Source organism: Hydra vulgaris, chromosome 09 (genome assembly GCF_038396675.1).
Source record: "Hydra vulgaris chromosome 09, alternate assembly HydraT2T_AEP".
Taxonomy (NCBI): domain Eukaryota; kingdom Metazoa; phylum Cnidaria; class Hydrozoa; order Anthoathecata; family Hydridae; genus Hydra; species Hydra vulgaris.
In genome coordinates this window covers 29,094,604-29,166,692 of record NC_088928.1, presented here as the reverse complement: position 1 = coordinate 29,166,692, position 72,089 = coordinate 29,094,604, and the positions used below count along the sequence as shown (strand labels likewise).

General features: G+C 28.9%; 4 protein-coding genes and 1 long non-coding RNA gene across 11 annotated transcripts; 1 reads left to right on the top strand and 4 right to left on the bottom strand.

Moving 5' to 3' along the window:
- Positions 1–6,846: 6,846 nt before the first annotated feature.
- LOC105844354 (U6 snRNA phosphodiesterase 1) lies at positions 6,847–7,795 on the bottom strand. Its single transcript, XM_065805249.1, has one exon. It carries the CDS (start codon positions 7,767–7,769, stop codon positions 6,900–6,902), a length of 870 nt encoding a protein of 289 aa, XP_065661321.1. The 5' UTR covers positions 7,770–7,795; the 3' UTR covers positions 6,847–6,899.
- Positions 7,796–21,619: 13,824 nt separating this feature from the next.
- Positions 21,620–26,914, bottom strand: LOC136085389 (uncharacterized). Its single transcript, XM_065806691.1, has one exon. It carries the CDS (start codon positions 26,912–26,914, stop codon positions 21,620–21,622), a length of 5,295 nt encoding a protein of 1,764 aa, XP_065662763.1.
- A 6,327-nt stretch (positions 26,915–33,241) lies between these two features.
- On the top strand, positions 33,242–66,165 carry LOC101240163 (homeobox protein ceh-31). The gene is made up of 3 exons (XM_065806411.1): positions 33,242–33,682; positions 64,765–64,976; positions 65,532–66,165. Exons 1-3 carry the CDS (start codon positions 33,358–33,360, stop codon positions 65,613–65,615), a joined length of 621 nt encoding a protein of 206 aa, XP_065662483.1. The 5' UTR covers positions 33,242–33,357; the 3' UTR covers positions 65,616–66,165.
- On the bottom strand, positions 40,088–47,279 carry LOC136084689 (uncharacterized). Of its 5 annotated transcripts, XM_065805247.1 has the most exons (6): positions 46,772–47,279; positions 45,783–46,246; positions 42,830–43,065; positions 42,458–42,656; positions 41,518–41,808; positions 40,088–40,414 (listed from the first exon to the last, which is right to left on the bottom strand). In XM_065805247.1, the coding sequence occupies exons 1-3, from the start codon at positions 46,854–46,856 to the stop codon at positions 42,997–42,999; spliced, it is 618 nt and encodes a 205-aa protein (XP_065661319.1). In that variant the 5' UTR covers positions 46,857–47,279; the 3' UTR covers positions 40,088–40,414; positions 41,518–41,808; positions 42,458–42,656; positions 42,830–42,996. The 5 variants fall into 5 exon arrangements, with proteins under 5 accessions (XP_065661319.1, XP_065661317.1, XP_065661318.1 ...); XM_065805248.1 differs by lacking the exons at positions 40,088–40,414; positions 41,518–41,808 and adding an exon at positions 41,816–42,287; XM_065805245.1 differs by lacking the exons at positions 45,783–46,246; positions 46,772–47,279 and having other exon boundaries at positions 42,830–43,000.
- LOC136084690 (uncharacterized) lies at positions 47,363–56,172 on the bottom strand. Of its 3 annotated transcripts, none has more exons than XR_010640768.1 (9): positions 56,003–56,172; positions 50,367–50,494; positions 49,684–49,829; positions 49,395–49,482; positions 49,109–49,302; positions 48,817–49,029; positions 48,344–48,509; positions 48,190–48,269; positions 47,363–47,805 (listed from the first exon to the last, which is right to left on the bottom strand). It is a non-coding gene; the product is annotated as an uncharacterized LOC136084690 (long non-coding RNA). The 3 variants fall into 3 exon arrangements; XR_010640769.1 differs by having other exon boundaries at positions 48,366–48,509; XR_010640770.1 differs by having other exon boundaries at positions 50,367–50,490.
- Positions 66,166–72,089: the final 5,924 nt, after the last annotated feature.

Genomic DNA, 72,089 nt, shown 5'->3' with positions numbered 1-72,089 from the left:
GAATGGACAATCCTTGATTTTTGTAATCAAATGACATTTTACTGTTTTAGATTTATTGGAAATAATTTCATTTCGAATTTTAGGGCTGAGATATTTTGTGGATCGAGATGGTAAACGTGTAACCTCTTGTAAAATAGGAGCAAATTTAGCTTGCATAGAAACCAAATCAAAAAATTTTCCTCCTTCAAATTCACCAGCCGATATTATTTCGTGTCCTCGAAAAGACAGGCAAAGTTTTGTAAGGGTCAATATAAAGTTAATGAATTGCTAGAGAACCTTTTTTTTAAAAATTCGACTATTCATTTCATTTTCAGGATCCTTGTCTAAACGGTTTTCAAATTTCCATTTTGCATATACAATAGAAGCAGATATATGGATGCGTGACTTTTCATGCTGTTTAATATTTTCATTTAGATGACGAAATGATCCAGTTACACCGTCAACCCACTGCCAATAAGGATTGAAATCACATCAATCAGCAAATAACATTGCAAGGCTCAAAATAAAGCCGACCCAGGCTTAAGGAAAAGCAAAACCAATTGCGGTCAACTTTCAAGTTTCCGGAAGAGTAAAACGAGTAAAATGATTCGCTAAATCAATGCCTTTCTCAAATGGTCCTACTGGCTTACATAGTCTGCAGAATAGTTTTTATCAAATGAGAACTACTTATTGTTGGAGAAAAGATCAGTTGGAAATAGAGCTGACGAAAAAAAAGAATTCATTTGTATATCTTTCTAATACACTTGTTTGCATGTTACTTCATTTAATGAATTTCTATTTATAGTATCAATGTTATTTGCGCAGGTATGATTGCATCAACATTTTCCACTACCATAAGTGATTCAAAGTCAAAAAGAGAAACATCGTTTTAGTGAATTGACTTTCTTGAATGGGTGGATGTGGAGTTTGTTAAACAAATTGGTCAACCGTGGAGAGGAATGAGGGGGCTGGGGAGCAAACTTGACTCAAGTCGTTTGCATTTTGCAACGGCAACTTCTGCATTTTTTTTTATTTCTGTTTTGTAGCAGCTGATTAATATAACCTTTTCATCTAAATTATTCAAATGTGAGTTTAATGAACGTGGACAACAGCGTGTACTATTTAAAATTTACTATATCAAATTTACCACAAGAGATTATTCTGCATAAATTAATAAACTAAATTATTTACTTAATGCAAATTCGCTATCAAAACATTTTTCAAATAATCTAAAAAATATATATATTAAAGAATCAAAGAACTATTTTTTTATTTGTAGTTATATTTTACATCTAATTTCATTATTTTTTAAGTAAACTTATTAAAAATTAGAAATTTAATGTTTTTACACACTAACTTATTTGTTCGAATTTAGAATGAAAGTTTTATTTTAAAATTCGAACAGTTTTGTTATAAAACAAGCAATTAAATTGCAATGCAATTTAATTTTTTTTTGGTTTTGTTTATTTATTAAAACTCCTCCGTAACAGTCTTATCAGATTAAGTAAAACTTTCCCGTTAAAATATATAGGGTTCTTTTTGTTACTTGTGGCCCCTGGAATTTGTACACACTCTATGGTCTCATATGGTCGTTACGCTACTTTTTTTTTATTTAGTTTTAATTAGGTGCCCCAAGAAGTCATTACGGTCTTATCACAGAGCACCGCGAACGAGCATTTAATTGAAAGTTCACGCCTCCTTCCTAACCGATGTCGCAAAACTTTCCCAGATGTGGGGTTTGAACCAGGGATCTTTTGTTTCTGAGGCAAGTGCGCAACCACTGCGCCACAGCTACTGTATACATATACAGTAAACTACCGGTTATTCCAACCTCCTAAGGAATAAGAACTTACTTCGAATAACTAAAAATCCTCATTAAAGTTACTTATGACAATTAAATTTTTTTTTTTAAGGAGCCCCAACAAGTTCTATCAGTCTTGTTAACGGTCGGAATACAAAGGAAGAGCGTTTAACTAAGTAGTTCACGCCTCCTTCTTTACCGATGGCGAAAAATATGCCCAGGCACGCGTCACACCCTGAAGCGTTTGCTTCTGAGGCAAGCACGCTAATTTTCGATTTTAACAAGACTAGAGAGTAAAAAGAAAGAAAAACCGAATAAGATGGAATAATATGCAGCTTAAGTCTTTTACTTGTAAAATAATAAATTTTTAAAAATTTTTTTTAAAAAGTCATCCATTTTCGTTATTTTTTTGTTTTTAAAATAACAAATTTATTACAATTTTTTTGAAAAAACTGCCAATTTTTGATTGCTTTTTTTGTATACTTTAAAATTAAAATGTATCTCATTTATAAACGCAAAAAAATGAAGAAAAAAATCTTTTTCATTTGGTTATTGATTTTTAGTGTATTTGACACCTTTAAAACATCGTGGCTTTTCTGCCTTTCCAATTATCAACATAAGCAACTTTTCGCCTAACCTTTTTCCTACTGCTAGACCTGTTAAGCGAACTTTGCTAAATATTCCTCTTGATCATCGTTCACCTTTTATATATAAAATTTTTGTCGGAAGCAGTTGATAAAATAAACCAAACTAGTCAGTCAATGAAGTGTCCACCAATTCGTAAGTTTTGTTCATGTGCGTTTATAAACTATTTATACACTTTTTAAAACTTCGCTTTTGTCTATTTGCTTAAAGTTGACCACACTTATACTTACTGATTATGTCTTCTTTATGCTTAATCCAGTAAATTAAAGTGTTTTGAGGAACACTAAACTTTCGGCTGCATTCTTTTTAGTTAACCCATTTTCAAATATTTAAGAGCAAGTAATTTTTCTTTGATTGCCAGTACTGTCTTTTTCACTGCACTACGCCTAATGTGTTCCATTTTTTTAATATTTTGATAACTTTATTTATTTTACAATAACCGCAGGCTCCATAAACTGATGGAGATTTATATAATTTGTTAAGAAAAATTTGTTGGTAATGAAAATTTCTTCGAATAAATAGGAAATTCTAACTATATATATATATATATATATATATATATATATATATATATATATATATATATATATATATATATATATATATATATATATATATATATATATATATATATATATTTATAGGGACTTGGCATAAACTGGTTCTGACACATCTCTATCTGTGATATATATATATATATATATATATATATATATATATATATATATATATATATATATATATATATATATATATATCACAGATATCACAGATAGAGATGTGTCGGAACCAGTTTATGCCAAGTCCCTGATTTTGGGTACCCGGAAGAAAAATACCGGGTCCAAGTCCGAGTACCCGGCACCAATTCCATATCACAAAAAGGTGGAATAAAAGCTTGAGAAACCTTTTGCGCTGAATAGTTTTTTCACAAAATAAACGTCCCTAAAAGTACCTATGCTTTTATCCTACTTACCCAACATTTTATAATATTTTTTAATTTAGCATTTCCTCACTTTATAATTGACCTCTGCCCCCCCCCCTCATCTCATATACCCTACTCGCAGACCGTGCATACTCCCGCATCCGAGTATACGTACTATGAACGATCCCTAACTTGTCGTCTTACGTCGTTCGTGCCAAAATCATCAAGAGAGCTTTAAATTTAAAATTAACTTAATCACCTTCAAAAATTACTGTTTCGGCTAACTAATTTTTGTTTTATAATTGTAGTATTATATATAATGATATTTTTTTTGTAATTTATTATTAAATAATCGCTAATATGCGCTAATTAATCAAAAGTTACGGAAAATAAAAGATTAAGATTGAGGCAGAAAGAAAAAAAATAACAAAATAATAATAGACCTTCACTGTAGTGTGAATGATTGCAGACCTTCTTCACTGAAGTTTGAATAAAAGTAGACCTTCACTGTAGTGTCAATAAAATGCAAAAAAGTATTTCAAGTGAGACACGTATGTTTTGAGTAATAGGGCTTTGTGGTTATTGGTAGAAATTTTGTATAAATTGATGACCGGAATATAACAAAATAAGTGTTTAACTAGATTTTTAAACACTTTTTAACTCCCTGCATGTTTAATCTATTTAAGTCAGCCAATGTATGTACATTTCCTGCATGTTCTACCTATTTAGTCAGTTGTTGTATGTACACTCCCTGTCTGTTCAACATGTTTAAGTCAGTCTATATGTGCACACTTCCTAATTTTTACAATAAATAAAATTTTATAAACAATATAACTTTTAATTAACAACAATCACAGGCATTACGCATAAAACTATTACTAAATACTTTAAAATATAGCATAAAAGTGCACACAAAAACACATACGATCAAGAGCCTCAGAAACGTAAGACCGTGGTTCAAACCCCACCTCTAGGCAAACTCTGCAACACCGGTTGGGAAGGAGGCATGAACTTCCTATAAAATGCTCTTCCTCGGTGCTCTGTGATAAGACAGTAAGGACTTCTTGGGGCACTTTATATATATATAAAAAAAAGAGGAATCAATAACGCGTCCACACCCGACGCATGTATATTATAGTGAGTTATAAATATATTCTTTGTTTTTTACGCTATGCAATTATTTAAAACACTGATTTATTATCGGGTCATCAATTCACAAACGTCAGAATAGGCTTTTGATTCTATCATCTACCTGGTTATTAACTCCATAACACTCTTAGAGTAATTCAAGAAGTTTGGCTAAAGTTAAAACTAAAAGCAATCTTTTAAATAATATTTCGACACAATTCAAAGTACCACTTAAGCATACAGTTACAGCATTTATATATATACATATATATGTATATATATGTATACATATGTGTATATATATATATAAATATATATATATATATATATATGTATATATATATATATATATATATATGTATATATGCATGTATATATATATGTATACATATGTATATATATTATATATATTATATGTATATATATGTATATATATATATATATATATATATATATATATATATATATATATATATATATATATATATATATATATATATATATATATATATATGTATATATGTGTGTGTATATCGCTATATAGCAATTGGTAATTATAGTCACATTAAATAGAATATATAGATATATACCAATAGGTAGTTATAGTCTCATAGATATAGAATTGTCGTTATGTAGTAGCTAGCAACGATATGAAGCTATTGATATATCATTACAACACCGCTAGCTAAAAGCTTTGATATGTAGTCTTCAACTATCTTGAGAGTTGTCGTTATGTTGTAGTTAGCTCACCTTATTTTATCATTTTGTTTCATTTTATCATTTACATATACATATGTAAACGATAAAATGAAACAATGTTAGAAAAGTGCCTAAAAATTGTTGTGAAGCTATTTGCTAGTTATTAATTATTATAAAAGATCTAAGTATAAATTAATAGAAAACATATAAATTACAAAGAATTAATGGCAAACTTTTTTATTATGCAATAAGATACCGAGCACCAAAATTATGGAATTCTTTTTAAAAAGCAATATATATATATATATATATATATATATATATATATATATATATATATATATATATATATATATATATATATATATATATGTATATATGCATGTATATATATATATATATATATATATATATATATATATATATATATATATATATATATATATATATATATATATATATATATATATATATATATATATATATATATATATATATATATATACAGTGGTGGCCAAAAGTATGGAAACTTTTTTTAAACTACATTTTTTTTATTTGTATTAAATAAAACCAAAATTATTTAACCCGAGTGTACTTGCAATAGTCTACTTTATATATACTAGAAGTTTGAACTTGTCTTTTCTAAGACATTTTATTACATACTAATATTTCTTAATTTCGATTGGACAAAAGTATGGAAACTTGTTCAAACTTGTCACTAAACATAGACAAATCTTATCATTTAGAATTAAAACGTGTTAGAATTGACATCTTTGTTAGTTCATCATAGTTTACTTTTATATTAATCAGTATGGCACCGCGAAAATATTCTAGTGATATTAAAAATAAAATAGTTGAGTGTTTTAAAAACGGTAATAAACCAATTGATATTTCTCGAAATTTTCAAGGTCCAAAAGGTACAGTTTCAAAAATTATTAAAAAATTCAAAGAAAGGGGAACTGTGGAAGTGAAAATGAAACCTGGAAGACCAAGATTGGATAAAGTTATAAAAAATACTTCTACAAAAGATCCTAGAAAGTCATCAAAGGATGTAAAAGAAGAAATCTTGGAACAGCATGGAGTTTTATTATCTGACAGGACAGTTCGTAGAAGGTTAAATGATGCGGGCTTATTTGGAAGAGTGGCTGTTAAAAAACCGTTAGTTTCTAAGAAAAATAAGATGGGTAGATTATTGTTTGCAAGGGAACATTTAAAATGGTCATAAGTTTCCATACTTATGACCAGGCCTAATTTAAAAATTTAATTTTTTTTTGTATATGTTAATAAAAAAAAATGTTTTATTTTATTAAAAAGTTGTATTACGACTTTAATAAACATATGCATAATATGTAGTAAGTGTTGCATTTTTTATAAATAAATAAAAAGCATTTTTGAAAAGTTTTCATACTTTTGGCCACCACTGTATATATATATATATATATATATATATATATATATATATATATATATATATATATATATATATATATATATATATATATATATATATATATATATATATATATATATATTTAATTGAACTCGATATCATAGTTTTTAATTTTTATTTGTTTACTTATCTTTATTGTATAATAAATATTAACAAAAGTATATATATTCGTAACTATGAAAGTGTCAATTAAAAATATTGAAAAGTCAACGAAAAAAATGCTAGAGGTAAGTGTTAAATATTCAAAAATTTTGCTACCACAAAACAATAACACTTTATTGTAAGCAAATCTGAAAAAGTTTATTGCCACATTTCATGCAAACTTTGGAAGCAAGAATACTAAACTGGTCTTTTAGTTGAGAAAAGGAATCAATATATTTTTCAATTTCTGTTTTTTTATCACCAAGGCACCAAGCAAAGCTAACATGAAAAGAGGGCTCCTTGTAATAAATGTCTAAACCGAATTCTTTAAATACTTTATCAACACTATCAGTTATTTCTTTGAGCTTTGAATAACCTGAGTTGATTTCCACTCCAATAAAAGTTCTAGTTTTTTCATCATTTACATAAACTTTAATATTCAAAAAACTATAAGTAAACGAATGCAGAGGGATACAATCTTTGAGCTTTGAATATAATGGTTCCATCCAATAATGCCTGATAGGTACTGTCCGAGATAAACTGATGTGACACTCATCAAGCTGGAAAAATGTTAAACTTAAATCCTTGAAGTTATGTACAAGATAATTGTAAAGAGATATAGTATTGGAATTAATGGTTAAAGGAGTAAAAACATATGTCGGCCAGTTTCCTTCAAAATGTTCAAATGTCCTCACCTTACCAGGTAACTTTTTATTCAATCGGCTGGTAGTAGATAAGTTTGTAACCAATTTGATACTAGATGACATTATATCAATATTTTGTGAGGAAAACATTTTTTGTATTGATATTGGAACTGGTAATGGAGCTATCTTATTACAATTTTGACTTAAATTAGTCTTTAAATCAATTATTTTTCTTTTTTTCTTGGTATTAACTATATTCGATTGCACATCTATTTTTTTTGTATTAGTTTCAAGTTTTTCATTTTGCATTTCATCTGCAGATTCATTTTCACTATCGGAATAACTCACTAAACCAGACATTACTAAAACCACATCTCTATATAAAAAATAAAATTAAAATGGAACTAGATCTTAAAATTATATATATATATATGTATAATATATATACATATATATATATATATATATATATATATATATATATATATATATATATATATATATAGATACATATACATACATATATATATATATATATATATATATATATATATATATATATATATATATATATATATATATATATATATATATACATTTTACGATTGAAAAATAACGTATTTTTAAGAAAAATACGTTATTTTTCAATCTTAACATGTTTTGTAATTTACATACTACATTTTCAAAAGATAAAATTATCATTTAAAACTCTGGAATATAAAATCAAAATTTGAAGACATTACAGAGAAATATTAACAAACAAATAAAATTGTTACAAACCGATAAAATTATAATACAAATTATGAGAAAATATATAAATTTTAAAAATTAGTTGTATTGTATAAATTTATTCTGGTACCTTTTTTGCCAACTTCAGCCATAATTATTATAAATATTGGTCTTATTATTTATAGCAAATATTGTTGTTTATCTTGTTTTAAGCTTAAACCACAAAAAGTTCTCAATTTGTGAATTAGCAGTTGTGTAATAATGTGTAAATAACAAAAATTTGCTATTTATTGTTTAACTTTAATCTAGTAATTCAAATTACTTTTAGTAGTAATTTGATTAAGTTAAAAAATCAAGTTTAAAGTTTCTGCTTAATAGTATTAAACAAAAACTTTTAACTTGATCTGATACTTTTATTATTGCTCAATAGGTTTTATAAAGATACTGTCTAACACAAACAATATTTGTGCTCTTCATCACTTAAAGTATCAAGTAATGATTTTATTGATAATGTATGTTACTAACATACATTAATAATTAAATCATTATTTTTTTACATTTTTCACATTATTCTTCAAAACAAAAAGCATCAACATTCTTAAAGAAATATAAAGTTTATACTTCAAGTTATAACGAAAAATAATTCGAGAAGTGTAACAAAATATCTTATCCATCTAGATAGGGTAACAGGGGTCATTAAACCCCATATTTTAATGAACTTTTCTCTTCTTTCTTTGAAATAAGTAAATAAATATTAAATTCAAATTGGAAATATTTTTTAGTCATAGACAACACATATTTCTATATGTACAAAAGCTTTATCCAGCAAAACTTAAAGTCATATAGTGAAAAAGAAAGCTAAAAAGTTACAACTAACGCCGACTCAAATTTTAAAAAATGGGGGCAATAAGCTCCATTATGAAAAGCATATATTGTTACATCATTTTTAGACACTTCTCACAGATCCAGTCTATCGCTTCACTATTAACTCCTACTGGAACTTCTGTGCAACTTAACATGGTATTAAACATCACATAAGTCACAGCACACCCATTCTTCTCTTTGACCTTTATGAATACCACATTTTAGACACAGTGTTGTCATCTTCATCACTGTCCCTATCATCTCGGGCTGGAAGATTTCTTTTTTTTTATTGTAGTTTCTAGGAATATTATTTTATTTTACTGCTTCTTCTCTCAGTCGCTTTAAACATTCATCACTTGTTAGGCTTTCTTTGTATCAAAACCTGATGGTTCTAACCAACCTACCATCCCCAGAAGTTTGCACAAATCTGGGCTGCAGTTTTTTAAGAAAAAAATCTTTATTAAATGACTTCTCTGAAAATGAAGTAGCCAATGGTGTCTGCGGTCTTTTTGATAAAGTTGATGATTCTGTTAATGATGCTGGAGATGACTATGGTGTTGACAGCAATAAATGTAGTAGTGGTGTTGAGGCAGAAGCATTGTAAGCACTAGTGCTGGAAAGTACTTTCAGTAGTGCTTGGATTCCTGGTTAGCAGACATCTGCTTACATATGACAGAATTGTTGACATATGTCATTGTCTGGCTAGTTACATAGATTTTCCTGCCTCATTTCTTATTCTTTTTGTGTGCCGGCACCATTCTGGTAAATAAAGGGGGCAATAAGCTCCATTATCAAAACTATTTAAAGAAAAATTTAAACTATTTCTACAAATAAATAATTTTTCTTTTTAATTTAAACTATATCTGTGGAATGTTTATAAAATTAAAACATAAATTTTATTTATCTGATCGATGTTATTTGATTGTTTTAGTCACCTTTTCAAACAGTTGACATTAACAGGGGGCATTAAGCCCCTTCTAAATAAAATATTTATTTTAATAAACTAACTAAACTAATTAATATTCAATAGAACCATATTTCCCTAAGAAAAGCTATACATTTAAAATCTTAAATAGAAACTTATTATTAAAGTGAATTTTAGAGTTACTTATAAGAAATCTCTTAGACATTCATCCAACTACTTTGCCTCTACAATGTCTACATTAAGCTCTAGCTTAATGCCTCTCCCTCTTAATACAATAGCACCAGCCATTTTATTATATCAACAGAGGAAATGGGGCTTAATACCCCATAGGGCTAATACCCCCTGTTACCCTATATATCCTGCATAAAAAAATTGAAATACAGACGCGGTTTAAAGTTATAGCATTTAAAAGTAAAGCAATAAAGTAATAAAATAAAAGTAAAGCAACAAGTAATAGCAAAGACGCGGTCTAAAGTTATAACATTTAAAAGTGCACCTATGCCGTCCGGAATTAAACGATAATTAGTGGGAAACAGTCATAAAAAGAAGTCTGGAAACGCAGACCGTTTTTAATTGTTTTCATTGTTTAACTTGAAAATCCGGTGGTCCGCGTAAATAAGGGGCATAACAAACTTTAATGATGGCTGAAAGTTCAGAAGATTTGAATCATTTTGAGCCCATTTTTGAGTCGCATCAAGGCAAGCTTGATTCTATTTTTACAGTTTTTGACCAGTATTTGTTAAATATTGTTGCTGAAAACAACATGCTTCATATATACCACAAATAACACTTTTCTGAATATTATGTAGCAAAAAATGTTTGCGCTCTAGGGGTTTCCACTTTACTCGTATTTGAAGTATGTAACCATGTATTGTCGCATCTTTCTGATCAATCAGTTTAGAGGGATACAATTTCATCTGAGAACGCTTGTGTACTTTCAAATAGAGATTGATTTGCTTTTGCCTATTTATGTAGGTATTTTTTTAGCACATATCGTCACATTAGTTTTAGGTATTTATAAGGAAGAACACAGCGCTAATTTACATCTCTACCCCCTATTTTTATTTTTGAATATGATAGAGAATTTTATCCTGATTAAGAATCGTATAAAAACATAGACTTGAAAACCAAAGGAAAGTTCTCTAATTTGATGTTGAAATGTCAAAAAATATACCAAAAACGCTAATGGTAGCCATCTTTTTTTAATAACACTTTAAAATTTCACTATTTAATTACGCCGCCTGGTTTCTATAGTTTGAAAGTAATTAAAATACTCGTGAAAGTTCCGAAAGTATTCATGAAAATTCCGATGCTAAAAATTTGCAAAAAACGAAATGTAATTATAATTGTATCTTAGTTGTGTACAAAACAAGTTGTGTACAAAATGTAATTATAATATAATTATAAAATTGTAATTATAATATAATTATAAAAGACTCTCTCTATAAGAAATGTTTCTGTATTTCTGTTTTAAAATTAAAATGGCGAATGCTGGACGACCGACTATTATTGAGTTCGATAGCCTTAATTTACCGGAAATTGGTCGCAGGTTTAAAAACAATTACAACAAGTGCATCCGGTGGTGCAGGTAGTTTGGTTTACTTGCTATCAATATAATCTGTTCTCGATGAAATATCCAGTGCAACGAACAAAATAGTCATGTGTCGATGGAAAGATTTGGAGATGCATGCAAAAACAATGGAAAAAGAAAATAAGTATTTGTGTTGGAAGTTTTTTTGAAAGATCTCAACTGAAACTTTGGCAAAAAATAGGTATTACATATATTTGGATTCGTAGCGCCAAAAAAAGTTGTGGCTTTCAGTAGAAGACATTCAAAAAGATTTAGAAATCGGTAACAATCAAAGCTGTAGTTAATTGGAATCAATTTTGTAGAGACATTGCCGTTACTTATTTCTTTAACAGCCGTGTGCAATTAGGAGGGCCAGGTTTAATAGTGGAAATAGATGAATCACTTTTTTCAAGAAGGAAATACAACCGAGGTAGAATTGTAGAAGATTAATGAATTTTTGGTGCGTACGATACAGTGGCAAAAGAAGGGTTACTCATTGTAACTGTAGCGCACCGCGATGTAGCAACCTTATTACACATCATTATACAATGGATTCGTCCTGGAACTGAAATATGGAGCGATATGTGGGAAGCATACCAAGGTTTAGCAGCGCAAGGTTTTCAACATGGTACAGTAAACCATGTTTTACACTTTGTTGATCCTGCAACAAATGTTACAACAAACATGGTTGAGGCAGTGTGGCAAAGAAGCAAAGCCAGATTTAAAGCTATGTTTGGGCCCACAAATCAAGAAATGATTCCCGATTATTTTTCAGAATTTATGTGGGCGCAACGTTTTAAAAGATTCTAGATGAATTTTGATTATTATTTTTGAATATAGTAACATTTGTCTATTGATATATTTAAAAAAATGTGTATATAATCTGAAAATAAAAAAAAACGTATTGAAATTCGAAAAAAATAAAAAGAAAAAAATAGTAAAATAAAAAAAAATACGCAACAAATTTCTCCAAAAAATGTTTCAAGTATTCTAATTTCCGCCTAACACTTTTACATAAATAGTATTTAAGTTTAAAATATATTTACTTCATTTAAGAAAAGAAAAGTTAAAAATATTTGTTTACAAATTTAATTCGCCATTTGTAAACAGGGCAAAAGTAAGAACTTCTTTACAATAAGATAAATACAAACTATAAAACTGGATAAAAAGAACCTTTTTATTCAGTTTTATCTTTTAAACTTAAGGTGGTAGGACTGCGTAAAAAATTATTTTTGTATTTGACAATATTTCAATTGATTTTTTTATTTCAAGCATGCATTTGAAAAAATGTTATTTTTATTATTAGTTTTTTTTTCCATAAATTTTGAAAACAGGTGGTTTTAGGTTAAAATTATGGTAAAATCTTGGTTTTATTCCTTTTATGTAGATAAATGTCCTAAGGTAAAAATTTTTGTTGAAACTTTCTTCATTTTAAAGCGTCGTTAGATTTTTCAATGCGCCCAATTAAAAATTGATTTTCTTATATTATGAATCAAAAATTTGTTTTTTTTTTTAATTTGTATTGAGATATTTTTTTATCTCTGGACATAAACCTCATTAAAATGAATCACTGAACAAAATTTAATGCTCATTGAAATGAACTGAACAAAATTTAAATTGAACAATTACAGCTTCTGCAATCTTTGCCAGAAAATTAGAAAGTTATAAAACAGAGAAATATAAATATAAAATTTAAAATATTGAATATACAAACTTAAAAAAACAGGTTATAATCCCCCTTTTTATATACTTTCCTCTTCATCATTGTATTTATTATCGAATCCTTTTGCTTTAAGATTTTTTATTTGTTTTTAAATTTTTTTTTATTTCTAACCTTAACTAGACGTTGCTATGAGCGTTGCTTGGGCAAACAAAATTACCCTGCGAAAATAAATCACTTTAATAAGTTCTAAATTTTTTTTCTCATATGAAGATTGATATATTTTTAGTTTCTAAAACAGTTACTGTTTAATATAATGCAACTTTTGAAAAAATGGTTTTATCTAACTTTTTTAGCAGTCTACCACCTTAGATTAAAAATTTAAACCTACAACTTGTGATAAGCTTTGTCACTAAAACAAAAAAAACAAACTAAAATATTGTTATTCAATTTTAAACACTTTGTAAAAAAAGTTTGTTGAGTTAGAAACAGAAAAAAAGTAACTTTTAAAGCTTTGTCTGATCTATGGACCAAAAGACCACTAATTCATAATACATTGCAATGACTACGCATTACATTAATTCATATTTTTAAAAGAAGCGTTTTATGTTACCTTACAACACTTTATTAGCAAAAGTTCAAGGTCACGAAAAAAATGTTTTATCAACTGCTGCCTTCATTGCATTGTATAAATCAGGAGTTTTGGCACGAGAAATTGTCTTTCTATATCTTATCAATCAGTCAATCAATAAATCTAACTGTATATTTCCTTTCAATAAAGAAAGAACTATTGAGTTGTCGTCATTTGGAATGATTCATAGAGAAACAGCAAACAATATTGAATGTGGAAAAGGTACCAAACAGATTTTCTGAAGAAGTATAAAAACACATGAGAAGCAACCTGTCGATCTGGATTAAGAAGAATAAGAAAAACTACAAAAAAGAAGATGCATTGTTCAAACCGCCTTTTATAACCGCCACATTTCTACAGATAAAATAAAAGCAGATGAGAATAGTTTTTTTTTTTATTGAATGATTAGGTTTTACTTTTATCTTATTTTATCATGAAAATTTGAATTATCTCATAAAAATTTGGCGATTTTCAAGGGCAGCTTGAACAATCTATTTATCTTCTTTTTCGAATATGAAGTTGTTGATAAAAGAAGAGTATAATAACTTTGAGTAAAACTCTTTCCAGTAGAAACTTTGAGTAAAACTCTTTCCACTAGAAACTTTGAGTAAAAATCTTTCCACTAGAAACTTTGAGTGAAACTCTTTCCACTAGAAACTTTGAGCAAAACTCTTTCCAGTAGAAACTTTGAGTAAAACTCTTTCTACTGGAAACTTTGAGTAAAACTCTTTCCACTAGAAACTTTGAGTAAAACTCTTTCTACTGGAAACTTTGAGTAAAACTCTTTCTACTAGAAACTTTGAGTAAAACTCTTTCTACTGGAAAGAGTTTTACTAAAAGTTTTTTTTCAAAGTTACCCTACTGTCCAAAGCAAACATGTTTCACTGTACTAAAAATAATTCGTATTTTCATTATTACTTTCTTTCTGTATTATATAGATATATATAATACAGAAAGATATATTCTGTATAATATTTTTTATGTGTGTATAATGTCATATATTCTGTATTAATATTTTTTATGTGTGTATAATGAGAATTCAATAGATCCAAGAATACCGTTCATTTTAATAAAACTATTGTTCTTTTTACCGTTCTTTTTAATAAAATTATTGTAATTGAGAGAATGCATTGAATTAGCTGTGGTTGTATTGATTTTAAAGTTAGTTTATAAAATTTAAAAAGATTTGTAAGTATTACTTCAATTATGATATATTTTTCATTTATTACTGTATGCTCAATGGTAAAAGTGTTATTTCAACCATTCAATGTGGGCCGAGGACGTCATTGTACACCGGCAGAACTTTATATTATTTTGAAGCATCATAAAGAGAGAGTAAATCTTACTCATATTTACAAAATATTCTCAGATGTTCAACAAAGATGATTTCAAATGCCATATATTATAAAGCAAAGGTGGAAAACGTGAAACTATTGCATAAGAAGACTGAACAATTGTTAGATATGTTAAAAGCAAATCACTTTCATCTACCAAACAAGTTAAAGATGAACTTGAATTACAAGTCAGTGATACAACTTTTGTAGGAAAAATATATATGGACACACTACACGAATGTTTCCTTTGTTGACAAAAAAAATACACCGCTAAACGTTTACAGTTCATGAAGCAACATCTGAATTGGACAATCAAAAAGTGGCGTAGTGTATTATGGACCGATGAATCGAAAATTGTTCTTTATGGAGGTACAGGTTCAAGACAATATGCACGACGTCCAGCTAATACAGGTTTCTATAAAAAATATACCATTAAGTGTGTGAAACATGTTGGAGCCAAAGTCATGGTATGGGGTTGTTTCTCAGATGTCGGCCCTATTTAAAAGATTAATGGTATCATGAACCAACATATATATGTTAAAATTTTTTTTTTCAATTTTTTTTTTATAGTTTATTTCGTCATTTTCATAATAAGTTATTTACAAAATATTTTGAATAAAGATATGAGCAGGCAGAAGACAAAAGTCTTATCATCTAGCCCCGTTGTATCGTTTACACTATCATAAATCTATCATAAATTTTTACAACATCAATAAAATAATATAAATACTTTTAAATAAACATTTTACATTTTTTTATAGATAAAAAAAAAAATTTTCATACATTCATAAAAATATATATGTATAAAAAAAAGATAAATAAATAAAAATTTAGATAAATAAGCAAAAAAAATATATGTTTTACTTTTAAGCAAACGAAAGAAAAGTTAAGAATTGAAAAAGAAGATGTTAAAAATAAAATAGAATTTGAGATATGTCTTAATCAAGTAACTGTTTTTTTAAATAACTTTAAAAGTTTGAAGTGAAATTAAAGTTTTACTTTCAATTGGAAGGAATAAGTTCCACAAATTTGGCCCCCGGTATGCTATTGAGAAATTAGACTGCTTTAATAAGGTTTTTGGTACCTGATAGTTATGCAATGAATGCTTTGTTTGATATTTATGATTTATAATAACAAAAAGGTTGTCAAAAATATTTGGCAGCATACGATTTTTAAATCTAAACATGAATAAAAGAATACTGTAGATATTTAATTGATAAACATTAAGCACTCCAAGCTTTTTAAGCCGTGGATTGGCACTGGTGTATTTATTAGCATTTAATATAAGGCGACTTGCTTGTTTTTGTTTATTTAAGATACGCTTAAATTTTGATGGATAAATGCTGGTCCACGCAATATTACAATAACTGATATAGCTATGGATAAACGAAAAGTAGATAAGTTTTAAGCAATTTTTATCCAACATATGTCTTGTCTTGTACATAATTCCAATACTCTTTGAAATTTTATTTTCTATTAAATTAATGTGGTCTTTCCAACTTATTTGTTCGTCAAGTGAAACGCCTAAAAATTTAATGCAGAATGTCCGTTGTAAATTAGTTTTTTATATTGAAATATTTCGGAGTTTTAGGGGCAAAGATTCAGATTTGGAGGATTTAGAAAAAAGAATATATTTGCTTTTAGTTTTATTTAGAGAGAGTTTGTTGGCTTTCAACCATTCATTGAGGTTGTCAAGCTCACGATTCATAGTGATAAAGATTGACTCTGTGTTTGAGTGGGTATAAAAAACCTGAGTGTCGTCAGCATAAAGATTGAAATTTAATACACTAAAAGATAAGTAAATATCGTTTATATAGATAATAAATAATAAAGGCCCTAGAATAGATCCCTGTGGAACTCCGCAAGAAATGTTTTCTAGTTTCGTACAGGTTTTGTCATAAGATACACATTGTTTGCGATTAATAAGATAGGAAAAAAACCATTTATAATTATTATTTTTGACACCATAATTTCTGAGTTTGTAAAGAAGAATAGTATGGTCCACAGTATCGAAGGCCTTTGAGAGGTCAATAAAAACCCCAAGAGTATATTGAATAGTATGGTCCACAGTATCGAAGGCCTTTGAGAGGTCAATAAAAACCCCAAGAGTATATTGAATAGTATGGCCCACAGTATCGATGGCCTTTGAGAGGTCAATAAAAACCCCAAGATTGGTTGTTTTCAAATTCGTTTAAAATTACTTTAATTACTGCATGTTCTGTCGAGTTTTCTAAATCCGTACTGATTATTATTAAGCAATTTATGTTTTATTAAATAATTGTATAGCCTATTATGCATTATTCTCTTTAGAATTTTAGAAAAACATGGAAGTATTGAGGTCTATAATTAGATAATTTAGAAATATCACTGTCTTTAAAAATTGGAACTACTCTTGCTAGTTTTAAGAGGTCAGGAAAAATACCATTATTAAATGAAAGATTAAAAATAATTAGTAAGGGGTTTTCAATAATATCAAAAACTTTAACAACCCTTGGGCTTATGTCATCAAGACCTGAGCTTTTGTTTGGTTTTAACATATTAAAAGCAAACCGAAGTTCATTAGGAGATACTTCAAACTCATCCATCACACAGTCCTCTTCTTTAATAAATGATTTAAAATTTTTATTTCCGGGAGTTATTTAATTTGCTAGGTTTGACCGACGTTTATAAAAAAATTATTAAAACTCTCTGCAATAACTTTTCGCTCATTAATTACTGTTCTTTCATCTTCAGTGTATACATATTTTGGTAAAGTATTACCATGATCTTGTTTATTTTTTCGTATCACTTCCTTTATTATATCCCAAGTTTTTTTGTTACTACCAATATTATTTTGTAGTGATTTTGAGAAATATTTTTTTTTAGCTTTCTTTTTCAGGTTTTCAAACAGGTTTTTGTAAATTTTATACTTTTTTTCGTTTTGATAAGTTTTATTTTTTAAGAATTTTTCATATAGCCTTTGTTTTTTCTTTGAAGATTTAATAAGCCCTTTTGTAATCCAGGAACGCTGCAGGTTTTTAAGCTTAATTTTAGTTTCCTTCATCGGAAACGCTTTGTTGTAAGCGTTAATGAACTCATTGTAAAAAAAATCATAAGCTACATTAACATCTTTGCAATTATTGAGTTGTTTCCAGTTTACTTTGAGTAAATAATTTCTAAACGCCTCAATATTAATTTCATTAATCTGCCTTTTTATTTCCCTTTGTACTTTGCTTTTTTTTCCTTTTTAAATAAAATCCGAAATGAAAAAGATTGGAAAGTGGTCGCTTATATCGCTTTTTATGATTCCGTTTTGAATGTTGTATGTTGTAAAGTTGTTAGTAAAAATATTATCAATGAGAGATTTGGTTTGAAGAGTTACGCGAGTAGGTTTGTTAATTAAGGGAATAATGTTGTACTGAAAATGAGTGTTTGAGAAACGTTTTACATCGCTATCAGTTTTAACATTAAGAAGATTTAGGTTATAGTCTCCCGTGATGTAAATTTGTTTGTGTTTTACTTTTTTAAAGTAGCATTTTAAGTGTTTTAAAAAAGATTTCTTATTTCCGCATGGCGGTCTATACAAAGCAGTTATTAAAATGTTTTTTTGATTATTGTGGTTTAATAATTCGATAGTTAAAAATTCAAAGTCCGCGTTTTGAATACTTAAAATTTCTATTTTATGAAAATGGATTGAGTCATGAACAAAAATGCATACACCACCACCAATGCTACCACCTCGAGTTTGGTGGATTGCCTTATAACTTGGAATTTGAAAATTATTTTTTTCATTTCTGCACCATGTTTCTATTAAGCATATTACCGTAAACTCAGTATTTATATTTTTGAGCATTGATTTAAAACTTTCAAAGTTTTTGTTCATAGTACGAATGTTTAAAGTTTGAGTTGAAAATAACATTTGTGACGCATTTATGAGATTAGAATCTTCCTCAATATCAAAATAGTTAGAGTTGATTATGACGTCCTTAAAAAAGTTTACATCTGGATCATTATCATTATTCAAAAGAAGTGTGTTTTGTTTATTAAAAATTTCTAAAAGATTTATTACGTTTGATTTGTTAACCATTTTCATTATTATAATATTTAAAATTAAGATTAAAAATGATTAGATTTCTAGCTATATCATTTTAAATTATTATAAACATTTTTTAAAATAATAAGTTTGTCATACCTGACGATTACATTTTCTCCATTTAATTTTCTCACTTTCGCTTTAGAAAATAACTTTCTTCGTATTCTTGCCGTCTCTTGAAAGAAATCTTCATTCACGTAAAGATTCAGACCTTTGAGTTTTCTTGTTTCTTTTAGAATGTTTGTTCTATCTTTAAACCTTAATAACTTCAACATAATGGTTCGGGATCGGGCTTCTTTTCTCCAACTCGATGCGCTCTTTCAATTTCGACTTTTTTTACTCCTAAATTTACACATAATAAATTCTGAACCTTTTGTTTAGTTTCATCTCAAGTTTCATTGATATTTTCAAGAATTCCGTCTATCTTTAAGTTATTACGCCGCGACCTATCTTCGGAGATTCTGCATTTTTTGTTTAAAATTGTAATGATTTATGTGCTTTCAAATTCTTTAGAATCATTAGCAGCTTTCACCTTTTGGTCGATTAAATATTTGTGAAAATTTAAGCTTTCTTTTAAGTCTTTTATATCATTTTCTAGGAAGTGTATTCTTTTAGCGCAATCCAATGTTTTTATTTCAATATCATCTAGGCGTGTATTGATTATTTTTAAAGTCCACAAATACTTTTTCTTGTTCTTTAAATAATGTCCGTATTTCTTTTTTGTGCTGAATGAACATTTCTTTTATTTCGGATAAAGTAATATCCATTTTTAATTTTTTTTTCTTTCTTTTTTGAGCTGTTAGAATTACGTCTGTTCACCACGGCGGTCGAATTGCTATTTTCCTCAAGAATGTAATGCTCCCCTATGCGAATGAAGATATGCCGCTAAAATGGGTCTTCCAACAAGACCCTGACCACCAACAAGACATACTAAGTGCAAAGCAATGGAGTCAGTTTCAATGTCTTCAAGTCAATAGGGTTGAGGTAATGAAGCAGCCGTGACGCAATGGTAGCGCACCTGCCTCAGAAACAATGATCCGTGGTTCAAACCCCACCTCTGGGCAAGTTTTGCCACATCGGTTAGAAAGGAGGCGTGACCTTCCTAATAAATACTCATCCGTGGTGCTCTATGATAAGACCGTAAGTATATTTTGCTGCTAATCCAACTAATGCTTAACAGTTATGGGAAGCTATTCAACAAGGATGGTATCCAACACCCGTAAAAAATATCTGCGCTAGTTGACTCAAGGATAATATTATCATAAACTTATTTTAAAAATTTTTATGTTAACCTGTTTAATGTTTAACACCAATTGTTATTTTTCTCAAATTTCAGATAACACTGCTATTTTAATGATTGCAAATTTTTTCAATATTCTTGTCCTAAAACTACTATTGATGTGTTTTTATTTTATTTTATTAGAATAAAGTGTCAAAATAAATATAATAACATTTCTTGATATAAATATATATATATATATATATATATATATATATATATATATATATATATATATATATATATATATATATATATATATATATATATATATATATATATATATATATATATATATATATATATATATATATTAGACCAATTCGAAATTGTATATAAAAAAAATAATTGTTGAACTTTATTTGGGCTACTCTTTGATTTGATGTGGTTTGTGGTCAGGAAAATTAGTTCAAAATTGCAAACTTAAATAATGTGTTTTATGGACAGCTCAATTAACTTTACTTTTTAACAGTTTTTAGCGAAATTATATAAAAGTTAAAAAAAAAAAGATAATTTCATACTACAATTATTATTTTAGATTTAATTGCACAAAAACTATGGGTTTTTTTTTATCTAGAAATAACAAAAGTACATTTTTACAAGTTTTTAATAAAAATTTTTTAGTTTATTTTTTATAAAAAATTATTATTTTTGAATATATATATTATTTTGATTCTTTTGAGTACCATGTTGACCTAGTTTTATAGAACTTTTTTTTTTTAATTTTAGGACCCCATTGAAAAGTAAACTTAATTGAGCTGTTACTAAATATTGTAATAATGCTTTGAAACTTTAATGATTTACTTTTTTTATGAATTAACAACATTTAAACATTTGTGGGGAAATTTTTAATACTTTCCCTGAGACACTAATGATTTCACTCGTTTATCAATTTTATTTTATTTTCATCTGACTGCGAATAAATTATTTACAAATATCACCCTTTTTATATAAAGTTTAGAACCACAAAATAAATAAACTTAATTACAAGTAATTACGTTGGCGTAATTTTCCCATACCTCTACGAAGACCACATCATTTCAAATACATTAATGTTTATATTAAGAAACAACCGCTAATTGTTGTTAGTATCTTGGAAGACGTAATTCACCACACACTCCCCCGATTAAAGCTGAGACTTCGGCTTTAATCAGCCATCTCGTCTTCCATGATGGAACTGATTATTTGTCGTGCATTTAATTTCGCCTGTCTTGGTTCTCTTTTCAAGGTATCCTCTTCGGCCTTGGTTTCTAAATTCTCTTCCGATTCGATTCCGCTTTCTGCCCCACACCCCATTTCCAAGTCGCACACCAACTGAATTGGTCGTTCAATTACATAACCATTTCCAAGACGTATTTTAAAGCCACGAATAACTCCATCCTTCCCCTTAATGTTGTTTTCAATTCGACCAATGTTGAGAAGAGCCTTGTCCTTCACATCGTCTTTTATGAGTACCATACTTCCGACCTCTGGGAGTTTCACGTTACCTCTCTTTTCCCTTACTTGTTGTCGTTCTTCCATTGCGTGCACGTACTCGTTCATCCATCTTTTCCTTAAGTGATTCTTACAACTTTTCACAAACTTGATTCTCCGTAATGCGCAATCATCCCTTGTTATTAAATCGATATCTTCTTCAAGCAAAACTGCCGGTCTACCCCTCATTAATACATTTGGTGTTAATACTTGCTTATCGAATTGGTCACCTTGATAACAAAGTGGTCTATTGTTCATAACGCATTCCACATCCAGCAATACTTCTTCCAATTCAAAGAAGTTTAGGATGCCTTTCCCAATTGTTTTTGACAAACTTTTCTTCATTATCCCTATTAATCTTTCAAACAAACCTCCCCACCATGGCGCTCTTGATAAATTAAACCTCCATTTTATGGCTGTGGTAGCAAGATAGTTTGCGAGATTTTCATCCTTCTTAAGTGTTAGTAACCACTTCCCTGTTGCCACAAACGTTTTTGCGTTATCACTAATCATCATTTGTGGTGGTCCTTTTCTTACAACAAACTCCTTTAAAATTCTCTGAAATTCTCCTGCCGTTAGGTCATGACAAAGTCTAAGGTAGACAGCTCTTGTACATGCGCATGTAAACAGTGCAACATAACATTTTTCAACCAACTTCCCTTGCGCTTTATACTTTAGCGGACCGGCAAAATCAACACCTGTAACCGTAAACGGTTCGATATTTTCAGTTCTAAAACGTGGTAACATTGCTCTTGTTGGCGGTAACAGCGGTTTCACTCTATATCTCTTACATAGATTGCATTCACGAATGACCTTCTTTACAGCAACTCTCAAATTTGGTATCCAAAATCTTTCTCTAATGCTACTCATTGTATCTCCTACTCCCCCGTGTAACGTTTTCGCGTGATGATACTCAATAATTTTTAGAGTTAGTTGAAAACCTTTTGGTACAAATATTGGATTATACCCAGAGACTTTTCCATGACACCTCCAAAGCTGTTTTTCATCCTGTTTAAGTTCCACATTGGACTTTATCGCAACAGCTTCTTGTAGTAACTTAAGATTCACCAACTCCGCTTCTATCATCTCTTCAGCATTCAGTGGTCCTGTTATTTTTTCTTCATTCCGACAATTGTAAATAAACCTTTTTATGAAAGATGATATTCTTATGATTTTCCAATACTTGTGTTTACTCAATATTTCCTTAAATATATGAAGTCCCTTTATTTCTTCTGTTGCCATACTGACGTTCTCTCTTAAATGAATAGTTTCACATAATGCGTTCGGCGTTTCAAATATTTCTGGTTGAATTGGCCAATTTTCTTTGTGTTTTAACCATATAGGTCCATTGAACCACAAACTTGTTAGTTTCTCAGGACTTACTCCTCTTGATCCAAGATCACTTGGGTTTTCTTTTGTTGGGACATAAAGCCATTTTACTTCTCCATTTAATAATATCTGTTGAACTCGGTTCCTGACAAATTGTGACCAACTGCCCCTTTCTTTTAACCAATAAAGTACTGCAGTACTGTCAACCCAATGATATACTTCAATAATATTATACTTGTTCAATGTCTTCCTAACGTGATTCATTAACTTGCTCAAGGTGTGTGCTGCTACCAGCTCCAGTCTAGGAATACTAAGATCCCTTGGTGCGATCCGTGCTTTCGCTACAAGTAAGTTACTGGTTTTCGAATATCGGTGGCTCACTGCAATGTAGATGCATGCACATACTGCTGATTTACTTGCATCTGAAAATCCATGGAGCTCCATTTCAATACTTCTTTCAGACAGAACGCTCCGCGGAATTGAAATAGTTCTTTTAATTCGTATTGCCTTGATCCAGGTCTTCCATTCTTCTGAAAGTTCATATGGAATTTGTTGATCCCATCCGAGTTTTAACAAGCATAGCCGACTGTATAATATTTTTCCAGTGATTAAAATAGGTGCACTAAATCCCAATACGTCAAAAACACTGTTAATGGCGGATAGCATTTTCCTTTTTGTTATCACTTCTTTATCTCCACTATTGATGCAAGCAGTAAAGTCAATCGATAGTTGATCCGTTTCTTTGTTCCAAGGAATCCCAAGTATTTTTGTTGATTTGCCCTCAGCGTTGCTTTCCAATTTGCTCACGTTGCTATGCCATTTGTGCAGCTGGAACCCAGCTTTCATTAAGATTTGCGTTGATTCATTTTTAAACCTGATAAGTTCATCTTCCGTTTCTCCACCTGCTTGTATATCATCGACATAAGTATCTTCTTCCAAAGCAAGCACCGTTTTAGGATAAATGTCCTTGTATTTTGATATATGCTTTTTAATGGTAGCACCAAGAATGTAAGGGCTTGAACTTGAACCAAAAATCACCCTTGTAAATCGTAAATCCGTTAATTCCATATTCTTCAAGTCCTTATACCAAATTAAGCGTTGTGCGTCTCTATCCATTTCGTGTATTCGAATTTGTAGAAACGCCTTCTTCACGTCAGCTAAAACGCAGAGTTTATTCATTCGATTTCGTACGAGTATGTCAAAAATTATTGGTTGCAGCGATGGTCCCACTTCTAGACAGTCGTTTAATGAAGGTGACTGAGCGTCTTTTCTAGCTGAACAATCATAAACAATTCTCATTTTTGTTGACTCGGCATTTTCCTTGACTACTGCTTGATGAGGAACGTAGTGAATAATTTCTCCCGTAGGTTTTTCTGGTGCCATTTCCAATATTCCCTCATTGATCTGTTCCATCATTATTTCATTATACTGTTCTAGTTTTTTAAGTTTTTTCAATCGAGTCGTCACACTTCCCAATCTTTTAAGAGCCAGGTTTCTGTTATTTGGTAGTTTAACAACACCCTTTTTCCACGGCATTCTGGTTTCATAGAAACCTTCTTCGGTTTGATGCAGTTTTTCGCTGAAGTCTTGGTGGAACATTGACTCACTATTTGTGTCCGATAATCCAAGTACTTCTAAACTACACATTTGCTCAAACTCATCACGACCAGTGTTCAATAAGAAACTTCTCTCAATACCTGAACTAAATTGTGTTCGTCTCCCAGAAAGAGTCCATCCCAACATCGTTAATTCGGCTCCGGGATCTTTATCCGGATTTTTTCCGAGAACTACCGGTTCCGTGGTTTTTATTCGCTGATAATCAGCCGCACCGAGTATAATGTGAACAGGTTGAAGTTCGTCACTCCCTTCATCATCGCTAAATTTCAGCCTCCTTAATTTTGCAAAATGCTTCTTAACATCCTTGATCATCGGATTCGGTAAAAAGGTGAGTGTTTCCTTTTCTGCGTTGGCGCATTCGACTTTGATGCTAAATTCCGGTATTGTCGTTGATTCTAGCGTAACCTTATATATTTCCACACGCTTGTCCACAGTTCCATAGAGCTGTTCAATACTTTTATATTCCTTTCGTGTAGGTTTCAACTTTAGTTTTGTTATCAAATTCGTACATATATAGGAACTTCCAGCACCCGTATCCAACATTATCCTTACTTTTTCACCATTTACTTTTGCGATCACTGTTGGGTGAATAGTTGTGCTTGCATTAAGCACCGTTCCCATGTTTTCTTTTTTATTTTCAATGTTACCATCCATTGTTGCGTTCCTATCTTGACAAATGGACGTGTGATGTTTTTTGTTGCACTTTCTGCATCCTCTTGATTTACAATTTACCGCCGAGTGTCCGTAACCAATGCAGTTATAACATAATCTTTTGTTTGTTAAAATCTCCCTGCGTCTTGCAACAGTTAGTACTTTTGTACAATCTTCGCTTTTGTGATTTTGTAACCCACAGTAGACACATCCATGCTTTCCACTAGTTGCCCTGGTTTCTTTGTCATAAAGACTGCCATTGTATTGTTTAAACGTAGTGCTTCGATGTTCATAGGGCCTTGACTGAACGTTCGTGTTCTTTTTATCGCCCTTTGTTTGTTCGTCGCTTGAGTTAAAAGTTGAGTTCAACGGATTCCTTTCAATGTACTTTTGCAACTTTTCGACAAGTTGCTCCAGTCCCCATTCTCCCCATCCATCATCGTTTTGTGTAAGTATTTCACGAACTGGTCCAAGTTTATCCATCAATGAATACACGAATGATTGAGCCGTTTGTAGTTTCTGCATAGTTTTCAATGTTCGTACAGTTCTTGCAAGCTTGTTGTAAAAGTCGTGAACTTCTTTGATTTTGTACGAGCTATGTATAGCCGTCAATCCTTCCAAATCTTTAATCAATGCTTTGTGAACCCAAATATCTTTTCCGTAAGTTTCTTGTAGTATGCGTTTAGCTTCATCGTATCCTTCCAACGAATGAGGTAAACCAAGTATATCCTCCCTGGGCTTTCCTTCGACAAGTTCCAGCAAGTAGTTGAATTTGCTGATGTTCGATATGTTTGAGTTGTCAACTTCTACCGTGAATTGATTCCAAAATCGCAACCAGTCTTTATAATCGCCATTAAATTTTGTAATTGTGTACTTTTGAAGTTTGACAGATTGTTTAGTAGCTTCGTTTTCGTTTCCAAGAGATTTACGCAATGTTTCTTTCATTTTTAGTTTCTTTAAATACCATTCTTCTTCGATTTGAAGTTTTCTCAATGAGGCTTGTTCTGCTTCTTTTTGAATCGTTAACTGCTGTTCCACTATTTGTTTTTCATACTCAAATTTTCTGACGCATTCGTTTTTATTTATCGAATCCAACTTGTCCACCATTTTGTTTTTGATTTCAATTGCTGCTTCTACTTCCATTACTGGTTTTGAAAGCCATTCTTCAACTGAATCGATGCTTTCGCCGTCGTCAAGCATTTTCCTGGTCAGCTCATCCTTTGCCATTTCAAATCTTCCCAATAAATTTGTTATTTTGTCCAGCGCCAAGATTATGCTTGATTTGTCGCCATTAATCGTGTTGCGTTCTATGTTTTTAATGTTTATTCTTATCATGCTGACTTCTCTTTGGTAAATTCGCTCTTGGTCCATTCTTTACTAACTCGTAGGTTTCGTAGGTCCTGGCAGGGTCGCCACCTTTTAGTGTGGGGAAATTTTTAATACTTTCCCTGAGACACTAATGATTTCACTCGTTTATCAATTTTATTTTATTTTCATCTGACTGCGAATAAATTATTTACAAATATCACCCTTTTTATATAAAGTTTAGAACCACAAAATAAATAAACTTAATTACAAGTAATTACGTTGGCGTAATTTTCCCATACCTCTACGAAGACCACATCATTTCAAATACATTAATGTTTATATTAAGAAACAACCGCTAATTGTTGTTAGTATCTTGGAAGACGTAATTCACCACACATTTAGCCACTTAATTATTAAAAAATATATTTTTTGAACTGGTCTAATATACCACCTCATTTAACTTGCTGGTAATTGCTGAATATGTAGCCAATCTTCTTTCTTTCGCTTTTTTTGCCGGCTTTCTCTTATTCTTTGGTGTTATTTTCTTTTTTTGATAGTTAAATGAGGTGGGAGTAAATGTAGCAACAATCACTGACGATGTTTGGATGGCGATGTTTGAATGATGATGTTTGGATGACGATGTTTGAATGACGATGTTTGGATGACGATGTTTGGATGACAATTTTTGGATGACGATGTTTGGATGACGATGTTTGGATGACGATGTTTGGATGACGATGTTTGGATGACGATATTTGGATGACGATTTTTGGATGACGAAGTTTGGATGACGATGTTTGGCTGACGATGTTTGGATGACGATGTTTGGATGACGATGTTTGGATGACGATGTTTGGATGACGATGTTTGGATGACGATGTTTGGAGCATCAGAAGTAGAAGGCTAGCACAAAAGCAAAAAGAGTAAAAAAAGAATCGAAGAATCGAAATCAAAAGAATCGAGTAGTTTTACTGTTGAAGACTGGAAATTGGAAAGTCATTACAAAACAAGAATTTTTTTACCCTAATTTCCAGTGTTTGTATTTTGTGATTGTTTTTATTCTATTTTCTCCAGGTATGCTTCAGCGACTCAAAAGGCTCAATAGTGAAATAGGCCAATGAAAAATTCCATGGAGATTTATAATTCAGACAATTAAAATTCCTTCTAAAGTTAAGTTTTGGTCGGTAATTACTGGAAAAGATTTAAATCAATAGTACATTGTGTATGGAATATTTAAACCGGACCAATACAAAAAAGTCATTAAAATCTTTTTATCTCAATTGAAATCTTTTACCTCAATTGAAGAAGTTTCCAAATAATCAGAACAAAATATTTATGGAGCCCCCCATGCCACGCTTCAAAATCCATTAAAAATTATTGGTTTCTCCAAAAACTTCACCTTTGGATTGGCCAGGGATCTGCCTAGATCTAAACTCCATAGAAAATGTATGGGAGCTATTAAAGAAAGAAATTTTGCTAAAAAAAGTAAAAATTGGACCCAATTCATTAAAAAACTTATTTGGCATTTTGACCTTAATGCTCATTTGAAAGAAATGGCTTTATATTGCATTTCTAGGATGCCGAATTGTCTACGTGCAGATATAAAAAATAAGGGAGGATCAATAAAATAATAAAATTCGGTAAAGCAGTTTTATTTCAATCATTATGATTGGTTGAAATTTGGACAATTTTAAATTGAGTTTTATCAAAGACAAATTAACCGATTGTAATGATTCTCTTTTCATAATTAATTTTTATTTCAATAAAAATTAATATTGTCTTAACTTTACGACGTGCAAGTAATTTACTTTTATGTGAAGTTTTTTGTGAATTTTTTCCATTATCTCCACAAATTTACTTTGCGGCATTTTTTTTGTAGCATTAATCCATAAATCTCAAAAGTTTTTAACACTATTTTCACATTTGCCTCTTTTCTCCAATATTCTCCTCACGCCCTGTAAGTTTCAATAACTCGCTGCTCAGGACAGTTTGGTGGATTAGCATCCTTTGGAACAAAATTGACTCTTTAATTCTTATGCCATAGTATTATTTTTTTAGAATAGTGGATTGATGCCAGATCTGGCCAAAATAATGTTGATTATTGGTGCTTTTTAATTAAAGGAAGAAGTCGATTATTTTTGTTTTTTAATTAGACGAGGAAATTGTTTTTTCAAGCTCACATAAAGCGAAAGCTTTATTGCATTTAAATTTCGTAGCTAAATTTTGTCGTGACTGAGTCTAATTTCGATGAATTGAGTCGACTATTAATTTTGCCTTCTTTTTGGAAATAAACTTTCCACCACTACCTGATTTTATTTTGTAGTTTTGTTTTCCTTATAACATTTTATAATATTTTCAACAGTTGGTTTTGGAACTTTACGTGTTTTTAAAATCACGTAATATGAGAATGATGGATTTTCTATGTAATATTTCAAAAAATTTTTCGATTTTCTGACTCTTTACTCAACAATGCAAAAAAAAAAAAAAAATAAAATAAACAAAACTACACTCACACACAAGAAAACTAATTACGTTAGCATCATTATAAAAAAATCATAACAATTGATTAAGTGGTTTTTGAGAAAGCTCAATTTAAAATCGTCCAAATTTCAACCGATCATGGTGATATACAAGTTATTCCATAGTTTATACAAAATTGATTTGACAAATGGATTCAGTTAATAAGTAATTATTTTGTAATGAATATTTTTAAAAACATCTTTATAAACATTAAACAAAATTATAAACATTAAGTAATTATGGCTATTTTTACAACCATACACAAAGCATTATTTATTATAAACATAAAGTTCGTAAATGTTTAATAACACTGATAAACAAGCTGTGGAAATCTAGTATGTCATTTATATATTCTAATGTAGTTTTTAGCGCTGATTTCAAATCTGAAAACATTTTTTTTGTATCACGTCAGGTTTTTGAAATATTCGTAAAGTTGTATTTTTTTTTTACTAACTATAGAAATATATATTTTATAAATTGTTTTTACTAAACATAGAAATATTTTTATTTTTTGTTATATTTTATTTACTTTTTCAATTTATTCTAAAAAGGTTTACATAGTTTCATCATTATTTAAATTTAAATTGAATTGCAAGGTAATATTATGGCTTTCAGAGGCTGTATTAATTCAAAAGATATATTTTATTATGTCTGCGGTTATCTAACAGACAAATCTCATCGGAAAACTTTGCACAATTTCTAAAAAAAGCGTATGAATTATATTTTGATTCAAAAGTAGATTTGGATAAGACTTGGGCACCAAACTTTATCTGCTCAGCATGTGCATGCAACTTATGTGGTTGGATAAGAAAAGCAAAAAAGAACAATCGTTTTTCAGTTGGTGTTTCGATGATATGGTGGGAGTCAAGCAACCATACCCCGGATCGTTATTTCTGTTCTGTAAATATTGCTGGATTTTCACATAAAACTCGATTGCCTGTTAAATATCCTTAAGTGGCATCAGTTTCAAAGCCAATACTTCATAATCCTGCCACTTTGCCAATACCTACTGCACCTACTGAATATAATATCGATATAGAAATGTTAGACGAATTTCAAATTGCGTCTTCTGTCAGTAGATGACTCTGATTACAACCAGCTTGACGAAAACGTCCATTTTATTTATAATGCGTAACTTTGCGATCTTGTGCGAGACTTGGCGCTGACAAAAGGCCAAGCTGAATTACTTGGATCTCGACTTCAAGAATTTAATCTATTGGCACCAGGTACAACAATTTCTAAATTTCGAAACCGTCATAAAGAATTGGTAATGTTTTTTCAGTTAATTAGAATATATGTTATTGCACAGATATTGAGAATCTTATGAAAAACCTTGGCATGGAACTTAATATAGAATCATTGAGATTATTCATTGATTCATCAAAGAGCAGTTTAAAAGCAGAATTTCTTAATAACGGAAATATATATGCGTCTGTACTGATTGCATATTCTGCCAATCTAAAAGATACATACGATACAATATTGCTCCTATTAAATAAAATTGATTATGGTAAATATAACTGGAGAGTATGTGGTGGTTTAAAAGTAATGACAATTCTCATGGAAATGCAAACAGGCTACACAAGGTATTGTTGCTTTATATGTAAATGGGACAGTAGAGATAGAAAGCAACACTATATAAAGAAGGATTGGCCAATCAGAGATAGAATGCAGCCAGGAAATAAAAATGCCCTTCGATTGCCATTAGTTAAACGTGATAAAATAGTTATGCCGCCATATCATATAAAATTAGGACTTCTGAAAAATTTTGTTAAGGCGCTACACAATGACTCAGAGTCGTTTATGTACTTACTTAACAAATTTCCTAAATTGAGTGACGCTAAGATAAAAGAAGATATAATTATAGGTCCTCAAATAAAATAGATTTTTACTGACATCAACTTTGAAAATTTATTTAGTGGAATTGAAAAAAATGCATGGCTGGCATTTAAATCTGTCCTTGCAAATTTTATCGGATATAACAAGTCTGTAAATTTTGAAGATGTGGTTAAAAATTGCATAAATTTTGAGTAACATGTTGCATCCCAGTTCTCTTTAGGCAAAAATTTGCCTATAGAGATATGGGGTGCAACATTTCCCTCAAAGTTCATCTGTTTGATTCGCATCTTAATTTCTTTCCAGAAAACCTTGGTTCTGTAAGCGACGATAATGGTAACCGCTTTCATCAAGATACAATGGTAATGGAGTCGCGTTATCAAGGTCGTTGGAGTGCAACAATGTTAGTGGATTACTGCTGGACATTTCAACGCGATTTGCCGAACGATCGTCACAAGCGTAAATCCAAAGCCAAAAAATTTAGACCAGACAATATTTTTAATATTAAACTTTATTTTTAAAATAAAAAAATTGTGTTTTTATTTGTCTTTAATCGAATTTAAAAATAAAAAAAAAGTTTATATATAATACAATTATAGTTAAAAAAACTATTTTTAGAATTTAATTAGCTACGTTTTAAATTTATAATCACGAAGTTAAACAAATTATTTAAAACAATTATAATATGTTACTTAGGTTATAAAAAACAAAAACTATTATTAAAATCATGATATATTAATAACTTAAATTGCTTAAAATTATATTAAATAATACATGTAAATCATTATAGTAATATGTCACTATAAAGATTTCCATGTATTATATTATATTAAAATTGATTTAACATGCGTAAATGCGTTATCTCAAAAACTGAGGGTGATAGAAAGGAATGGTTTGCATATTTGAAATCAGCATATTTAATTTTTCTTAAGAAACCACCTAGCTAACTAGATTTTCACACAAAAATTTTATTTGTTTATCAGTGTAATTTTATATCTTTTAATAAATGTTATATTAAAAATAAACCTATATTGCGCCAATAATGTTATAACAATATTGTTAAAAATGTTGACGTTTGATATTTGCGTGATATATAAACTTTTTCCAATTTACTATCCAATAATGCACTAAAGTTTATTTATATATAATAATATTTTCTTGTGATGCAATAATTTTTATCTATAAAGCTTACTAAGAAACTTATGTTTACTATTTTTTTTATTTTATTTTTTTATAAATATACTTCTAAATGTAGTTGTATTTGAGACTTCATAATATTAGCGAAGTAAAAGTTGTCTTATTCTTAATTATAGATGCATTATGCTGTTTGAATAAATCAATACTTACCCTCAAATTAAAAACCTCTAGGTTTTTTCAAAAGATAACAACTGTTTATAAGAGAAAATTTTATAAGCAGATAGCTGATACTGACAAAAGATATACTTTGGTCGTCAGTTTTACGTCTAGGGAAAACTATTTTTTGTACAACATTAATGTGTCTTAGCACACGAGTCTTCACAGAACAGTTAAATTTCAACAGAACACATTAAAAACAAAAAATATTTAAAAAATACATTAGAAACAGAAAGGTGAAAGCTTTTTTTTAAACAGCGGGAGAGGGGAGGTGTCATAAGCATATTAAAAAAATTAAAGGGTTTTAATAAAAATAAGATATGTCAATAATTATTTTAACTAAATGTTTGGATTTTTTGAATAAAAAATATTTGAATGACCTTACAACAGCATAAATTCTTTTTTGGGGAAAATCATATAATAAAACATAATGTTGATAAAATAAATAATTTGATTATATTTACATTAAATATTTTTACGAACTAATCTATTTAACCAGGTATAATCAAATAATTTTAATGCTAACAGATTGTCTAAGGGTTTAGTGTTTTCAGCCTATAGTCAGTCACATACTGTTTGATCTATCATTCCCTGTTGAAATCAATAAACAACTTCAGAGGCGGCGTTTGTTTAAAAATTATCATTGGTGTTCAATGAAAACTTTGGTAAAATTCATAAAAGTAAACTTAAATTTAAAATTATTTTAAACTTCTTTGCAATGTTTTATAAAAAAAATTTTACTTATAATAAACAATTTGGTTGAGAATATTTTAAATATAAATGTAAGAAAGTAAATAATGTATTGTCAAGCAAACTTTAAGTCTTGTGAACTCTCTTTAAATTTTCAACAACAGTTAGAAAACGAAAATCTACATCAGCAGCACATTTATTTTCAAGGACGTTCTAATCAACTGCATAGCCATACTGAAGAGTATTACCACCAGTGCTACTGTTATGAACATTTAATTTCTAATATATCATGTAATCAAGCACATCATCCGAATCACTTCATTTTTTATGGTAAAGAAAACACAATGCACAATGCTAATGGTTCGTTTAGCGTCAATGAAGATCATTTATTACCATTATTAAGTTATAATAAAGTTCAAGACGGCGATGAAAGTAAGTAAAGTAAGATAAAGTAGCAAAAATATTTATATAAATATTTTTAAAAGATTAGTCTCAAAAATATATAAAATATATTAATAATAAAATTAACTTTAATATTTTATAACAACTACAGTTTTTCACAACTTTTTTTTTTGCTTATATCTTATTTTGTATATTATTTGTGCAACGTTCCCATGATCACGGTCACGACTACAATATCACGGCTACAGGTGTTAAAAAATTTTAGATCTTCTTGGGGCACCTAAAACAAAATAATTAAGGAAAAAAAAAACATTTTTTAACATTAAAAATATAAAAAGCGTTTAATATAAAACGTGCTTTATTGTCAATATGATCATACTGACAATAAAAACACGTTTTATTTTAAAATTTTAAACTTCATGATCTTAATGGCAATAAAGCAGGTTTCATTTTAAACGCTTTATATATTTTTCAATGTAAAAAACAGTTTTTATTTTCTTAAATATTCTGTTTTAGGTGCCCCGAAAAGAGCTAAAATATCTTTGCGAATTGCGATTGGAAGTTCACACGCATCAAACCTTGGGTCTATTGCTTTTAAAGCAAGCTCTCTAACCGTTATGTAGATTTGTATTCTTCAATCTATAGAAAATCTAGATTAAGTGAGTGACCTACAGTGACAGATCCAGGGGGATCTGTCACTGTAGGTCACCCACTAACTATATTAAAAATAACTATACTAATCTGCTCCATATATTGGGTAACTATATTAAAAATAACTATACTAATCTGCTCCATATATCTCTAGGCTAACTAATAAATTACTCACATACACAGCTTTTGTAATATATTTCATAATATTATGTATATTTTTATATCAATTTTAATTCTTATTTTCTTATTTTTATTTTGTTATTTTTTAATACACAAAATATTTTACACAACATTAAACATATAACTATTTCACAATTATTAGCCAACTAAAAACAAATTAATAATATTATTAACCTAACTACTAATCAATTTCCGTCCCGTAACGATCTAAAATACAAATGTAAACCGTAACGTCCACTAAACAAATCGTAGCAAAATTAAACTTTTACTACTTGCCTGATGATTGTGATGACACATGAAACTCAGAGTTGCAATATTAAATTATATTATAAACATTAGCATTTAGCTAATTCCTGGTACTGCGGGTAACAGTAACATATATATTATATATATATGTTACTGTTACCCTATATATATATATATATATATATATATATATTACAATTATATATTAGACCACAGTTATAAAACAAAAACTACTTAGCCGGGACAGTATTTTTTAAAGTCGATAAAATTAATTTTAATTTTGAAGCTCTTGATATTTTGGCATTAACAACGTCAGACGGCAAGTTTTTTCAAATATTAACAACCCTGAGTGAGAAAGAGTATTTGCGGACATCGAGTTTACACTTTAGAGGTCGTCCATAAAGTACGTGCGCTCAAAGGGGGGAGGGGGAGGTCTTCAAAAAGCGTACGAAAGCGTATGAGGAGAAGGGGGGGGGGCTTTAATTTAAAAGTACGTACTTCGATTTTCTAATTTATCACAATTAACCAGCTAATTAATAGAAAAGTTAAAATTCTGACTAAAGATGCTAGTTTGCCAACATAAAAAGATGTATGGTAAAGATGTGTATGCATAGAGTTTCCCTCTATGCACACACATGTATGGGCGTCCGCAGGATTTTTTGATGTTCCAGATAGGACACTTTCACACATTGTGCAAACTCCAAACTTCAGTAGGTTTATACCTATGTCAATAAGAAAGCCTTGCAAAAAATTGGGATAGCGGAAGCCTGGGAATAAAAAATCCCTAAAACGCTTGCCCCTCTGTCCAAATGAGAGGGCACTAATGTAAAATTTTCAAATTTACTATCTAAAACTAAAGTTAATTTTATTGACAGATTTTAAATTTCGTAGAAAAATTTTGTAAATAGCAAAAGTTATGACTATGCAAGTTTTCAAGCACACCCCACCCCCTCCTAAAAAAAATGTAATTGTAAAGTTGGTGTAAATTTTGCATGGTCATACTTTTTGTAATTATAAAGGGTGGTATATGTGCTCATGCATACATGCCACCCCTTATATACTGCATGAAAAAACGTCTGCCTTAAGTATAGTCTATTTTTATTTGATTCGTCATTAAAACAAAAAAAAATATAAAAGGGATTGACTGGAAATCGAACTCCAGTCTCCGCTCCCGTGGCCTATAACACTAACCTCTCGGCCAAGCGAACACAAGGAAGAATGTAATTTAACTTTACTAAAATTAATATTTATATACATTTAAAGATGTTTTTAAATTGGGATCCTGTGCAACAAACAAAAGGCTTTGGGTTTGTATGAAGCCTCTAAGGTATCTCCTCCACGCGTAATTTTTAACACCTATACCCCCCCACCCCCCGTATTGTCAAGCGTAATTTTAAGTCGGGACTTAAAATTACGCTTGACAATACGGGGGGGGTTTAGGGGTTAAAAATTAAAATTTCGACCTTTATGGACGACCCCTTAGTTTGCGTAATTTGAATTTGTGACCTCGAGTGTAAATATAGTTATAATTTAAAAGTAACTTGATTTATTTAGGCAAACTAAATTGTTCAGAATTTTTAATATGTAAGCATGTCTTCTTTAAGACGACGAATTTCTTGTAGTTCAAAACCAAGAATTCTAAGTCTAATAAAATGTTAAAAGTTATTTTGGTTTGCAATTCTCTTGTTAAAACGCTCTGCACCATTTCTACTGCTTTGTTCATTTAAATGCGGCTTGGGGACCAAACCGGAGAGCAATATTCTGAGATCGCTCTTGTGTAGTTAGTGTAGGTTTTTACGATAACACGTGGATCGTGACTTTTAAAACATTTATGAATTAAACACCCTCGAATGCTTAATGCGCGGACGATATTTGAAATATGATTGTTGTAATTTAAGTAAGAATCCATGCTCACACCAAAATCTTTTAGGTTTATATATATATATATATATATATATATATATATATATATATATATATATATATATATATATATATATATATATATATATATATATATATATATATTGTTGTTGCATAATTTAGTACTAAAAATACTAAACTCTTGATCGTTGTAGAGTGCTCAATATTTACGAAAATATATATTTTTTCAAAAACAGTGTGTTTTATACTTAAATTTTAGAAAATTTTAGAAAAATGTGATAAATGGGATAAATTGATAGAATGTGATAATGAAAAAAGGTGATAATGATAAAAATGTGATAAATTGATAGAATGTGATAAACTGGTTCCGAAAAATTGATGATAAACACCTTTGTAAATTTTCAGTATTGGACTTAAATAATTTTTGTCCGTCAATTGATGAAAACATACTAGGTAGCGCAATTGCCTTCGCCGAACAATATATAATAATAGACGAGCAAAGCAAATCTATTATACGTCATGCAAGAAAATCTTTCATTTGTAACGGTGACATATCATGGATTAAGAAAAGAGCAGGATTGTTTGATGTTACCATGGGAGCCTATGATGGCGAGGAAGTTTGCGAACTAGTTAGGATTTTTCTTTTAAATCAACTTTTGCAGTTTTACAACAAAAATGATTTCGGTTTTTATTGAGATGACGGGTTAGCTATTTTTAAAAACAAAAGCGGCCATCAAATGGAACAAATAAAAAAGCATGTCGTTCAAGTTTTCAAACGTAACAATCTCAACATCTCTATCAATTACAATCTTAAAATTGTTAACTACCTTGATTTAACTTTTAATCTTACTCAAAATTCATTTCAACCATATTGTAAGCCTGAAAATAATTTAAGTTATGAACATACTGATTCTTACCATCCACCTTACATAATAAATAATCTTCCAAAAATATCGAGCTAAGATTGTCCGCCAACTTATCAAGTGAAGTTATTTTTAATAAACCGACACATCTTTATGAAGACGCATTGAAGCAATCGGGATACACTTATAAGTTGGCATATAAACCAAGTATAAAAAATGTTTCAAAAATAACCACAAACGAAACATAATCTGGTACAATTCTCTATTTCGTAAAAATGTTACAACCAAAATTGGTCAACGCTTATTAACAAGCATTTTCCTAAAAACCACAAAATATTTAACAGAAACACAATTAAGATAAGCTACTCCTGTATGCCAAACATCAAATCTATTATCAACTCACACAACAAAAATATTTTATATGGTGATGTAAAATTATCAGAAAAAGCCTGCAATTGCATTAAAAAATCCCTTTGTCCACTGAACAACAATTGCTTATCTAACAACATCGTTTACCAAGCCACCGTAAGCTCAAATAAACCTCAATACAACGATAAACATACATTGGAATAAGCGAAACCTCATTTAAGCTACGTTATGCGAACCATCTAAAATCCTTTAACATAAAAAAATACAAAAACGACACTGAGTTGTCTTAGGAAGTATGGGAATTAAAAGAAAACAATTTTACAACTTCAATCAAATGGAATATCATTAAACGCTGTAAATCATACAATCCTGCGTCAAAAACTTGCAAGCTTTGTTTAAACGAGAAATTCGAAATATTATTTTACAAAGGAAACAATCTGCTAAACAAAAGAGGCGAATTAGTTTCAAAATGTAGACACAAAATTAAGTTTCTCCTTTCATTATTTGATAGCGGGGATTAGTTTTCCAGTACGTCTTCTTGTACTATAACGTCCGAACTAATTCTACCGTATATATATATATATATATATATATATATATATATATATATATATATATATATATATATATATATATATATATATATATATATATATCAGTTATATACATAGTTTTATATATATATATATATATATATATATATATATATATATATATATATATATATATATATATATATATATATATATATATATATATATATATATATGTTATATACATAGCTTTTTATATATATATATATATATATCAGTTATATACATAGTTTTATATATATATATATATATATATATATATATATATATATATATATATATATATATATATGTATATATATATATATCAGTTATATATATATATATATATATATATATATATATATATATATATATATATATATATATATATATATATATATATATATCTATATCAGTTATATATATATATATATATATATATATATATATATATATATATATATATATATATATATATATATATATATATATAACTGATATACACTCTTACGAAAATCGGTTTTTCAAAAAACCAAATTTGGTTTTACGGCTTGTCCCATTAAACGAACCAAATTTGAATATCTAGAAAACAAATTTATTCTGGTTTTACAGAAAACCAAAATATTTTGGTTTTCTGAAAAACCAATTTGAATATTCAGATAATCAAACTAAGTTGGTTTTCTAGAAAACCGACGCTATTTGGTTTTCTGGGTAATCAAAATTGGTTCGTTAATTGGGACAAGCCGTAAAACCAAAAATTGGTTTTTTGGCAATAACGATAAAAGTAATATTTTATGTCAAAATGCTTAACACGAAACGCAATTTTCACATTTATGATTATTTTACAAAACTTAACTTCATGAGTTATGTTTTGCAGAATAGAAATATTCGGCCAGAGATTTCAATTTAATACAAAAACTAAAGTTTAATAATTTATTACACACTAAAAAATTATGCTGTTATATTTAACAAAAATATAACAGCATTGGGATACGATATAACAGCATAAATGGCGTTATTTTGTGTCATTATTGTGTTATAATGCTGTTATTTTTTTCAAAAATGCTGTTATATTTATTTAAATAACAGCAAAATGCTGTTATTTAAATTTAAATAACAGCAAAATGCTGTTATATCGTTATCCAATGGCGTTATATTTGGTGTTATATTCGAAATCCAAGCTAACAGCATAATATGCTTTTTAATATGTTTTGTTTTTATTAAAGTAAAACCTAAATCATTTATACACTTAATTATATAATTAATACCAATTATCTGATGTATTTAACAATCTTTCAATGCTAATATTACTAGTAAGGCATAAAATACATACTATAAAATATTTTTAATATATACAATGACGAAAGAAATTCATTTTAACATAATTGTAAATAAAACACCATAAACCATTTCATATCAATGATCTATTAATAAATCTGGTAATTTATGTAACTACTTAAACCAAACATTAGTTTTTATATTTTTAAATATATGTCAAAAAATACATTATCAAAACTTTACAAAATCAGTTTATTATTTTTTATTATTTCGAAGAAAGCTTTATTTCCCAACTTTTTTTTTAAAGTAACAACTTAAATATAAAATTATAAGTAACAACAATAAGTAACAACTTAAATTAAAAATATAAAATAAAACAATTTATAAAATAATAAAGTTAATAACTAGTAATCGCATTCAAAAAATTAAGTTAACTGTTTAATATAAGAGAAAGTCTTCTTTGATTTTTTTTCAAAGCTTTCATTTAGCAACATCTCATGGAAAAGGCCCATCAGTTGTGAAAAGGAAGATGGATACGATAGATCTAACAAATAGTAAATGCTAACAATAACGCATAAAACCTCTTTAATCGTCCGTAAATCTGTGCTAATCATTTCGCATCCTGATCTACTGTGAACGCCATATTGTGTTGAGTTGAAAAGAACTTGTGGACCATACTTTGCAGGTATCTTTAACTCATCGACCAGATCGTCAGACTTAAAGAAATCAAATTTTAACTATAAAAATTACCGGAAATTTAATTTAATTCAGGTTTTTTCCAAATAGTTTTAAAGCAGGGATTAGAACTCCGACCTAAATTGGGGGTTCTAGAACCCCGGGGTTCTGGAACTCTGACTGTAAGGGGTTCCAGAGAACTGGTTCTGGAACCCCTATTGCAAAATGGGTTTCTGAAAGCATTGGGGTTCTAGAACCCCATAAGCCGGGGTTCTGAAACTAAGGTTCTGGAATCTTTCTGCGTCCCTGTTTGGGCTAACCACTCTTGAATTTTACAGGACTAGCTGTATATAATATTGCACTAATATTACATATAATAGCTGTATAATATACATAGCTGTATAATGTATAATAGCTGCATATAATCAAAGGCAGATCCAAAATATGTAGTACGAGGGGGGAGAACGAATTTAATTTCTTATTATATGGTGAATCCGGACAACTAGTAATGAGGGGGGAGGGCGATTTTCAGGTTTAATGATTTGTACCCTAGCAATCACACAGTTTAAAATTTGCACAACATAATATTAAAATTGATATTTTATCTAGACAGCTTAACTAACAATGGAGAGTGATCGCCCCATCGCCCCCACCCTATGGATCCGCCTGTGTAGATAATAGCATGATATTACATTAAACTACATTATAAATAAATGAGCGGATACATTTATTTGGCACCTTAGAGTATCTTTAGATTTATTGTCAGTCCTAATTTTATATCATACTTTAAACAAATCTCACTCCAATTACTATTTTTAATTTTTAGTAGGGGGAGGGGGGTACTTCAAAAACATAAGTACTATTTAGGGTGGAGGCGATCTTAAAAGTATGCATGGCAACAGGGGGAGGGTCAAATTTCAAAATTTTTGGCATACATACTTAATGGACGACCCCTTATTATAAATGTATTTATCCTAAGTTTATACTGAAATGTACATCATCAATAAACATTTGTAATAAACAAATAAATTCTAGATTAGTTAGATATATAAATGCAAAAAAAATGTAGACCTTTTTATAACTTCATTATATGAAATCATTAAAAAGAATTGAATAAAACCATAAAATATTTCATTTTACTTACTTCAGATTTCTTAAACAACAAATCCTTTGCTTTTTTGGAACCTAATTTACATTGTAAAACAAGCAAACTTTCAAGGTGATTAGAAGATCCTGCAAAAGCTTTAGTAACAAAAAATGTACATGATTCTTCGATGAAACTGTACTGTGGGTAAAGGCGCTTAAACTCAGCAATTATTAAACAGGGAGCCAGCGACAATCGAATCGGAAGTTTTTCATATATTTTCGGTGGAAAAAGATTTCTATTCAAAATTGCAAGAACATTGATCGATGGTTTTGATTTTAGTAGTTCATTCTATAAAATTTAAAAATTAAAATACCTTAAATTCTAAAACAAACAATGGTGCACATAATCACTTAGCCAACTAAAAATTATTTATTATAAAATTGTATAAAATAACATGCCATGATGCATGGTGCTAAGGTATGTATATCACACTTTATAAAATTTCTTTATATATTATACATTAAACAATCTTATTTGTAATGCATTTTTGATCGTAAAAAAAAGTAATTAGTAAAAAAAAAAGTATATAATAATTAGTAAAATATTTCAAGTAGTAAGTGACCGGGCCCCTGCTAAAAATAGAGCTTTTTACAAACCCTGCCTTTGCTAAACAAACAAAATTTGCAGGGGTTACTAGCTGTTACCAGCCACTGAGAGTTCTTAAGCTGTATTAGAAGAGAGATCTTTTTCAAGCTCAAATGTCCTCTCCAAGGTCCCCCTCCCCTTCTCCTTCCCTGAAGTCTTTTGGAGTGCAACATAAATTTTACCTAAAAATGATATACTTATAGGATTTATCAATATAAATGCAGCCCTGGCTATGTTTTGTCAAACCTGGACCCGGTCAAATATCAACCCCAATCACTTACTAATTTAAAATATTGCTAATCATATTGCTGTCCAAATTAAGTTTGCATAATAAATAAACTAAAAATATAACCTCAACTTCAAGAAGAAGCTGCTCTTCTGAAAGCACTGGTTCAGCTTTAGATATTGAATCCATAATATATGGAGACTTTTTAGGTTTTGAAACCTGTTGAAATTGTCTAATTTTTCATTACTGTTCCATTTGAAGTTGGATGAATTTTAGTCCAACATTGTTGCCTAATTATGTTTGAAACCTGTCTTAGAAGTGAATCCTAGGAGAATTTATTTTTCAAAACTATGGAATAGGTATTTATGTAATCTTAAGGGTACACAAACAAACACCTATTCAATACAACCACAACAAAATATGCATGTATTATAAACATAATTTAAAAAAGTATTGTAAGGTCGTGAAAATTTATTTAATTTTTAAAACAATACTTACCCAGTGTTCCAAGCAGTTAGGAAAATTAAAAAGAAGCGTTGACTTAAGTTTAGAAAAAAACTCTCTCCAAACCCATGGATCATTGTCGGAAGGAAGAACAACTTGGCAATACTGAAGTATACTATTTTTCAGCTCCTTTTTCAATATGTCATTTGTCAAGACATTGTTTAAAAGTTTGTAATCAAAAAAGTCCTCAGGCGAGCAACTTCATCTGAATCAAAAGGAATTGTGGAAATCTGAAAAAATATTAACACAGTAAAATGTCAGACATAATAAATATTATAGCAAAATGTGTGATAATTAGCTAAATCCCAGTGGGCAATTGTTCAAATGGTTTTTAAAATTTAAACTTCAAGGTGTTTCATGGTGGTATATTTAAAACCAGGCCTTATTACAAACAATAAATAACAAGACATTGTTTATAATTAGGTGTAGAAAAATTTTCTATGCATCAAGTTAGCTTTAGCGCATAAAAAACATACTAGTCTTATGAATGTCCTTGTTGTCATACATAATTTGTAATCAAATTTTCAAGTCAAAAAGTTTTACATTGTCTCATGTATGAAAGAATCATGTTAGACAAAATTTGCCAAAATTTATAAAGATAGTCAAAAAATAAAATAAATTGCCAGAGTACTACAAATGTTTAGTAATAGATTTTGATATTTCAATTTTTCTGAACATATAAGAAAGAGTAAAATATATATATTTAAATCTGAATTTCCTTTGAACGTTTATTTGAAGAATATTTTCATATTTTTAAACATGTATCTGCTGTAAAATCTAAAAAATTAACAAATTAATATGTCCATTAAAAGGTAAACTCATGCATATATCAAAAAAATTTAGATTTGGCACTGCTAAAGGAAAAATATTGATTCTGCCATTTACAGAACTTGAAGAATTATAATATTGGATGACGCACCAAGGAAATATCAAAGTATCTGGATAAATGCCAACTTGTTCAGAAGATTCACAACATATCAAGTATGCTGAGTGGGCTTGTACTATAAGTTTAGAGCATTTAAAAGCACGTTTGTCATTTTCTGATGATATTGAAAGGATTTTGTAGAATATCAACTTTTCTTCATGTAAGCATGAAGTAATATCACCAATCTTGTAAATTATGCCATTTATTTTAACAGAAATAATAGATCCTTTTTTAAACTTCAACTCGTCCACTTGTCCATATACATCACCACGTCTTTCCCCTGCTGCATTAAAAAAATTGCTTGTGGTATTGATGATCATCGTTTTACATGCTGAATAAGGAATGTTCTTGAAATTGAAGTGACGAAAATTCTTCACAATCTGATGTTTTCTTTCATAAGCCATTCACATATGTTCACGTAGAGGCCCAAACTGTTCAGCTTGAGCAGAGTAGTGGATAAGGAAGTGTAACTTTGGAATTAATTTATCAGGATACAAATACAAAAATAAGCGATGATGATCTTGAATTAATGCTTTTAAATCCGATAAAAAAAGAGGAGTAACAACAGAAGATAAACAAAGTTGAAGCACCTGAATAAGTTTTGACAAACAAATGAAATGGACATCGGTTTGACCCATGTGCTCTAAGATAAAAAATGATATAATACGAGAAAGAGTCAAAGTTTTGACCACTGCCAAAACTACCACGAATCTGCATTGAGGTATGGATCATATTAGGCTTTTCAATACCAATAGCATAGCTAAACCCTTGCAGCCAATCATTTATTTCTTTTAAAAAATTGTTCTGAACGGCATACAACAAAAATAACTCTAACTGAAGCGGAATGAGACCTTCCAACAAATCATGCATAGGATCAAATAAAAGCTGTTTTGTCACATCAAATCCCGGAATGTTTGACAGTATACTTTTTGAAACAATGCCCTAGTATTTAGACCATTTTGATTTATCAGCTTTGCTTAAACCAGAGTTTAGTTCAGTCAAACGTATCATATGTTCAGGAGCGTTGCGAATACTGCATTCTTCATGGTTAGAAAAATCTTTCATTTGTTGTCTGGTTGAGTTACAACTTCTGCAACAGCGCAATGTCTTTTCACTAAAACCTTCTTTAAAACCTCCAATTGCATTTGCAGAAAGAGAGTCACCTGAGAAGTATACTACTTCAACTGTAATTATTTTGGAAACACCCCTAACTTTAATTACGATTCCATTTTCCAGCTGGCTTATGGAGGAAATAAAATCGCTAAAAAGAATACTGTAAAAATATTTACTTTTACCCATTTAGTAAGAGTAAAAATTAACGGAAAGATAGAAGATGCTCTACCACGATACAATGAAGGGATGTTTAAGATTTGAAAGTAAAATACAAACATTTTTTGCTTTTTACGCGCCTTTCCTAAAGGATTTGTTATTCCAAGGTCATCACAATATATTCCAATTTTCATGTGGTTTGTGTCTCCATTCACAGCTGTAAAGTCATTTTCCTGAGATTGTAATAGGAAAGACAATATTTCAATGAAAGGAATTATACAACCTTGCTTATTCAGACCAACCACTTTTGCAATTGGAGTCTGTAAATTATTCTTATAATACTTTTCTCGTAAATATTGTGTTGACAGTTTATCACAAGTAGCTTTTAAAGCCTCAATGTCAACATTTAATACAGAAAGCATCTCCTTTAAGTTACTGAAAATTATGTTTAAAACATTTTGAGCACATCTGTGCTTTCCTTGTAAATGTAATGCCAAAGCTCCTAAATAATCTTCATTAATTTTTGTGTTACCAATTTGATTCACAACATCGTTTTCAACTTCATTTTCAATAGTTAATCTGGTTAATGGAACATTTTTTGGAATGCTTCAGGAAACCTGAAAGACTTTTAAATTTGGACAAACAAATTTCACAAAAAACGGCTGCTTGGTTGCCATGCAGTTTTAAGTGATGAAGCATAAAACTATAAGTTGAAGTTTTACAATAACAAACAGAATAGTTATAGTTTATTACCTTTCGTGGTGTCTTGGGTGTGTTTGGAGATGAAGATGAAGAAGTTGATGAAGATATTTGTCTTACCGGAGGCTGAACAACATTAACACGACATTCTTCAGCCATATATTGTGCAACTGATGTAGATAGTTGACTTACCGGAGGCTGAACAACATTCACATGACATTCTTCAGCAATACATTGGTTTTCAAAGTTCCAATTTATTTTACTCGATGGTACAACAAAATCTACGTAATCATTTACAATAGATGAAAATTGGCATAACGGTGATGATTGAGCTGTGTCAGCCTTATTTAACTCTAAACTAACTTGTTGAGAGTTTAAAATATCAACAAGTTGTGGAGCTTGAATAGTAAACTCTAAATTTTGTTCGTTGAGAAGAGCAGCAAAACTACTAGCATTTACTTTACAGCTATACTTACACTTGACTTCTTCAATCATGGGCAAATTGAAGGTTTCACGAACTAAAACATAAAATAAAGTAAACATAGCTTAACATCATTGACAATTTTTTTTTTTAGTATGATATTTGAATTATTGATATGATATTTGATTTCAAATTATCATACTAAAAAAGGAGTGATTAATTTTTTGGTGCTATATATTTTTATTTTAACAATTTGAAAAAAGTTACAATGTATTTTTAGATTTTGATTTGAAATGATACAACAACACTTAACTTTATAATAACATCTTAACATGTTATTATAAAAGCAAGTCAAGTGTGTTTGATTTGATGTTACTACTAATAGTAGTAAATACTAATAATAGTAGTACTATTGTACCATTTTGAATCTAAATTTTACATAACAAATAACATTAAATTAAAATGTTAGTTAGATAAGATGCATGAGCATATTCTAAGGATAACTTTTAATTTAAATCAAAAATCTTTAATGATACAATGAAATAAAATGATTAAATTTTAATAAATTTTCACAATATCTCATGAGATGACTATTGCGCTCAATACAATAAAATAAACCTACCAGCTGCACAAAAATCCAAAAAATTACTGCTGCTGGCAATAACTATTTCAGCATTTTCTTTAAAAATAACTTTAATTGCTTTCATTTTTTTTACTTTTACCACCTTGTGCTACCACTTTAGAAACTAATTCGACAGTTTCTAAACTTCTTATTTGAATATGCCAAAATGTGCACATTTTGGCATATTTAAATAAGAAGTGCTGCCATGGCAGCATTGCAATTATATTTTCCTGATATATTTGCTGTCACGTGTGACATCAAATATAACAGCAAGTATAAATGCAAAACTATCAGTAAAAATAATAGCAAATATAACAGCAAATGTCTTTAAATATAACACCATAACATAACAGCATAACATAACAGCAAATATAACACCATTATAACGCCAAAACTGTTAGGTCTCCTCGAATCCGTGAATATAACAGCATAAATAACGGCATTAAAGAATCTGCGTATATAAATGCTGTTATAATGCCGTTAGTTTTTTTAGTGTGTACCATATATATACTTTTGATATGTATTTATATATATTATATAAATAAATGGTGTTATATAAATCGTATTCTATATAGAAATATTTATGTGCTATGGAACATATTAATATATAAATACATCATTTAAAAAAGAAAAAAATTCTCTATAAAAACAACTAAAAGTTTGTAAGCGAGTTCAAAAAATAAACTTGATTTAAAAAAAAGTTTTGATACAAATTAATAACATTAGTATATTATTGAGTTTTATAATTTATATTATAAGTTCATACAACTAGCAATGTTTTGAATGTTGCCAGGAAGTTTACTATTTCGTTCCAAAACGTAATGCTCTAGAAAAGACAAGGTTTTTTGGAGTTTCTTTGGATATGCGATATCAAAAATATAATATGAACAGATGACAAGACTCAAGCCACAAGTTATATCAGGAACAGAATTGCGTACTGTCACCCCGTCAACTACATTCTTATTCTTGACTTATTCGTGTTCGATTTACAGCATTTCCCTCAATTTTCAGAGCTGGGGTAGGATAGTTAGATCCTAATAAAGAGAAGCATAATATTAACAAATATTGAAAATTGCATTAGTTAACTTAATTTAATAACAATAATAATAATAATAATAATAATAATAATAATAATAATAATAATAATAATAATATATATATATATATATATATATATATATATATATATATATATATATATATATATGCAAATAATTAGAATAAAAAAATATAAATGTTAAAAATAATAAAATGTATATAAAATAAAAAAGTTGACTTTAATTATTTGAGTTTTTAAATAATAAAAAGTGAACTGAATTTTTCCTATCAATTTTTATTCAAATAAATGAATATTAAAATGATTTAGATGATAATGATATACAATCATTTAAATGAATATACTGATCAACGAAACTTACTAGCGTCATAGTGAATAAGATTGTTTCTTTGCCACAAAAAATGCTTGGAAGAATTAATGTATGAAGCTTTTTCATTAATGCTAAAAATAGGAAAATAAAATACAAAATTCGAGTAACAATTAAATAATTTTATTGTTAAATTAACAATTATTACCATAACTAATCTCATCCAGTACCTCATTGCACAATGTTTTCCATCTAGCTATCAAAGGTTTTTTTAAATTTATCAACTTCTTTATTCCCTCCTTCATTCTACCCAATAATAAAAAGTAGTTATTATCAATATCTTTATTTGTAATAGCTCTTGCTGCTGCAAAAAGCTAAAAATAAAACAAAGAAAATAATAACACAAAGCCGGTAAATAAAGAAAATAAATATTTACTCCCACCCTAACATTGCAGGAGCAATTCTAGAAAAATTTGGGAAGCGATACCCCAGAGCAGCATGAATAAAAACACAGACTAATAAAAAATTTAATTAATACAGAAATATTAATCTTGATTTTTCCACGTCAACGAAGAAAAATTTCAGAATTTGGGTTAACTGGGATAATTATTGCTCATATCATGGTTTTAAGACAACATTAACAGAGCAATATAGATATAAAATAAATAATAAACCACTTACAACTTTTCATGGTAAAGTGCTGGGAATTTATTTAGGACATCAATATGAAATTAAAATATACATGCCAATATGAAAGTTCTTTCATATTGGCATGTATATTTTAATGCCTTAATTGACAAAACAATCTGGTGAGCCAAAAATTCTTTATCAGGTCAGTTTTTGACACTCAACCATGCTTTTTATAACATCTTGAGTTATACCATCATCCACATTCTATAATATAATAATTAAAATATGGTAAGTAATTTTTTCATATAAACATGTATTATATATGCAGCAAAATCATGCTTACTTTATCACTTGAATGATGGCAGTGGCGTTTTGCTGAGTACAGATTAGTAGACTCATTCAGCAAATCAGAGTTATGCTTACAACCAGAACTAATTCTAGAGTACTTTTTATCAGAAACTGTGCAACTTGCTCATCATTTAGAAAAGGGCGTCTAGCTCATTTAAATTTTGCATTCAACAAATGCACAAGAAGTTCCTGACAATAGAATAAAAGGAAAACTTCTTTAGCTATATAATTTTGTAACATCATTGATATTATTAGCTTTAATTAGACAGTTAAATACTCACAAAGCCATTGCAGTGATAAGGTTTTAGAGAAGGATACCTTGGGAAAAGCTCATTTGCTATTTCGTAGAAGTTACTTGTACTTGGAAATCTATAAAGCATTCACTTTGGTGAAAAGCAATAAAATATTTCATTTCAATTTTTATTATTATTGAAGAGATAGTTATATGTTAAGAAATATAAAATAGCAACATTTCTCCAACTTTAATACTGATGATAAATAATGATAATTTCAAAATTTAAAAATTATACTATTTTAACTTATAATTTAAATAGTAATCAAAATACTTACAACCCATACTGTTGCTTCATGATATTAAAAAGAAAATCCATAATGTACTCCTTTAGTTTTGATTTTTTGGAAGACTAAAGTTAATTTCTTTTCTTTCCACAGCAGCAAGGAGAAGAGAGGGCAATGTCAGTTTATCTGACGGAATACTAAAAATAAAGTTCAAGACATTAAATTGAAGACCTTAGTGCTAAAAGTCACACAAAAAAAATTGTAAGAAGTCACACAAAATAAGTCACACAAAAAAGTTGAAAGAAAATATATTTCAATGAATATTGTTATATGTACTTTTTTTTTGAAAATTGATAAAAATTTAATTAAATTATAATTCATTTATTAGTTATTTAAATATTACATTTACTGATTTTTATTTATTGATTTTGTTCATAAATTTAAATTTTAAAAACAAAAAGACTATCCAAAAAAACGATTACAATGTTTTCTCTTAACTTTTTTTTTGTGACTTAAGTACTTTTAGCACTAAAGTCTTCAATTATGCACAAACTTTTTATGTTATAGTGCCTTAATAGTGTAAAAGTATGTGTGCACACACAAAATTTTGGCTAAATATTTTGTATCAATTTAATTATTTTTTCGTTTAATAATATAACACTTTAAATAAGATAACATTTAAGGGAAAATAAACAATGTTATAAATGTTTACAAATAAACAAAACATAACTTACTAAGGTTCATAAATGGTTGGTGCCTCATTAATGTTACAAACAGGTGACATTTTAAAACTTACACTACAAGAGTTTAATGTAGGTGATGAAGATCTTACACATATAACGTTCTTTGATGCTAAATCTTTCTTAAAAACGATATATATATATATATATATATATATATATGTTATAAATATATATATATATATATATATATATATATATATATATATATATATATATATATATATATATATATATATATACATATATATATATATATATATTTATATGTTGGCTATATCATCAAACAGTTTACAAACAGTTTAATTTCTTTCTGATTTTTTTTTTGAAACGTTGAAAGCGTATTATGATATATTGCTACACAATAATTAATTTAAATAATTAGTAAAAAGATATTTGATGCCATTAGTTTAATAAAATAATCGAATGAGTTGTCTTGGAGTAAAATTGAATATAGAATACAGCACTCTTCAGAAAAACTATAACTAACGAAGAAATGACAGAAATGAAGTTGCACGTCAGTTTAAAACAAATATAAGCCAACAACCAAAATTAACAATATTTTTTTTTAATAACAAATTAATAACAAATATAAGCCAACAACCAATCAAATTGAAAGATGAAATTCTAGAAAACCAAAATAAAAAAAATTCACAAGTTAATTTTTTTAAAAACTAATTTTTCAAATTTGAATTGTTGAAAAACCAATTTATTTTCGTTTCTCTTGCGAAAAACCAAATCATTTTTTGGATATGCCGTAAAACCTTTGGGTTTTCGGTGAAACCAATCGATTTTCTAGATAACCAATGAAGAACCAATTTTCATAAGAGTGTATATAACTGATATATATATATATATATATATATATATATATATATATATATATATATATATATATATATATGTATGTATATTAGGGGTATGACTAAAAAGCACATTTCATTTTTTCGGAAATGGCATAGTGGCAAAAGATGAACTTTTACTAGTATTAATTTAAAATAACAATACTTTTTTTTGAAATCGAAAAAAAACATCCCCACCAAAATTTGGTCCCAGTTGTCTGAAAAGTTCATATTTTTGCATTTATAGTAGGGGCAGGATCACTTAACAAAGTTTCAAAAATACCATAAGAGTTAGTTTTGTTGCTTGATCTATCTACTTTTAGATTATGTTTTTTTTTGATAAAAATGATGGGAAGAGTTGATCTTAACCATTTGCAATCATGAGTATATTTGAGAGGTTGGGAGGGGGATGGCGAAGGGGTTTTTTAATTTCTTTTTCATGTACTTTAAATATAAAACATTTTTGTAATTGTACATTTTTTATATAAGAAAGACGATTTTATGGTTTTTATCCAAGATTTTTTATCAGTTGTTTTAAATTTTAAACAATGATAAGCTTCAATTATTAAGTTTGGTTCTCCATCTTCTTTTGTTTCTAAATGTTTCAATGGATTGTTGAGAGTGGGAGGAAAGGGGGGGGGGGAAGGAGAGGGAGTGGAGTCAAAAATGAATTTTGTGAAACTTTTTAAATTTTTTTGTAAATAAAAAAAATGTCGACAAGCAATTGTTAAATCAAAATATCTCATTCTGAAGTTTTTTATGTTGGAAAAAGAATTGAAATTATATAACACATTACACATAATACATAACCAATAACATTTGCTTATTAAGAAAACTGTATTGCAAAGGCTATCCCATGTGTTAATTTTCCAAACATTTCTACAATTAATATAGCTTTATGTCTATTTTTTTTAGGCTTAATGTATTGAAACAGGAGGTTGACTCAATGTTAAAAAATTTACCATGCGCCTTTTATTAGGTGAAGAAAATACTGACTAACATATCAGATGTTTAATATATTATAGTAAAATGCTAATAAATTTACAATTCAGTCCAAATTTAGATTGACTGAATAATATTTTATTTGATAAAAAATATCAATATATAAGTGTTTTCAGTTACAATATCTTTAATGAATTCTTTTACTTTTGATATGCTATTAAGAGACAAAATTGTTGACTTAAAAAGGAATAGAAAAAATTTAAACAAACACTAAAGCATATAGGCAAAAATGTAGTTTTAAAAGAAGATTTATTTGATGCAAAATAAAAAAACTCATCATCTTGAAAGATAAAACAAAAATTTTTAAAAGTAGACAAGAAGATGTAAATTTTCTCAATGATCAGAAAGAATTGCATGTTCAAAAAATGTCGCGCGAAAAAATTTTTGCAAAATAGAAAGTGAAGTAGGAAAAAAACTTAAAGTTTATAAGAGTCCATTAAGAAACAAAGGTAGGTTAGTAAAAAATTTAAGGAGACAATAAAATGTTTAGATACTTGCGATAATGGAGATAATAAGATAGACAGTATCTCCAGCCTTTTAGAAAATTTAAAAAATTTATTGTTCCTATTTTTATTCATTATCTCTAAAGTTATTACATAAATTAGCTCTTGAATTAGCTCAAACAGAAAAGTCTGCTAGTTATATAACAATTAAAGATTTTTTTGGACCTAAAAACTGATTTTTCTTTGATTTGTTAAAAATGACATTACTTTAGACAGAATGGCTAAAAACCAGTACATCAAACTGGAACTTATTGCGGGTATGTGCTAGGTGTATATGCCGCTATATATTATATACTTATTTCCAGATTATAAAAGATTTTTAAAAAATTGGTCCTTTTGTTCTACATTTCAGAGCAGAACTTCTAGTCAAGACCTTATTGAAACTTTTAGAAACAAAAGAAGATGGAGAAGTAAACTTAATGGTTGTAGCTTATCAATTTTATTATTATGTATATGTATATATATAGGAATTTTATACATATATATATATATATATATATATATATATATATATATATATATATATATATATATATATATATATATATATATATATATATATATATATATATATATATATATATAATATTTATAGAATATTTTAGAAAGGCTTTTTTTTGCTTAAGTGAAAAATTAATATATGTATATATATATATATATATATATATATATATATATATATATATATATATATATATATATATATATATATATATATATATATATATATATATATATATATATATATATGTATATATGTATATATATTAATTTTTTTTTTTTTTGGTGTCAAAAGAAACAAGTATATTAACCGTTATTTCAGCTGAAAATAAAGAAAAGAACTACATAAAATTGAAAAGCAATAAACCTAGTATTGTGATAGTAGAGTTAAAAAATAACGAGAAAGTTGTTTAAGTTTTTATGTCAACAAGCAAGATTAAAGATCTTAATGAATATAAATGTAAAGTAAATGTAAATTGAGAGAGGTTGGTAATTTAAATGGTTCATCTCTTGATTTGAAAATTGGTGTAACAATTATTGTCAGAAACTCCGCCTGGTTTCAGTGACAGATTAAAAATATGAAATAAAAAGGATTCAAAAATAAAGACATATTTTACAATATTAATTCAAATTTTGTCATAACCTGGACATGTGTTATTTTTTAGGCTTAATAACTACAAAACTCAATTATATCTAGTATGTATTCATTTATACATTTGTAATAAATTGACATGATTCAATTAATGATATGATTTGATTACTGACATGATTTGATTACTGACATGATTTGATTACTGACATGATTTGATTACGGATCAAATAACTTGTAATGGGTCAAATAGCATTGGATCAGAAGTAAAACTTATGTTTTCTTGCTTTTCTATTCTTCTACAAAACCTTTTAGTAATTGAACCTTTAATCAATATTAGAGTAGGATCTTTTTTTCTATCTACAAATATGCCTTTGATAACAACTTCAATAACACTGATAAACAAATAAAATTTTATTGTGCAAATCTTGTTAACTAGGTGGTTTTTTAAAACAAATTAAATATGCTGATTTCAAATATGCAAACCATTTTTCACTATCACGTCAAGTTGTAAAGATATTTGGGTTCAAACCTTTAGTATTTAAGGTAAAGTCCCTAATATTGTCGAAAAAAAAGTTATTCAAAAGTATGTCAACCTGGGTCTCAAAAGAAGCGTATTTTCATAGAGATTTTAGAAAAGATAAATATTTTTACTTAAATTTATTAACAAACAAAATTATGTGAAAAAATGCTGAAGACTTTAAAAAAATTTTAACAAAATGTTTCTCAGCAATAATACAAAAAGTACTTATTTTTATTACAAACAAATACCATTTTTAAAAAATCTATGAAAATACGCTTCTTTTGAGACCCAGGTTGACATACTTTTGAATAACTTTTTTTTTGACAATATTAGGGACTTTACCTTAAATACTAAAGATTTGAACCCAAATATCTTTACAACTTGACGTGATGGTGAAAAATGATTTGCATATTTGAAATCAGCATATTTAATTTGTTTTAAAAAACCACCTAGTTAACAAGATTTGCACAATAAAATTTTATTTGTTTATCAGTGTAATTTTTCTGACAAAACTTTAGTTTTAACCATAACTATTGTCTGGCTCTCCAAATTTTGTCAAGATCGCATGCTAAACTTGCCATTTTTGGAGTCAAGTAACTTGATTTGATCAAATCTTGAATGAAAGCAGATACAATTGCAGATGTAGCAGCAGAGGATATGTCAAATCAAAGAGATGCTAGTGCTGTATTGGGGATCTTCATGTAATTCTGTTGAATGGTAATAAATGGGAAAGTTTTTTGTTTGATATATTACTGAAGCTGTCCTCAATAATATATCAAACAATAATATATCTGAAGATTCATTTACATCTTTATTTTTTTTAGGTGAAGTTTCTTGATTTAAGTGATGCCCACTGTTTCATATCCTTATCTTGGTTATTTTCAATTTGAACCCGTTTATTAATATGAGGCTTTTTAATCAAACATTTTCTTTTTTCTTAAGATGCATTTATCTGTTGTTGTTTTTTTGCTACTTTAAATTGTATTTCTGTTTCTTCCTTGTCTAGTTGATATATTTGATAACCTGATTTTTTACCAACCTTATCTCTTTGAGATCTTAGCCATAATAAATCAAGATGAGGCACCTTAATAGCTTTAGAACAAATGCATAAAATGTTAACTACTGCCAAACAGTTTTTAACCAAGGAGAATTTTCATCTGTACAAAGTAATATGTTACAACTACATTTTGTTGTATCTAACAATTTGTTCAGCTTACTTACCCACAATTTGACAGTTTTTTTCTTGTTTCTTTTTGATTAGAAATGTCTCTAAACTTATGACAGGCAATTAAAATTTTATCTGACAGCGTTTTTTTAAATATGACAAAAGGGGTCAAAACAAAGCATTGGATTGAGACCATTCTTTTAATATCAATACCACAAAGACTTCTTTTGCAGATAGATAACATCTCTTGCAAAAAAACATAAAATTTAAACTGTTATAACATTGTTGTTTAAAATACTTGAATTGTCTAAAACTTGAACGCCATTTGAATGTCCAAAGACGCCCAGCGGGTGTCTTTGGACAATGAATGTTTTATGGATGTTATTGGACGTTCTGTGACGTTCTATGGACATCTTATGGATGTTCTATAGGTGTTATTGGACGTTATGTGCCCACTAAATATCTATTAGAAATTCACTTTTCAATATTTTTTCAAAAAACTTACCTATCAAGATCATCAAAAAGAAGCAAATTTTTTTGGAATTGGTAGACCTTTCCTTTGTACATCTCTCAGTCTAGGAACCTACTCCAAAATATTTAGTTAAATTAGTTGTAGAAGAATGTCTAGTTTGTTTCAATTTTGAACTCTCCATTACACAATATTCTGTTTTATTATTTACTGTAAAACGAAAACAATTATACTAAAAAACCACAAGTAAAATGCAACAAGTATTCCAAATTTGTAATTATAAATTTACAAATATTGCAAAGTATTAAGTAACTTCTATAATTCTAACATTACAATTACAAATGGGGTTATTAAAATCAGAAAAATAAAAATTTAGAAGGCATTAGTAAAGTTTTGTTAATTTTTAATCGTAAAGATGCACTTTTTATTGCTTTTTTACATGTTTCAAGTTAATTTTTACACATAAAAAAATTTTTCTTTATTTTTTTTTTTTGGCTGAGTATTGTTTAACTTACCTCGACCCATAATAAAATCAATAAGTGTATACATATGTCGTTTTCAAAAAAATATTTTAATATAACGTAACTGTGCAGCACGAATTAATTGATTTATTATTTTATAATTCATAAAATAAAACCTCAATTAAATCTTTTAAAAACGTTTAAATTATTTAACTGTGACGTTTACATTAAATAAATATTCAGATAACTGCCCTTCAACTTTGTAAACAAATGTTTTTTGTAAAGTAAACAAATGTTTTTTGTAAATAAATGTTTTTAATAAAATTTTCTGGTTAATTCACACAAAATAAAGTCGCACTAAAAACGTTATTTTTGTAAAAAGTTAAAAATAAAACTTTAAATTTATTTTTTAGCTCCTTTATAAATCTAGCGCTATCATATACTATTTAAATACTTCTATTTGTTTTTGTGCAAAGGTTTTTGTAAAAATTTGGGCAGTCGGAGGTGAAGGGGTTAGGAGGGGAGGTGTCATTTTGTTGCTTAGAGTAAATGCATTTATATTTATTATCGGCATTATTTCTTAACATGTAAATATTGCTTAAATTATCAGTATTGTTTAAAAAATATTATTAACTCATAAAAATGATTAAGTATAAAACAATCATTTAACGTACGTTTGTAAAAATTTCAAACTATTAAAATATTACATTATTATATATTTTTGAGAAGAACCTAAACTTAGTGTTACAAAGATGAAAATTGTATAGAAATTGAGCCATTCTATTTATATTTCATTCTACAGAAAGTTAAATACAGATGAGTAACTAATTGATAACTACTTAAAAAAACTGTGATTTTGTAATATCTCGTTTGTAAACTTTTTGTAGTAAAAATATGTATGTATGTATGTATGTATGTATGTATGTATGTATGTATGAATGGATGGATGGGTAGATGGGTGTATGCTTTGGGGTGGTCACAGAAAATGAATTTTCCACTTGACTAAAAAATGACATCTATAAAGTTTTAGCTCAATCGGACAATGCTAACCTGTACCTCATTAATGATGAAATCTGGAAAAATTAGGGATTTTAGGGAAAATTTGTTGTTTTTTTTACTGCAAAATGAACACTCAACCTATAAATGTGATATGGGTCTTATTTTGTTTGCTAGATTATTCCCTTTAAATTTATTTATCCTCACTTTTTAGCTATAGTTGATAGTTTCTGAAATATTTAGATTGTTATATGTATATTAGAAAAGGGCTGAAATCTCCCTGCCATGCAAAAATGCAAAAGAACTTAAATACTGTTGTAAAAATACCTTTAAAATAAAACAAATAATCTTTGTAAACTATTGTTTACAATATTGTAAACAAATGTAATCTTTGTAAACTATTGTTTAAAATATAATTTACAGATTTAATTGAAGCAATCTGCTGCTTATAATTATTTAATAAATCAAACAAATAATTAATTTATAAAATTAACGAGTTAAAGGATAGGGCTAAATAAGGCCTTCAACCAATAATAAGTAACCAATTAATTAAATAATATTAAATTAGTTATTTATTATTGTGATTGATTAAATAACTAATTGATTTAATAATAACTAAATCAATTAGTTATTTAATTTAGTTATTTAGTTAGTAATTTAAATAATTAAAGTTAATTAGCTATTTAATCAATCAAAATAATAAATAACTAATTTAATATTAATTAATTGAAATTTTAAACCTGTAAATTATATTTTAAACAATAATTTACAAAGATAACCAATTGCTTTATTTTAAAAGGATTTTATTTTAAAGGTATATTTAAATTATTTAACTCTGACCAACCTAATTCACACTACAACGCCTGTTACATTGCATGTTCTGTTAAGCAATGCCTAGCAACTATGATTTGGGATGAACGGTCATGCTGATTTACTACTTTTACAACATGATGAAACAATTCTGCAAGCTATTTGGAAATTTTGAAGAACTGTGTGACTAATTGATTTCAAATAAGAAAGTTATATATTTTCATACACAAAAGGGCAACTTGATGTCGCTGCCTAACTTAAAAACCATCAAAAGCTCTTTGATAAAATTAAAATCAGGTAGTTTTAAACAGGAGTTAACCTTAAGCAATTCGAGAAAAGCTATAAAAAAAACGTGCCATAAAATAAAGGCTGTTTTCTAAGTTTGAGGACACCATGTTTTATATCTTGAATTTATTTTTATATGTTAATGTTGTTTTTGGAATTAAAATGTTTATTAAGTAACAAATGCATACAATATACAATACAAAAATATTTTTTTTCTATAAATATTAAGTGGCCAGATCATTTTAGCCACAACATTTTCTAATACAGACTAAACATTTTCTAATACAGATTTTTTTAAGCAGTCCTCGGAATTGGGGTTGGCTTTTGACAAGGCAAACCTAACAATTTTTACCAAAGAGCTAATAATAATTAATTAGTTAATAATAAGGAAAAAATAATGAAACAGTATGCAATATTATTATCATTTACGATTGATATTATTTATAAAGTAACAGATTTTTATTCACTGTTTACTACTAGGGTTTCTGAAAAACAGTGGTTTTCAAAAAACAGCTGTTTGCTGTTCCTAATTTTTCAAAAAACAGCTGTTAACAGCTGTTTTACTGTTTTTTAAAAAAATACAAAGAAAATAGTAAATTTATGTACTTTTTATTTAAATACTATATTGTATGACTTTTCTTACATGATTTGTTATAAAAATATTTAAGGAACACAAGTGCATTTAGTGATTTGCCCGATAATTGTGATCGAATTTTTGTACAGTAATTTGCGCATACTGAAAAAACACGCTCAACGTCAGTCGATGTTGGTTTAATTGAAAGTAATGCATTGTAAAGCATTTGTAGATGCTCTGTTCGTTTGTCTGTATTTTTGAAAAGGACAAATTCACTTTTTAACCATTTGAATTTATCTTGCCCCAATATTTTTGATGACTTTTCTTTTTGAAGAAGCATGTTAAGTTCATCTTGAAGCGATAAACTTTCTTGCTCGGCATCGTTAGACTCTGTGACTGTCATTTCATCATCATTTTCCTCGTTATTGATTCCAAAGAGGCGAGATGCAAGTTTTCCAGCAAAAATCAAAGTGTTTTTTGACGGTGTCGTGGAAGGATCGTTCAAGCTTCGCAAGAGATTCAATATATCGCTTGTCCAGCGCTCATCAATTCGGCGTTTTAAGTTCTCGTACAATGTTTTACTTATTTCGTTGTTCATCATTGAAAGCTTTTTTAACATAAATTCGATGATTGTATCAGCAGTCTCTAATGTTGCGTCTTCTCGACTTAAATTCTCCACTGCAAGTTTTACAGGATCTAAAGCTCTGAGCAAATTTTTAAGCGCACCAAAATCCAAGGAATCGATTAGATGAAGTGAGTTAAAGTCAAATAATGTTGCTCGAATAGAATTTTCTGTTTGTATAAGTGACTCAAGCATTGTTGGAATTGAGTTCCATCTAGTTTTAACGTCGAGATGAAGTTCTTTCTCATGCCCTAACTCATTTTTGACGTGAATTTGAAACGCATGGTTTTTGACAGATGATTTTTTATAAATTTAACAAGTTCTCGTGATTTCTTAAGAAGGTACTTGTAATCAGTTTCGACATCATAAAAATTTTCCTTGAGGAATTGAAGGTTACCATTCTCGTCAAATTCATCTGTTTCTGATACATCATCGCTATCAATGTATTCCAAATCATCGAGTAGATTATTTTTCTTATAGAGTGTATCGCAAACGGCAAGATGAATTCCGTGATTTAGACAAAATTGCCCCTCTATCTCAGCATGACGAATAAATTTTTTGTTTACAGAGGCACCATCCAAAGTAGCAGCAACAATATCGGTTTTCATTGATAAACCAAAACTTAAAAAATGCTTTTTCATAATTTCTATCATATCCATAGCTGAGCATGAGCCTAATATGCGAACAAGTCCTGTCTTAAAAGTCAGCTTATTAACATTATTGTGAAGATTCACTCCGAAGTATCGCCGTCCTCGTATGCTTGTCCACTCGTCAACCGAGAAGCTAAACTTTGCATTCTTCTGCAGCAATTCTTTGATATTGCTGATCATTTTTTGTTTCTTATCATCATAATCATCGTGAATTAATTTCATGACGTCGCTCTCGTTTCTTGGCAACTTAAAATCGTCTTGTGATATGGATAAACGGATATATTTGCTGTTTGTGATGGCATGTATTGAAATATTGTCAGTGGCTAAGTCACTTACTATCTCCTTAAGTGTCATTTTTTCAGAAAAAATATCAGGGATCATCATTGTTCTCTTTTCAGTTACAGCTTGTTGACTGGATTCAGCTGTATCAGGTGGTTTATCAAACGTAATACCATGTGAAATCAAGTGCCTCTTTAATGTGGTCGTTGAATTACCAGAACACTTAATAACTTTGTTGCAACGTTTGCATTGACCTTCGAGATCTTTTGTTTTTGCATTCTTGCGTTTAATTGCAAAATCCCAAACAGAAGACATAGCTGAAATCTAAATAAGTATTAAATAGTGCAAGATATTTAAACTTAATTCGTAATATAGCTTACTTTTTGTTAAATAATTATTTGTTATAATAAGTTATTATTTTAACTTAAATTGTGACAAAATCACTTTCTTCAAAGCGAAGGGAAAAGCCCCGCAATTTTTTTTAAAAAAAGTAGTTACTTGTATGGAAATTTTTTTTTTCAAATCACTTTAACTTTAGAAAAGTAAAATGTAATCGCGGTAACATATCAAAATTTAAAAAAAAAACAGTTACAAAAAAACAGCTGTTTGCTGTTCTTAGTTTTTGGCGAAAAAACAGCTGTTTTACTGTTACTGTTAAACAGCTGACAGAAACCCTATTTACTACATTGTTTTTAAGAAATTTTCCTTAAGATTTGATACAATTTAAATTATTGAGTAGAAAACTGTGGTTTAGATAAGAAGGATATACAGCAACAGGGAAATTTCGCCCAACATTTAGAGACCACTTGTAAAAGATATTGTCGCACTTCTTTATGTATTGTAATGCACGAGTTAAAATTGGTCATTAATGTGACACCTATTTCAACTGTATTATTCACGACTCTTAATCTGTTCACAATGACCTCTTTATGACCTCTTATCTTTTCTTGGTTTTTACTCCATGATTCCAGATCAATATGTAAGAACTCTGTGTTGATATTGAACCTCTTATATAAATTGATTGACAGAGGTGAAATGAATTAGTCCCTATCTTTGTCTAATACATCAAATATCTCACTTAATGTTATTGGTAGTTTCATGTTGCAGTCATCGTCAAGATCTTCATCTTCATCTACTTCTAACAACTTCGTCGCTATTCTCCTCTTTACACAATTACTCAAAGATTCGTAAAATAGTGCGACCGCAGCCTGTTTTGTATTCAGATACCATAGATGGCTCATAATTTTTGACAGTGTTATATCTGAAATTTGTTTATTCATTTTTTTGTAAATGACTAAATATTTTATTAATTGTATTAATAAAATCTTTAGCCAATATTATTATTATTAAGATATTATTAATTGTTTTGCATGGTGAACTGCTAAATGCTTTAATAGATAGTTAGACAACACTTTGTTCGCTGTAGCCTTGTTATCTATTCCTGGCGTAATTTTTTTCTTATCAATCTTCGGTCATTCTGCTTGAAATCTTTAGAAAATATAAGGTTGAGGGTCTGTCGTCTATCCCATCAAACCATCAAAAACAGATTTTAATGTTACATCCAAATGTGGTGGCGACATGGGATGTACAACAACTTTTTCCCCATTAATTGCTCTAATTTAACATAAGCACCCTTAAAATGACCTGTATTTACGGCAGTTTTATCAAAACACATTGTTTCAATCTTGTCTAGTGCGCCCTTCTCTTTAAGTGCTGCATAAACTCCCAGCACTTTTTTCTAATTGTGGTACTCCAATTAACTGCTCTTTCACAGCATATCAAAACCGCAATCTCTCGATATTCTCTTTATTTATAATAATCTGTAAGTAACTTTCCATCTCAGTGTTTCCATCCACAGCATCTTTTAAATCTGTTTTCTTAAATCTTTGCTAAATGAGTTTTGCTCTCTCTTTTTTAAATTCTTGCCGGCGTAAGCCAATGATGCTCCTACTCAAAACAAATTTCTGAGAGTCACGTCCAAAAGAATCATTTGTAGCTGTTATAATTCGAGCAGCGTCTCTGTCTGAGATAGCACATCTATCCAATAATAAAGATAACTTTTCAGTAATAATTCTCTCAGTTCCTTGGATGTACTTTTTCTTCTTTTTGTCAAGCTCATCATCTAGTGTCGCCGTGTCTATCTCCTCTGTGCATCGAACAATATTCTCAAATCCTTCTTCCTCTGATGTACTGCTTTCTAAAGATTCAAACTTTTCTAATTCTGAAAAAAATAACACATTATTATGATTGAACAAAATGTCAGAAAAATTAATTAAAGATTGTTAGGATTATTTAAACAATGCTCTAAGTTTGACCTTTACTCCTATTTATATAAATAAATCTTCTAAATTGCTATGACTTCTTTTAGCCATTTTTTGAAACTAAGCGACGGAGAATATTTTTTAGAGCTGACGCAAATGGAATATATTATATCCATAAAATAAGCCATATTATTTAGAAGTTACATTAATTGATGGAAAACTATTACTTTTTTAAATTAAAAATTCATTTTTTTTTTAACTTTATTTATTTTATATATATATATATATTTTGTGTCTGTGTGGAAATTTGTGATTTGTAAAGTAAAATAGTTTTAAAAGATATATAAAAATGAATAAATGAACTAAATAAAATTTATATAATATAATAATTATAATCTTTTTTTATACTAATTAATAGTTAAAGATTTAAATAACTTACACATTTATTAGATTTTGCTGCTCTCATCATTTCAGAAGCATGCCTTTTTTTGCCGACGCCCTTAAGCTTTTAAGAACTTAAAATCAACTCCTCCTATGCAACATGGGCAACCTCTTTCTCTTTGTTTGAGTACGAATAACTTCGTCCTCCGTTGCAGTTTCAAGTGCATTTTGATGAGCAATGTCAAACAGGTCATCAAGTGTAGCCTTAAAAGCGTCTTCTTTTCAGTTTGAGCATCACTAGTTCTATTTGCATTTTTTTCAGTTTTATCCATTCCTCATGAAGTTTTTTCAGCTTTGCAACACAGTCTTTTAAGTGTTGTTTTTGGATTCTTACTTTTTCCTAAAAAAGTTAAAATTTTCTGTATTGTTAGTCTTGCTGCATCTTTTACATTTAACTTTACTTGACGAACTTATTAAAACAAACTGCGTAAAACTTGACTATTTGATGGTAACTTAGTTACCAGTAGTTTGATGAGTCATGTATCCGATTAAATACATTTTATCTGCTTGTCTTGAACTTCTCTCTGCAGATTTTAACGAAACCATCTTTACTTTCTTACTATGGACTGATTCACTAAACACTAAATAAATAATTTGAATAAAAATATTAAAACTGTTTATTAAATGGAAACCAAACTTCAACTAGAAAGAAGAAAGGGACTCAAAATAACAGGCTATCTGGATTTTATTTTCAACTGTAAAGGAATAAGGAAGGGGTGTAATGACCCTTTTTTTATTTACAGTCAGCTAGAATATGCTCTCTTCACTTGTTAAGGACCTTGGTATCTCCTTTAAGTAGTCTTAAGATTATTTTTATAATAAAAAAGTTATTTTTTGATTCTATTGTACAAATTGTACCTAATCTTAAACCAAGACCATTTTTTTTACTGAAATAAGCACACAACTTTTTTTTTCATATAAAAATCTGTTAATTCATAAATAATAATAATAGTGCATTATTTTTATTTATTTTTCCATCAATACAAAAACAACAAAGTTCAATAAAAGAGAGATATCAGTCCTTTTCTAATCTACATATAAAAACCTAAAAATTTCAGAAACTATCAACTATAGCTAAAAATTGAAGATAATGAAATCTAAAGTAAAAATTAGTGAACAAAATGAGACGCGTATAACATTTATAGGTTGAGCTGTGTTCATTTTACAGTAAAAGAACTACAAATTTTCCCCAAATTCCACAATTTTTCCAGATACCATCTTCAATGAGGCACCGGTGATCATTGTCTTATTGAACTAAAACTTTATAAATGACATTTTCTAGTCAATTTAAGGTAATCTCGGAAATTTTTTTTCACCTATAGCATTGTAACTATCCTACATGTATTCATGTATGCATGCATCCATGTATACTTATAATAAACAAATGTTTTATTTTTATTCAAGTCTATATATTTATAGATTTTATTATACCTAAAGTTGAAGAAGTATCTACATATTTCCAGATCAAAAAGTCTAAAGAGAAATTCACTAGGTCAAAATACAGAAAACCTCGTACAGTATTTTCTGATCTTCAACTTATGATACTTGAACGTGAATTTAACAATAGAAAGTATTTATTGACATCTCAAAGAACAAAGTTAGCAAACCGGCTTGGCCTAAACCAAACACAGGTTATTTTTATTAGTTCTAAAATACTTTTATACTACGCTGTTAGTTTCTGGGATTGTTCAACCATAGAAAGACAAATCATAGTTATGCTACCTTACTTAAGTTACCATAAAAATTAATTAAGTCTGTTATAGGCAATCATATGGATATCATAAAGTTTTCATTAAAACAAGAAGCCCCAGTTTTTTTATGGTGTTCATTGATTCTAATACAAAAGCATTTTTACTTAAATAATTAATATAAAATCAGTTTTCAATTTTTTACATTCAAAATCATTAAAAGATTTCAGTCTCAACTTTGAGCTTGTGTCTTTACTTAATTAAACTTGTGACCATATTCATAAAACTGTTTTCATTTGTTTCTAATTTATTTAATCTGTTGAAAAAAGGATTTTGAAGATCCACTTAAGAACGATTTTCAAAAGAGCCTCAAGAAAGTAAATTTGATAAATATGGTGAGACCGAGATGTGCGGAGAAAAATATTTTTAACTGTTTTTCTAAATAAATTATGTTTAAAATTTTTGTTTAAAACTTTATAAACTATTAAATAATTTTAGGTTAAAACTTGGTATCAAAACCGTCGGATGAAATGGAAGAAAGAAACATCTGAAAATGAGGGCAATGAATCAAAGACTTTGTAAAAAATTAGTTATAAACAGTGAAAATATCTTCGAAGTTGAAGCTTGAAACAATGTAAGTTCGACGAGAATTTAGGCAAGATAAAATATTTTGACAAATGAGCTAAACTGATTTAAAAAATAACTTGAAACTTGAGGCTCTAATTAAAAAAACTGTTTTTTTTAAATTAATGTCTTTAATAAAGAAATTTTGTTTGTAGAATATGTTATAATATGTTGTAATACGTTGTAAAAGCTGTAAATTAGATCAATTTTGTGTGTGTGTGTGTGTGTGTGTGTGTGTGTGTGTGTGTGTGTGTGTGTGTGTGGTGTGCTCCGAGAAATCCTAAAGGTTTTATCACAGAGAACCGCGGAAAAGTATTTAACTAGGGTGTTAACAGTGGGACGAAATCCTGATTTTGTGGCCAAATTTCCCAAATCAGCGACCTTGAAAAAGGGTTTTCGAGGTCGCTGATTAGGAATCTGAGGTCAGATTTAAAAAATTCAAAATGGCGGCTCCAATATGGCGGTTAAAACTGTTTATACATTGAAAATATGAAATCTCGTGTAGTTTGGTTTTCAAGGTCATTGCTCATGATTCAGGAGTTAAATTAGAACAAAAACATTGCAAAACTATTTTCAAATTTATACTATTAATAAAAAAACAGAAATTTGTAATTTTAATTTAATTTTTTTTTTTTAAATTGGTAAAAGATTAAGTCACATATATGTAAAAAAATTGTTTCTTAAATCCTAGTAACAAAAATCACGTATGTCATATTCATCAATGTTCGAATCATTCGATTCGGAATCTAATGTTGAACCACTTGTATCTAAATCGAAATCGTTCCTTGTCTCTTGTCTGGTGACTTTTAACAATTGTATAGCTTTTTGATGTAGAGATTTTACCGGTCTCTGGGGCAATTTCCTGATGCTCGAGAGAAATGGATCTGATGTTAATAAGAGCCTATTAAAAATGTCTCTCATATTTGATTCTCTTGAGCATTTTCTTGAATGATGTAACCTGAAGTTTTTAATGTCCTTATTGCATGACTCTTGGGCATCTTCAGAAAGTTGTCCAATCGGTAAAAGGGGCATACTTTACAATTTCTGCTCCATGGATCAGCAATTTATGTACAGATGTAGGCATGTAATACCACGGATATAAAGCAACAAATAAATGGGCGGTATTTACACAATAGTCTTTGAATTTTTTATCATCTATATCAAACCCGCTCGAAATTACCTGCAAAATAACATGAAATCGGTGAATTAATTTTTCATCGGCTTCTGTTATTTCAGCAGATATAGCAGCATTTTGAAAAAAGCGGCGCGCTGTATTTCCATTGTTAGAGCTTCCATATCCTGGCTTCGGTCGATCAACGATAAGCCCCAGTTTTATCCTAAATTGAGTCTGTATTTCTTCCTTACGTATTTTCACACTCTTTTTATCTTTCTCTTGACGAGCTTGCCACTTTTCAGTTGTTAGCTTATACGACAGATGCAAACAGCACTCGAAAAAACGAATCCATGCATGTAATGTAGATATGCCAAATCTTAAATTATCTGTTGTAATGTCCATTTTTATAATGTTGTTGATGTCATTATATTCTTTAGAGTAAGCTTTGCACAGGAAGCAGCGTTGTGTAGAAGTGGTACCAGTTACTGCATTACAGACTTTACCGTCTATCATCGTAAATGACATACAATAAGTTACTGAAATGGATTTTTCCATTTTTTTCATTAGCATATGGTGCAAGACCCTCAATCTGCAATTCAATGTCAGTAATTTCTTTCAATGTTGACTGTACATCTTCATGTACAAACTGCAATCGTATTGGTCTGCAGAATCGCGGAGATGATGGTCTAGGATTTTTCCATACAATAGTTGCTTCACCCGTCTCGTGGTTGTTGTGTATTAATTGTAAAGGTATAAGAGAAATATAAAAAATTCTTTCATCAGATTTTCCAGCCTCAGTAAGTTTTTGTTTATAAACACTTCCCCATTTACAGTAAAGTACTAATTTTTGGAGAATTTACGGATTTAGAGTATCAATGACATTAGCCTGAAGTTGTATAACTCTAGATGTGATATGATCAAGTAAAGCCTGTAGTTCAATCTGTGCGCACGACTCACTAACAGTTTTGTAAACAACTGATGGATAACAACGTTTTTTTGCTTTTTCTACTTCAAGGTATGATGGGTATAATTTGCATTTATGTGCTCTAGCTACATTTCTTGATAGTTGATAAGAGAGCTTTGATTCTCCTTTCTCGATCATTAAAGAAAGTGCTTCATCTGGGGTTAAAGGTACTTCATTTTGTGAATTAACAGCAGATATATATTTTGAGGCTCTTGTTGGGATTGTTAATGTGACATCTTTAACAACTTGAGCAGCATGTACTTGACCAGAAGTCCTTAAACTCAATTGAGCAGCATATGCCAGTTCTTCTGTAGAAAAAGTAGAACGTACTTCTTGAGTCTTTCGCCTCTTTGATCTTTCACTAGATGAAGCAAAGGATTGCGAAGGTCGCCCACGTGTTCCTTTTTTATTATCACTCTTCACAATCTTCTCAGGTGCATTCAGTATTAGATAATTTTGAAAATTGTACGGTGCCCTTCAACCATTCTTCATTTTTTTTCAGAAAAAAATCTTTCCATCTTCCTGCTGCTCTCCATCTCGATCGAAAGTTTGAAAATAACCGTGATAATGACATTTCATCCTCACCTACTTGTATCACATGTTCCGTTTTTTTGAAAATTGTATCTATCAAAACATCAATGATGAATTTATATTCATTTTTTAAACTGTCTTTCACCATAAAGAATATATCTTTTCTTGAAAATTCCATATTTGAAGATTTGGAAGACTCTGTAAAAAAAATACAGTAATAACTGCTGAAAGTTCTTTGAGGACTATTTTATAAAACTTTGAGATTATCATAAAACGGAATAAGAAGTAACTTTTAAAGCATATATTTAAAATAAAAAATTATTGCATTAAAATGTAATTAGTGCTATTAAATAATGTAAGTTCACTAATTTCCATGACCATTAATGCGTTGTGCGACATGAATCTATTAACATAGTTTAATATCGCACCACGCATTCCTCCATAAAAACTAGTCTCATTATTAAAATGGTACTCAATGGCAGCCAGTTTTTTAATATGTTATATTTAACACTATACACGATCAGTTCCTTGTCGAAAGAAGGTGGATAACCGCGGTTAAATTTTTAAAACGACATTAGAAAATCAATTTCAGATAAAAAATTTACAATTTTGTATGTTTACTTGTCGCACGATTTAAATATGAAAAAAATTAAAATTAGCAATAACAGTGCACAACCATATATTCTACATGCCTCCAGAAAGTGATTCCATTTTGCCAAATTCCAATTGAAATAGTTTCTTCAGTTTAACAGCACTTTAAAACAGGAAAGAATTTTTCGACGTGTCTACTTGTTTAGTGCGTACCAAACGGAGGCTAAATGTCAACTGACGCCCAGGCCACTCTAGAGCAGGTATATACCTGCCCTGTTCGGAATTTTGTTCTAGGACTATCTGTAAACAAGATCTGAACGTAAAAAGACGAAAATATAAAACTCAAAAATTTGACTTTTGGCCACGAAATCGGGATTTCGTCCCACTGTGCGACATTTTTGATACCAAGTGTTAACCTAAAATTATTTGATAAGTAGAAATGTTTTAAAGAGTTTAAAACCGTTTCAATTGAACCATTAATTTCCTCAAATCTTTTTTTAAAAATCTCTCATTAAAAATGTGATATTTATGTCATCCAATACTTTCGAATCAACATGATAAATAGCAGAAGAGTTATTACACTGTACACTTATAGAAGAACATGCGTAGATTTATAAAAATAAAATGTAAAAGGAGTCTATCGGAGTTGACAAGGAACAAGCAGTTTTTCCACGCGTAAATACATATGGAAACCCTCTTTATTTTACTTTACTTAAAAAGATAAAGGTTCAAAAAGATCTTAATTTCCGACTTTAATTCTTGTTCGAACGCTTGAACATTTCAACACTAGTCTTGAAACAGAACATCGCTTGAACAACTCTAGTCTTAAAACAGAACATCGATTTGATATATTCTGTTTCAAGTATATCAAATGTTAACCACTTATTTCTGCCAGAGGTGGACCCAGCATTTTTTGGTGTTTAAGATAAAAATTTATATGTATAAACATATAAACTTACTTGTGTATAAACATATTTACTTATTAAGTATAAACTTACGTCAAATAAGAATGACTTGCAAAAAATTGCAATAGTTATAGCCTGGAAACAAAAAGCCCCAATATTTTCTCCTCCATGCCCCGAAAGTGAGAGCAACAAGTTGATAAGTTATTTTTTTACTAATATTAACTTGACTTATATTCATTTATAAATTCAAAGTTTCTAGAATAATCTCTCAGCGTTCAAAAATAATGACCATATAAAATTTGTGACCCCCTCAAAATTGGGGGAAGAGGGGAGGTGTCAAAAATATTTTATCAACTTGTTGCTCTCACATTTAAGGCAGGAGGCCTAAATTATGGCGCCTCCTGCCTTAATGTAAACGAAATGTAATAATCCAGTGCACTAGAAAGAAATTATTCCAAGTATACTTTTTTGAAGGTTTGAAAATTATTAAGTCATAAAAGTTGAGTTTGTTTTTAAAAACTAGTATTTATGAATTATTTCGCATTTTCTAGCATTTCTGATCATTGTGCAAGTGCGACCGTCACTGCGTTGACCTCCAAATACAGAGGTGTCTCGAGGGGGAGCGTTGAGGGGCTAGACCCTCTACGCTCGATATATTGGACACTGGAGTCAGCAAAATTAGATCTATAGTCGGCAGTTGGCAAATATCAAAAAAAGCACCTTTTTATTTTTTAGATCTTAGTCGGCAAAAAAGTTTTTTTTGCCCTTAGTCGGCAGAAAACAGATACGTCACCTTCCCTTTAAAATCTCTTCGGCCATGGTTATAATAACTACTTAAATTACTTGTTATAACACCTGTTTTAAGTAATAATGTGTAATAAAAAAAAAACTTTTTTCGAATCTGTAATAATAAAAAAAAACCCTGTAATAATATAAAAAGTTTGCATTTAAACATCGACGCACAGTGACCCAGATTAAGTTAAAAGCGGCAAAAATTACTTAACTATTAACAACATGTACATTAAGCTTATACTATACTTTTTAAAATATACTTATGTAAATTATATATTTAGTAAAAAATTTAGCTTCCTTGACCCAAATTATAACCTTATTTTATTATTTCAGAAACGCTTGCGCACGCATTAAACGCTCACGCCCGTGTTAAACGCGCGTGAACTTGCTAAATGCGCGCAGACGTGTAACAAAGCCCGTTATGAGTCTTTAACGCAATCTAAAATACAAAAATAAGCTAGTCAGAATAATCGAATTTTTTCACAACTTAAATTACTGATTTGTTCATTATTTCCGACTCCTGAGTTTTACAAATGAAATGCTTGAGAATTTTGCATTCGATCTAATCAAAAGGTAGTGCACCTGATTATTCATCGTGTTAATTTTTGATATTTTTGTTGTGTGATGCAACCTTACATTTCGGATTTGCTTTTCTAGACTTTCCTGAGCTTCCTCAGAGTATTGGGCAATTGTAAAATCAAATTGCTTTGAAATGAAGCAACTATGTATCAGAATTTTGTGAACACTGGGTGGGATTATATACCAACCATATTATTTCACTATAATTTTAGCTGTATCAGTACAATAAACTTCAAATTGATTACTATGGATACGGTACCCAGAGGATATTGTAATAAGGACAATGTACATTCTCTTTATAACTTCCACATCAACTCCTGTTATTTCAGAGAAAATCACAGAGTTTTCAAATGCTCATCTCGAAGTATTTCATTTCTCATTTCTATTACCAAAGCCTATTTTGGGCTGGTCAACTTTTTTCTGAACTTTGATTTAATAAATTTTTTCTTTAAATTTACAGTAAGCTTCTCTTCTCTCAGTAAGCTTCTCTGGTTAATTTCTGGTAAGTTCTTGCTTGAAACTTCTGGATTTCCATTTTATAACCTAAATATAAAATGAATTATAAAGGTCTTATTCAACATTGCAAATTTGAAATACCTAGTTTAAAGGCTTTCTTATTAACAGGGTTTTTTTAAACTAAATTTATATCATTCATCTCTTTGGGCTTACAACCACACATTACAAGACTGAGTTGACTTTTGTTTCAGCAATCCAATTTATTACTTTTCTATCAAACATGGTCATATCAATTTTAAAAGTAACCTTAAAAGTTATTACTGTACCAGCAATATTCAAATCTGTTGAGAAGGGTTTTAACTGACTCATTTGAGTTTGAAGATCAGTTTCTTCTTCTTTGCACAACTCTGATGTCTCTTTTTTATATTGCAGGTGAAGAGGTCTACAAAAGTGGCAGCTAGAACTTTTAGAAATTATCAAAAGTCAATTTTTTCAACATC

What these genes read in the sequence shown, in the direction of transcription:
- LOC105844354 (XM_065805249.1), bottom strand. Translation starts at nt 7,769, where the DNA reads ATGTCTGGTTTAGTGAGTTATTCCGATAGTGAAAATGAATCTGCAGAT.
- LOC136084689 (XM_065805244.1), bottom strand. Translation starts at nt 46,856, where the DNA reads ATGAAAGCAATTAAAGTTATTTTTAAAGAAAATGCTGAAATAGTTATT. An exon ending in TTTGGATTTTTGTGCAGCTG is followed by an intron (nt 46,247 to 46,771) that starts GTAGGTTTATTT and finishes TTTATGTTTTAG; the next exon opens with TTCGTGAAACCTTCAATTTG.
- LOC136085389 (XM_065806691.1), bottom strand. Translation starts at nt 26,914, where the DNA reads ATGGACCAAGAGCGAATTTACCAAAGAGAAGTCAGCATGATAAGAATA.
- LOC101240163 (XM_065806411.1), top strand. Translation starts at nt 33,358, where the DNA reads ATGTATTGTCAAGCAAACTTTAAGTCTTGTGAACTCTCTTTAAATTTT. An exon ending in AGTTCAAGACGGCGATGAAA is followed by an intron (nt 33,683 to 64,764) that starts GTAAGTAAAGTA and finishes ATATATTTATAG; the next exon opens with ATTTTATTATACCTAAAGTT. An exon ending in TTGGCCTAAACCAAACACAG is followed by an intron (nt 64,977 to 65,531) that starts GTTATTTTTATT and finishes AAATAATTTTAG; the next exon opens with GTTAAAACTTGGTATCAAAA.